The sequence below is a fragment of the Amborella trichopoda genome, chromosome 2 (assembly GCF_054954075.1).
Source record: "Amborella trichopoda isolate Santa Cruz 75 chromosome 2, AtrichopodaSantaCruz75HAP2 v2.0, whole genome shotgun sequence".
Taxonomy (NCBI): Eukaryota; Viridiplantae; Streptophyta; class Magnoliopsida; order Amborellales; family Amborellaceae; genus Amborella; species Amborella trichopoda.
The window spans coordinates 16086588-16158676 of NC_142337.1; the positions used below are offsets into that span (position 1 = coordinate 16086588).

At 35.1% G+C, this 72089-nt stretch overlaps 1 protein-coding gene and 1 long non-coding RNA gene across 7 annotated transcripts; one reads left to right on the plus strand and one right to left on the minus strand.

Moving 5' to 3' along the window:
- Nucleotides 1-2373: 2373 nt before the first annotated feature.
- Nucleotides 2374-4668, minus strand: LOC148783129 (uncharacterized). Its single transcript, XR_016049309.1, has 2 exons — nucleotides 4586-4668; nucleotides 2374-2806 (listed from the first exon to the last, which is right to left on the minus strand). It is a non-coding gene; the product is annotated as an uncharacterized LOC148783129 (long non-coding RNA).
- An 8987-nt stretch (nucleotides 4669-13655) lies between these two features.
- LOC18445774 (orotidine 5'-phosphate decarboxylase) lies at nucleotides 13656-53559 on the plus strand. Of its 6 annotated transcripts, none has more exons than XM_020674482.2 (6): nucleotides 13656-13876; nucleotides 14319-14441; nucleotides 14569-14727; nucleotides 35891-36063; nucleotides 51623-51728; nucleotides 53166-53559. In XM_020674482.2, the coding sequence occupies exons 1-6, from the start codon at nucleotides 13673-13675 to the stop codon at nucleotides 53193-53195; spliced, it is 795 nt and encodes a 264-aa protein (XP_020530141.1). In that variant the 5' UTR covers nucleotides 13656-13672; the 3' UTR covers nucleotides 53196-53559. The 6 variants fall into 6 exon arrangements, 4 of the variants coding, with proteins under 4 accessions (XP_020530141.1, XP_011627626.1, XP_088714307.1 ...); XM_011629324.3 differs by having other exon boundaries at nucleotides 14322-14441; XR_016049310.1 differs by lacking the exon at nucleotides 35891-36063.
- The last annotated feature ends 18530 nt before the right edge of the window (nucleotides 53560-72089 follow it).

The following is a 72089-nucleotide window of genomic DNA, read 5'->3' on the forward strand; positions in this document are numbered from 1 at the left end:
ATATATGGGAAAGGTCGGTACCATATCTTGTATTTTATGATAAGTTTGGGTATAGTATGGGTGTCTATGATTTAATTTCTATTATTGTCATATGTAATTGTTTATAAAAGACAAGTCTGTATATTCATATCAATTAATAGACATTGAGTATCTTCAGAGAAATCTGAGACTCTTCACCTGGTTTCAGAGCCATATTCATCTTCGTTGTGTCCATTCTTGTGATTGAGTATGTCTATTTGCTATTACTCAATCCTGTCCCGATTCAATCCATCTGAAAAATAATCCTTCTGTCCCTCTGCCTATTTTTTGCCTCTGGATCTTGATCTTAGAGTCAAATCCGTATGAATCTCAGAGCAAGGTTCTTGAATCGGTTTCATCAGCGCCTTTATCTCATATTTCAGCGTTTTTCTATAAGTTTGTTTTCAAATATCTCTTTTTCTCCCTTGCTGTATAATTTTACAATGTGAATCCTCTGGTTTCTTTTCATCCAATTGTTTGCACTTGTTTTTTACACCTTTGTTTTTTACTTCCCTATTAACCATTAGTTTTGCACCATTTTGGTGTAGGCCTTAGTAACCATTGCTGCACATTCAAACTCTCTTTTAAAACTCAGTTTGTTGTTCATCTTCTAGTGACAAATATCATCAAAGTCTTGGTCAACATCTTACCCTTGCTTGCTACTTGATCTCTCTCACAGTACAGTGAAAGTTTTTCGATCCATTGTCTCCGTGTTTGTAGATCTTGCATATGAGTTTTGATCTCAGATCCAGGTTCTTGATCACGTATGAGGGTGCTCATATAATTTGTATGTGGCTTCTGAAAAAGGAGATGTCTTGGCAATAAAACTTGATCGAAAAAATTTGATCTTTATGATCTGTAAGCCATCTGCCATTGCTCATTGCTTTAGATGAACCATTGCTTCCGTGCTTCTCTTTGATGACGAACCTTTGGTGACCTGGATCTGAAACCCGGCTCTAAATACACCTCTGAAATTGGCCTTTGAAATCGATCGATCTGCACCATCTGCAAAACCTCTTGTCGATTCATGTTTCGATTATCTGATCGGTCTCTCCGCGGAGTCCTGTTTCGATTATTTGATCTGTCTTTTAGCCGAGTCGTGTTTCGAGTCTTAGATCTGTTTTGGATCTTATTGTTCTCAACTCCGAGTCTAAGCTTCAATTGTGCTTATTGATCCGCTGTTGATTTCTATTGGCTCTTCGAAGTGCCCCTTGTTTGATGATTTTCTCAATCGTGGTTGATGATCAAGTTTTCAGCTTCTCGATCTTGTTTAATGATTGAGTTTTCCATTACTCAATCCTATTGGATGATTGAGTTTTTCGTTACTCCATCCTGTGTGATGATCAAGTTTTTTTCATTACTCAATCTTGTCTGTTTTGGAGGCCTGTTGATTTATTGTTATGCGAGACTGCGCGAGGCGTCAGTTTCTGAGGATCGCTAATTTGCAGCGGCTCAAGCTTCTTCTGTTCCTGCTTTATTTCTAAGGTATGAACTACTCTCTCTCATAGCAACTTGAGTTTGAGGGGGAGTATGAAATGAAAGTATATATTGTATATCCAGTTAATATGTGAGGTGCATATGTGATCAATATAAATGAAAATGGTAGGTACCATATCTTGTATTTTATGGTAAGTCTGAGTATAATATGGGTATTTATGATTTAATTTCTATTATTGTCATATTTAATTTTTTTATAAAAGACAAGGCTGTACATTCATATTAATCGACACTGAGTTTGAGTCTCTTTACAATTTATACAAACTATGAATTTTATATAGCCTACCAAGTGGGAAAGATATTAGATATAAAATCCCAATTACGTGGGAATTTGGATTAATATCTATCATATTAGCTTTTCGGCTTCTAGATACTAACTCCCAGGTGAGAGGCTGGGTCACATGCTTCTAGATACTAAGACAAGTCAGGTTGCAGATATTAGCTTTTAAACTTCTAGATACTAACTCCCAGGTGAGAAGCTGGGTCACATGCTTCTAGATACTAAGAGAAGCTAGGTTACAAATATAGGGTAATGCATGTTGATGCTCTAAACTCGATGGGATGATGGGTTATGGACATAGGGTGATGCATGTTATACGCATAAGCTCTAAACTCGAAGGGATGATTTTTGACAAAAAGTACGAGAAAAGTACAGCCAAAGCAACAAACAAGAAAATTAAAATTGGAAAAGAATAACAAAGAAAACTAAATTCTATATGGTTCATATAAATATGGCTATGTCCATGGGTGAAGATGATCAATGTTTTTCCATTAATTGATCAGAGAACAAACTATTATAAACTCATCAAGAGAGAACCAGAGAAGAAACCCAGTCTCTTACAATGTATCTCTCTACAATTTTCTCTCTTTATAAAATAACTCAACGTTCTCTCTTTTTATTTGTGAATATTTTCTCTCTACACAAGCAAACCAACTTTAGATTAAACAAAACCCCAAAAAATAGTACATACACTGAAATATATACTCATTACTTTACATTAATTGGATATTCTCTTCTCTCCTCTTAGATCTAATACATTGATCTTCTCTTTTCTTATTTTTGTCTTTTCTCTCAGACCTACTATATTAATCTTGTCTCCTCGTTCTCTATTATATATCTTCTCTTATCTTTCTCCTTTCAGATCTAATATATCTACTTAATATATTTTAATAAATTCTCTATATGCTAGTGCAGTTTAGGATAGATATACCGCTGGCAGATGTATTGATGACTTCTCATTCTAGTAGACTTCATATCTTCTCTCGTCTTTCTCTTCTTATAATTCAGTACCTATACATGTTATTGTAGTTTGCGATAAATGTACTAAGAAAATTAAATATCTTCGCTGGGATTTACTTTATTGATGAATAAAAATATTGGATATTAATGTTACGATAAGAAAGTACACTATTTTTATGGAATCTTCGATTACTTTTATAACTTTAACCAAAAAACAACTCTTATTAAATAGAAAATTGGTTAACTTTATCCTAAAAATCCAAAAAAATTGGTTAAAGATAAATCCCAAATCCAAATTAATAGAAACCAATCCCATACAAAAAAACAACTCCTAATAAATAGAAAATTAAGTAATGATAAATACCGCCAAGTAAATAATTAATAAAAACCAATCCCATAAAAATGGATTTGAGATATAATTATAAAAAATGTCTACCAGAATCTCCTACGTAGTCGAGAAGTAAAGTTACCATCTATAAAGAAGATGACTATAGAGAAGTGATCCCAACCAGAAGGTTGGTTGGAGATTAAACCCTTATATTGAAGATTGCTTAGTTTTTACAATTACTCTTATTTAGAGCCAAAACTGCTTTAAAAAATTACCCTCATTTATAGTGGAGCCAAAAACTGCTTTAAAAAATTTCCCTTTAAGACTGCTTGAAAGGGTTAGAATATGGAAACACATCCTTATGTTCCAATTTTGCATTTTTGTATGTTGATTTCAATTACCAGAGTCAGAATGTGTTGGATTCAATACGATGCGGTACAGATAAAAAAAACGAAGGTTTTCTACACATGTTATTTTGAACATGTTATTGATATTTTCAAAAATCAAAATATTTAAAATGATTTTGTTTTGAAAGAACATTGTTTATAATTTCTATAAATCTTTTTTTACTTTTTAAGATACAAGAGGAACTCCATCTGAAGAAATTAAAAAATAATTGGTCTCAAAGCTGATTTGATAAATTGGTCCTTCAAATCTAATTTCATAGGGTATGAATGGTTGTGTTTTATAACTTGTTGCTGTAAATAGCAACCACAATACCAAATGACAAAATAATTATATGGGTTTTATCCCTTGTCGCTCTAAATATCAAATCACAATACCAAATCAATAAATGGTTACATCATATTGGGTGTGGAAAAATGATGATCCTAAACAAATGGTACAAAAAATCCATATTATTTTAATTTTGAAAAATGTTTTTTTTATATTCATGTTGACGATGGAGATTTTCACCTCGTGCATTTTTTGATCCAAAATTCACCTCCAAGATGAATAGAGGTGAATTTTGCTGGGAGGACTCATTGTAAATGGATGAGGCGTCTGAATCATCGAAACAGTGTCTTTTTTTAAAGGGTGAGGTTTATATAAGGTACCCACCTTATACTGTAGAATTAAGGCACACCTCTAAATTTGTTGGAAGATGTAGTTTTGTTGTCGAAAATCTTGCGATAGTTTAAAAATTTATGTTCAACCCTTATAATAATATTAGAATAATACTTCAAAATCTTGTAAATAGAGGGTTTAGATAATTTGTTAACTATTTTAAAGACTTGAAATTATTTTTCTTTATATCATACGTCTTGAAGTCAAGATGATCAATTAAAAGGCTTTTCAACCTCGGAACACTCTTTTCTATTGGATTTTTGAGATGCATCCTAATTCTATAGTACAAGGTTACAACGCTATATAGACTTCAATATCCAATTTTACAACTAGTTGAAGAGATTATCTAATTTTACCAAAAAAAAAAATTGACAACTGAAAGTTGAAAAAATTATCTAAGTTTACCCAAAAAAAAAAAAAATTGTAAGAAGTTTTACCTCTAAAGTCAGTCTCCTCCAATGTCCCAAAGTTAGGATGGATAAAATTTTCTCCCTAATTCTTGCTTCTATTTCTCATGAACGTTTATTCATTGAGATGCAACTTAGTATTAAAAGCTGGAATATAAGGAGGATGCACACTCACACTAAATGCATATAACTCAAAATCATGGTAAAGGCATTGGCCTTCCTTTTTTTTTCTGTATGTTAAGGCATTGGCCTTCCTTTTTTCTTTTTTCTTTTTTTTGTATGTTAAGGCATTGGCCTTGTTTGAAAGAATCTCAGCATTTTTGTCAAACTCATGCAAAAGACACTCGACACCTTTTCAAATAGAAACCAAGTTAGTAAAAATGACAAAATCGTGATCTCAACCTCAGTCCCAAATAAGACTTAAGAAACAAACTCACACCAAATAAATAAACAAATACATAAGAAAATAAATTGATGTGAATGTATTTTTTATATGTAAATCAAATTGGAGCCTACCACAAAAATTTTACTAGAAGAGGTTGTTTTGATGCTCAAATATCTTTAAGTTGATCATCTCGACATCAAGATGCATGGATATAAGAAAAAAATGGATTTCAAGTTTTGGAAATAGTGCTTCTTGTAACCCATTTTTGGACCGTTAATTTTCAAGATTTTCAAGTGTTCATAGATCTGCTCGATCTACACTATTTTTGAAGATTTAAATTTTATAATTAAATATAAAAATATATTTTAAGGCTATCACAAAGATTTCTCAATATTGAAACCACATTTCTCAAGATTTCCAATATATAGATTTCCTCTATATATATATATATATATATATATATATATATATATATATAAAAGTTTTGAGTTGGGTTTGACCGTTGCCACCCCTATTTGGAGTATAAATATATTAAGAATGCATTTCTCATGGAGGATTTGGATTTACAAGACCGGGAAGGTCTAAAGTGACAACAAAATTCTTGAATTAGGACTTTGAAGGTCCGAAGTGCTCTCTGGTAATAGTCAAATTGATAAAACCAGTTATGTGAATGCCATACTTGGATGAAACAAAATTTAGAGAAACGTGGTTTTATCATTGTGAGGTTTCAAATTCTCTCAACTTTATGTAGTTTTCCTTGTCTGTTTCCCTCTAAAAATACATTATCATAAGGATTATCAACTCTGAGTCAAACCCTGTAATGACCATAACTTGTTCTCTTTCCCAGTTGGTTTTGTGTTATTCAATAACGCTTTATTATTATTATTATTGTTGTTGTTGTTGTTGTTATTGTTATTGTTATTGTTATTGTTATTATTAATTTTATTATTATTTTTGGGTAAGTCAGTAGGGAAGAAAGCCTCCTATCTATTTTTCATTAATAAAAAATTAAATGAAGACTACAACTCATTTTGTAACAACCTATGAATAGGGCACCTGTGATAAATCATGAAGTAAAGCAAGGGAAATACAATCCGGGGGACGAGAGCGCCAAACAGTGGCTCTCTTTGCAAGAACATTAACCACCATGTTGACTTCACAAAAAATATGAGTGATGAACCACACATGATTTAAGAGATGTTGTTTGCAATTTGCTGAAATTGTATGTAACTTCCAAAGAGATTGACACCATCCATTATTAACATTAACAAACAAGGCTGAATCACTTTCAATCTGAAGGGGAAAACACTGTGACTGGTCAACAAGGATCAAGCCTTCTTCAATAGCAATAATTCCGCATATTTATTTGAAGCGATTCCAAAAGGTTTCAAAAAACCTGTAATAAAAGCACCATCACAATCTCTAATAGCACCACCCCAACCGACTCTACCTGGATTATGCAATGAAGCCCCATCAATATTTAATTTGAAGTTTGATGTTGCCGCTATTGAACTGCCCTATAAATGGAGCAGTCTGTTATCTTATCCCTTGTACTACCCTACAAATGCCAAAAGATAAGAAATAAAGAGGTTCAAAAAATAAAAAATAAAGAGGTTCGATGTTCGCAAATGCCAAAAGATAAGAAATAAAGAGGTTCAAAAAATAAAAAATAAAGAGGTTCGATGTTCGCAATTTTAAACTAAGGGTGGGAAAAACAAAAAACAAAAAAAGAAAGGCCTTTCCATTAAGTTTTTCATAACATAGACCAAATGGTGATTCCATATATTTAACATAGTTCATATGTAAATTTTTCTTGTTTATATATTTCGAAGAAAAAGTGTATGTAAGGTATCAACGTTATATTATAAAAGTAAAGTGCACCAACAAAATCCATCTAGGAAAGAGTGTTCCGAAGTTGGGCGACCCTCTAATTGATCATAGCGACCTCGGCATGAATGAATAGAAAAGAATAAAAGAATTTCAAATCTTAAAAATAATACATCTTTTGATAAGTTATCTAGACCATGTATTTTTCAGAATCAAGTGCTTATAGGTCTACTTGATCAATACATTTTCTGAAAAAATTAAATTTCATCATTAGGAATATAAATAGATTTTAAAGGTGTAATATGGTTTTCGAGACCAGAACTACATCTTTTAATAAATTTTAGATGTTCACCTTACATCTATCACAAGTAAAACTCACCTGCTTTCTTTTTTTGGATTTCTTCTTGGCATGTTCTGTTGATGAATTTGGCCTAAAAATGGTCACGAAACGAATCCATACAAATAATTCATTAAAAAATATTAAAATGGTTGCATTAGCTTTAATGAACAATTCAAGTAGATGGATATTGAGCTAGCAATAATACAAAGGTAACCTTCTGCATGCAAATTATGTATCTTTTTCCTCTCAGCCTTCTGATCCAAACGAAAATTTAGGATAGCTTCAGTAATACTACCACAATTTTCTTTTTTGACTTTTCTATAAATTATCTTGACATGCTAACTTCTTGTCGAGGCTCACCCAATAAAAAAAAAGTTTCTAATAAATTAATATGCCCCTGAAGTTATTGGTATTTTGATAACTTTACTATAAAAAATACGACTCGCACAAAGCCATAGAGAGCACGATAGCCCGAATTATCGTACCCATAGAGACCATCTCTCGGGAGCGGATCTTGAAAGGATTGAATAGGAATGACCACTCTCCGGGCTGTCATACTACACAATTGTAACTGCAAGCCTCCGAGAAAAGAGATTGGCTCAAAAGATAAGCAACTGCCATCAGCCAAACAGTGCCGCTGGGATGGAGCTATAAGCAATGAATGCCATTTCCACTATACCAAGAGAAGGACATTAACACAAGTAGCATGATGAAATGATAGAATCTGATGTCTATTACTACATAGGAATAGCGAAGAGCATATATCAAAAAGGATTTGATCCGTGACTCAGGTCAAATAGCATTTTTGAACCTTTAATTCCCATTGTTGCGATCAAGCATTCATGCCTTTTTTTTGTCTGAGTCTGTACCCTTAAAGAAAGAGCACATGTTTAAAATTTCATGTTAATATAATTTATAGACAAACAAACACTCAATATGTTACACTGTCTAACCAACATGAGATAATGAGAAGCTAATTTACTGCTATATTAAAACTATCCCGGCCCTACATACAGGTAAAAAATAGTGACATGTAATTTTTCTACAAGTGGTCATACAGGAGAATGACCTAATGTAAACGGCAACAATAGATTGAAAGTCACATTATATTACTATAGAACCGTTGCATGAAATCATTTCTTTTGCTACTAAGGTTTGCCTTAGCATTGTTAAGACCACCATGAACTCTTGGGCTCCCACACTATAAATCCTCAAGGCCACATCAGACATATAATCACGAGTGACGAGCCCAAATGATATATGATCACAAGGCTAATCGCTGTGGTATGATGTCATTTTTTGTCCACTCTTTTCATCACCATCCAAACCCATTGATTGGACCGTGACGAGCCTCGAAATAACATAATCCTTGTGGGATGACTAATGGGATGACTAATTACGATTATAAGATATTTGCCCCAAATTTTTGGGTCAAAAAATGTGACCATGAACATATCTCTCAAATTTTATGAGCGATCAACTATCTAACATTCTATGCATATTTTTTGAGTTAATCTAAAATTACTCATCAAAATATGGTCAAATTCATGAGTTGGAATAGCAGCAAATAGATAAAAGGAAAACGTTTTTACAAGTACTCACGTGTAGTTTTGTTCCCCTTTTCAAGATCCATTTTTCAGATGAATTTTAGACCTAATTTTTAGATAAGTATAATATATAACATTGAGATCGTTAATATGCACTATATTTAAAATATTATTGAGAAAGGGGTTGAGTCGTGGTGGTAACACCACTTGTGCCCCGGCTAAAGTCTAGGTTTCCATTCTCACCGAACGCATTAAAAAACCACTAACCATTTTAAAAAATGGGTAGGGGCTCGTCATCCCCATTGAATTACCAAAAAAAAAGAAATGGTTAATATGTAGATACAAATAAATTTCAAAAATTAAAACTTATAGTTTGAATTATCAAAAAAAAAAAAAAAAGGTTAATATGCATAAACAAATCAATTTCAAAAATTAAAACTTACAGTTTTTATCTGAAGAGATAAACTGGGGGTAGGGGCTCGTCATCCCTAGTGATCGTTATATATAGAAACAAATAAATTTGCAAAATATAATTTTTTCACGAAAGGTGTTTTAGGAGAGTGTATATGCTCCCCCTAGAGCATACTATATATTTATTCCCTCCGGAAAAACACTTGTAAGGGATTTTTTTCTCTTTTTTTGTGGAAGTTTTGGTTTGCAATCTAATTATATGTAGATGATTATTTCCAAATTAAAATATTGGATTTTGAATTTTTGAATATCTACATGGTTCCCTCTAAAAATTGGATGGCTTTGGTGCAATCTTGGGATGCTATTTGTTTTCACTTTTGGGCAAGCTTTATATTCTTACCATGTAGCATAGAAGTTCTATCCTCCCATTTATCCAACCGTTCATTCTGAATTAGATTGCCCCAATCACAATGTTACGTCTCTACATTATTTTATTTTTAATTTTTTTTCAATAAACTATTTTGACACCAAAATTTGGAGTCCATTCCTCTATTAAACTCGCACTAGCAAAAAATATAAAAAACATATTTTCAATAAAATAAAATGATCAAAATACCCCTAAAAGTTTCAAGGGGTATTTTGATCATTATATTTTATCGAAAAATTATTTTTAATATTTTTATAAGTGCGCCTCAATGAGAAGATGACACGTACGAAATTTCATATTCATACAATTTGTATAAAAAAACTAACAATAAAATACTTTGAGACGTCGGATCTAAGATCAAACGGTGGGTGGCTCTCTTGATCAAAATTGGACGGCTGAATGGTAAGGGGAGGATAGAACTTCTATGCTACATAGAAATCTTTCCCTTTACTTTTTAGGCACATTGAGAGTGCGACTCCAAATTTTTTTTTTTTTGTTTTTCATTGAGGTTGATTGTAGGTTTCTAAATATCACATCCCTAAAATTTGAGATCTAAAAGATATTCATTGTAAGTTTTGCCTAAGGGAGTAGATGGATAGTATATGCTCCCGTGGGAATAAGAAGTCCTTTTTATATCTTTTCTCTACCACCTTACATTTGTCGAGGAACGCAAATGCAATTATTTATTTCTCATAAAATTATTTTAAATATTAAGCATTTCAAATGGCTCTATGTATATTTTTGAGACAATTTCTTTTGAAGTTTGAGCTCGGTCAATGGAATAATTGCACCCACCCAATTTCACACGTAAGATAAATGTGGCCCCCTTGTACCAAAGGTAAATGAGCTTATTCTATATTTTTTTTTTTCAAAAGAACAATTGTTTCATGCGGGCTGAGCTGGACTGCATTTGTACCATACGTGGTCCAAAGGTATAAAGCATCCATCTATAAACAATTGAAACTAATAGTGCAAATGTTTTCTTAATAGAATTATTATTTTTAGTTTTTAAAATTTATTTATTTATTCATATTCATATTCATAATCTTCATGTTAAAGCTTCTATATTCTCTAAAAATTAGAATTGAAATCTATTTTAAAAATAAATTTCTTAAAGGGCCCATATTTCTATATGTGCTGGCTTGGCCACATGCTAACTGCATCCTTTTAAAAATTCATAAATGGTTCACATTTTTCTGAAAAATGAGGGGCGGCTCTCTGGTGTGGTAATTGAGCGGTAGCAAGGGTGCGGTTTGTATGGGGCCGAGGCTTTAAACAATTAAAGTAAAGCACGTCTTCAAATGATATTGAGAAATATGATTTCAATGTTGGAAATCTTTGTTATAGCCTTAAAATATGTTTTCATATTTAATTATAAAATTGAAAGTTTAAAAAAAACGTGTAGATGAAGTAGATCCATAAAAATTTGAAAATCTTAAAAATTGACTATCCAAAAATACATTAGAAGATGCAATATTTTTTAACCTTGAAATCTAGTTTTGTTTGGCATCTTTTTGCATTTTGATATTGAGATGATTAATTTGACGATATTTTGGCATTAAAACAACCTCTTTAGTAAAATTTTTGAGGTGAGATCTAATTTGATTGTTTAGAGCCTCGGCTCTATATAAACTTCTCCCTTCTCTTATTCGTACTTCTTTTGGTTCCCGAGTTCAAATGGTGGAGTGTGCAGGAAAAGGATGTTGTATTCTTTGGTACAATTAAATAGTCGCCTGCAACTGAAGAGTTCATATGAACCTGGTTGGTTATGTGGTCTTCTTCTATAAAATTATTTTCCTTTATCTTCATTAATCTTTAAAATGTGCCTTTTGTTATCTCTACTAAACCAAGAATGATAATCCATTTTGGTACTCTCTTCTTTCTTTTCCTAATCCAAGAACGTTCGGTACATTAGTTCACACCGTATATGTGCCCTCTGAAATGCCCTTCTTTTTCTTGTTTTCAGTTATTTTCATTGTTTTCATTTATGGGTTCTTATCAAATTCTTTCTCCATATGAAGAGAACTTCGCGATGCTGAAATTCGGTCTATTCATGCTTAATTACACTGCAAAATACCTTAATTCTTTTCATATAGGAGATTTTTTTTGGCTTCTCATTTTTGTTTTGTTTCTCCTTCAGGGGTTCTTATAAAATGATTTATCCTTCTGAAAGGAACCTCTACAGATAGACGAGTTCTTTTTATTCCCAATTATTTGTTTTGTTTGTCTTTCATGGGTTGTTATAGAATGATTTTCCTTTTAACCGGGAAGCTCCTCGTTCTTTTTCTTTTTATGGTACTGGAGATACGTTCATGAGTCCCTGAACCTGTCAGCCATGGCATATACATTGGTTAAAGAGGTGGGGAACAAGATGCTAAAATGCTTAGGGATTTGAAAAGTCAGCTCAATTTTCTAAAGCTCTCGCCTATACACGTGGATTTTCCTTGATTATTTCACTATTTATTTGTTACAGTAATTTTTATGTGATTTTACTGCTGCTATTGGTTATCAACTTCGATGTTTCTTCTCCTGGTGATCCTTTTAGATCATTTTTCCATATCTCCAATAGTACCAAGTTTCAGTTCACCATATCTCCAATAGTACCTTGTCTATTAAGTTTTTCAATTTGAGAAGTTTAAGCGAGAAATGAATTATACTGAGCTTAGGTCTCATTACCACGTGGTGACATGGCTGTAGTTTGCAAATTCATGCCTGTTGTTGGAAGATTCTTAGGTTGAACCACCTCGTCGCTTACGTCTTATTGTATTATAACCGTCCACATGCCATCCAAGGTTGCTCAACGAAGGGAGCTCAGTTCAAAGTAGTTTTGCATTTTTTTTTTTAGTTTTTTTTCTCATGTCTAGATAGTTGTATTGAATCACGTGGCATGGTGCGGTTTCTCTTGACAAATTATACACCATGTCTTCTGCTCAGGAGTTATGAGCATGGCCAAAAATTAAGACAAGCAGGATTTTTGGAGTGTCACAATGAGATTAACATATTATTAGTCCTTTGTTATGCATTTTCTTTATAGCGGAGCTTTGGATGCTTGGTGGAGAGGTTGGAATTTGTGTCCTGCTCTACTTTGCCTTAACGATTCCACCATCGAAGTTTTTGAAAATAAGCCTTCATGGTTCACCCTATTCCAGACCGCAGGATGTGGTTCTTCTTCCTTTTGTGGTCAGTGACCTAGCCTTGCTGGATGATGTTCAGCCTTGACTACAACTGAGTTGGACCTGCTTGTTATGTCCAAATTTCTTGTGTTGCCTGTATGCCTTGGGGGAAGCTACTTTGGATGGTACTGTTCAAACCAAGAACTGCACGACTAAATACATTTGTATGCATAAAGGAAGAACTTAATCATGTTCATTTTGCATTTAACATACCACTAAAAACCTTAGATTCTGTGTTGTACTGATGGATTCTTGTCATGGAGATGGATACAATCTTAGAGTAACATATTGACTATTATTCAATTGATGTAGATTATATGATATATGTTTTCAATTTGGAAACTTCGAATGATTCAATCACAAAAAAATGTGCATGTGGAAAAGTTAAGGACAAATGATGATCCAATGTTTTGGTAATTTAGCTGGGATTTGTCTTTAGCCCGAGGTTTTCATACTTGATGCACTTCCTTATTATGTGCTTGCTCATCATTTTCATTAATGATGCATTTTCTTGTTATGTGCTTAGTATTTATTAGAAAGTCGACCCATATTTAACCAACTCTAGAATTTGGACTATTTTAATTTCTTCAAAATTTTGGAAAATCACGATCTGCAAAACAATTTCAAGCAAAGATATACTCAGGCCCTTGCTGCTGTACTTCTCATGCAAAAAAATTGAGGAGCACGACACAAAAACTTGGTTATCTCTTCAAGTCAGTCCTGTATAATGAAAATATTTGCATCAGTTCTGGATATTCTTGTACCCCCCATCCATCTCTTTCTCCATCAAGTACCAAACATATTGGTTATTTGTTGTTGTTTTCAAGAATGAAACTTATTAATTTTTTCCTGCATAAGCAGGATGCTCTTATTATATTAGTTCATATGGTATTGTATGTATGATATGTGCTAATGCATTTTTCTGTATTTTGGAAGGCAACAGGTTCTCATTAGTTTGAAGATGCATTCCAGAAAAATCTGATTGTGCTGGGGGCTATGGTGCAAATATGCTGGCACTATATGCCTCAAGTCCAATCAGCTTGTTGCAAGCAAATGATGGCAGGAGCACTTCGGTGAAGATTTTTAATGTTAGATTGGTTAATTATGGACTGTCAAATCCCATGAGGTTTGAGAATGTCTATTGTGAATTCAAGCATTTTGGTCCACCAAGCGTTTCCAATCTTAGAGCCAAGGATTCGATGAGATGGAGGGTACACAATTTTCGTTCACTTTCCCTACATAGAAGTAGTAGTATTTCATTATTTTTTGCTGTGGCCGAGGTTTTGCATCATTCGAAATGTCATCCTACTCACAGTGAGTTAGTTATTGTGGGTGTATTGGCGTTCAGTAGGAGTGTGAATGCTCTTCCTCATGCAATTTTCTTTTGGAATTGAAGTTTAAGAGATTGATAAAATTTCAGGTGTGCATCTGAGGTAAGATGCCTAAATATGGCAATGGATACCATATGTATTGATATGGGTATGCTAGCTGCATAAATGCGGTTATTTTAGGATTTGATCCCAAACTTTGCTATTCCTTGTAGAGGATCGTGGTGTTTTTAATAACTCTTTTTGTTAATTTTCTTATTGATTATAATCTAGAAATCTTAATCAACGTCGGCGGTAATTTACTATATTCAGTTTGTCCATTTAGCAGCACAGTTGGCAAGTGTATGCTTCAATGGATGATGAATACCGCTCATCACGTAATATTGCTGTCAGCTTGTTTCGGCGGTATAGAGATGTAATTGAGCGTGGAGGTTCAGATAATCTAAGAGTATGTTCAGTACTCAGTGTTGTTGTTATTTTTTTGATAGCTTTAGTTTTCTTCTCTCAATGGTGGGTTGCTTTAATATATAAGCATATTTGTTCTGAGTGCCTTGTTTTGCTTCCTGATTTTATAGGAGTTCGTCAATGCTGGAGTGAATGCATATGCACTTGGTTGTACTGATGAGGGATTGCGAAAGGAACTTACAGATATGAAGAACTCTGGCATTGAAATGGAGGGGCTCCAGTCTTATGGTGGAAGCAGCAATTTGAAGTCTAAAATGTTTTCCAAGGAGGTGAGCTATATATGGTAGTTAACATTGATTAATTCAGTCTTAATGTTCTTGAATGAAGTTAGGGCATGTCTTTCTATGTCTGACCCCAGAAAGATGGGTTGCAACAATTAAAAAGAAAAAGGCTATAGGGAAAATGCTAAAAATCCAGTAAGGGGACACTGAAAGTAACTGTCACATTTTAAGGATACGAGTTTTTAAGGATACGAGTTAAATTTGGATGATTATGTTAATTTTGTTTCATGTTAAAGCTACAGTATAAAAGAGAGAAAAAACATGCATTATCCATGATATTGTCAGCCATTTTAATGGATCTACTTGTTTGTGTTAATAACAATAAAAGAAATAATCATTCTTAAAAATGCATTATCCATGATATTGTCAGCCATTTTAATGGATCTACTTGTTTGTGTTTATAACAATAAAAGAAATAATCATTCTTAAAAAAAACAATCAAAGAAATAATCTCTTCTCTGGAGTTTTAGTTTTTCACTCATTTTTTATTTTCTTAGCTTTGATATTCTTTTATTAGAAGAAAAAAGAAAGAAAAAGATGGAATGGGAAGGCCTTGTCATCTGTCAATGATGACAAATGAAAAGACAGCTTCATGACTAAGGATGGGGTAGAATGATTAAGATGGGCTGGATAAGTTAGTTGTCTGCATTTGGTTTTGAGACTATTAGGAACCTCAATTCTCCCGATAGGAGGATGCATATAAGAGAGTAGAAGAGCGATAACAAAGTTGATATGTTGTTGATGGAAGGCTAATCCCGACAGATCAGAGAGAAACCGCACAATGAGATTTTCAGGAACTTTGGTTTGTTATGACTGGAGCTTTGGGGAGTGCCAAGGGAGTTGGGTTCTTCGGGGCACTACCATAGTCGTGGGGCATGATTGTTTTTTGTAGGAAGGTACTTGGTTTTGATCTAGATGAAATTATTGGGAAAAGATATCTATTGTATGATGACTATATTTTAAGGTCCTTGCATGCCGTAACTAAGAGAATTCTTTTGGTAGAACTTGGAGAAACAAGGGGAAATGAAGAAGTCCTGTGGGTGTAGGCCTTGAGTTTAGTGCTATGCGACACTCTGCTATGATAGGAGGGATAGATATTTGGACATTTCTAGAGTGATTGGTTGCCTCATTGGCTTATCTCTGGGTGGGTACAGTTTATGGTAACTAACAATCAATCTGCCCTGGTTGTGGCCATCATGAATGCGTTTCTATTGAGATTGGAGTGGGATATTAAGTTCCCAAAGGCTTTCTTTGATAGCATTCTGAAGTATTGGAGCACGGATAATTCCAACCTCGTTAGAACTCGGGTAGATGTGGTTTGAGCACTTAATTAAACATCATTGTGGAATGGTGTCCGATTTTTTCCTCTGAAGAGAGATTTTCATGTCGTCTAGAAACTCTAGAATTTCATAAGGAAAGCCCATGGTATGGAGCTAATGTTTTGGTAATATTGAGTATAAGAATAATACATTCTTTAAGGCGCTGTTTCTTAGATAGAACCGAGGATTAGGTTGATAGATGCTAATAATGAAAGAAAATGAATTGGATCTGAAAGAATGGATGTTAGTTACCCAACAGGACTTAAAGGACCTTGCTTGAAGTAGGATATCATAAAAATGGGGTAGACAAAAGTTCCCTTGTCTGAGCTGATTCCCGAAAAGCATTCTCGGAACTTGGGAGTCCATCAAGGAAGGCTTTTGAATGTCTTTCTTGAATTCCATGGCAGAAATATAATACTCAATAAGTCAGTGCCACTTTTAATCACTCTATTCCCAGAGTGACTGTCAATCAACATTGTTAATTATTATTTTGAATGACTAGAGATTTTAGACTGATCAACTTGATGGATAATTTGTATCAGAACTTTGAATATAATAGCTTTAGGGAAGAGTATTAGTTGCTTAAAATCTGGCTTTGAACTTCATACACGATTTAATTTCTAAACGGATGCCTAGGTGACAGGGGTCCATGATGGTTAGCAAGTGGATAATGTAGCTTGTGATATTGGTGAACGCTGTGGAGCATCTAGGTTCATTAATCATTGTATTTATGTCATTACCCAGAGATGAGAGCTCCCTGAAAATTTTGTGGGATTGGATGCTCTTGAGGAGTACATGGAGACTGGTCAGGTGGAAAAGCAATTACACATCATTTAACGAGCCTGTCATGCTTGTTAAATCTCCTCTGCTATCATTCTGGTTTGTTTAGTGTCCTTAGTCAAAGGCAGCTTTGAACCGAATCTGGCAACTGCATTGGGAGTTCTTTGGAGCAATGGTGTACAGTGAAAGCTGTTCCATTGGGTCCCATGGTAGGAGTGCTGGAGCTTCAGGATATCAAATGGATTACTGTTATATATTCCAAGAACTATACCTTCAATCCTTAAGGATAATGAATCTAATGATTTAAAATCTAGCCTTAACTCTGATGTTGTTGTAAGCAGCTATAGTGGTGTGTGCAAAGTTTCAAATTTCAAAAACTTTCATTCAATGTTTTTACTCATACTTGGAAGTCCACTTTATAGGTGCTTCCAAACTTTAATACATCTTTACAACATCAATAAATACAAAACGAAAAAGTATACAATGCACTGGGACCTTTTTGCTGCTTGTTCTCACAGACACTGGCATAAAACCAAAGAAACTAATAAATAAAAACATACATTTAGTTGCTTAGCGTTACTCCCTGGTATTGGGGTCACCCAGTACTGGATCTCATGGATCAATGATGGCCCTGCTTAGGCAAAGTCTTCTGCGCAAACTTGAAATCAACTCAAGAACATTGTGAGACATTGACTTGTAGGTTTTCTCTTTCAAGCGCACATGAGATCCCGTGAAGAACTCAATCTTCTTTCACTTGTGCAGCTCTAGAACCTCTTCGATCTTCTTCTCATTAGTTTTAACCCTTGAATATCATGTTTGCTTGATCTTCGACCCATAGAGGAAGCCTTATTCTATTGTAAACATGCAACAACCCATAGAGAAACCTTTTCTCCTATCATATGCCTCGAGGAGCCTGTAGAGGATACTTTTCTTGACCTTGATTTTGTATCAGCATTAGGAAGATCTTTTCCCCCCTTTTTACCACATGTAAGCACCTTTGAGAAGATTTCTTATGTCTACAGAGATTATGTATTGGATGGAGATCAACCTGCCTTAATCATGGGTGCTCTGCGGAGACTCTCTGTGTCATGTGCAGGCCCATGTAAACCGCCTCTTTCTCCAGCTTCATGCTGATTTTTCACGTCCTTTCATCTTCATCGTGTTGCTGTTCTGTGCTGAAACTAAGACATGTTTATCTTAGCCACATGCTTGCATTTGAGACACCTTTATGCTGCTTGTAACATGCTTCCCCTGGAGATCAATCTTGCCATGAAATTGCAGCCCACAGTGGACAGCGCTTCATCCATCAAGTGCCAGCCATTATGATCTTTTTCCCAATGGCTTACTTTGCTTGTTGCAACCTTAGAATTCTTCCTTTAATGTTTTGATTTTTTTTTAAAATCCTTTAGAGCTAAATTTGGACTCCCTTGACCAAGTCAATTTCCTATAGGTATTTCAGAGATGTTCCTAAATTCCATTTAACCCCGTAGGGATTAGTCCTTTGGAGTTTATAAGGATAAGAATACTCTTAATTCGAGTGAACCCCTGGTGGATTAGGTCCAAGTTCAGAGTAATAGGGAGGGAGATGTAAAATTAAATAGGACAAAATATCAACAGATTTGGAGGCATGAGGCAGTGTTTTAAAATGCGGCTGCATCGGGCGCTATGTGCTGCCCAGCGCATCACACATGCCCGCATGTGAGGTTTGGAGAGATGCGTCCACATATGCGCTGCATCTCTCCACATTAGAGCTGCATCTCGCATCGAGTGCATCAAGCCGGGTAATAAGGTCATTTTGACCTTTGAAAATGGGGGAAAAGAGTTTGGGGGGGTATTAAACCCCCCAAACATCATTTTTCAGCCACATCCATGGCTTTTATTGGATTGATTGAATAAAAAAAACATGTTGGACAGAAATTTTATGTGTTGAAGTTCTTCGATTTGTACATTTGTTGATGCTTGGTTGTTGAGTTGTATCTTTTGGGTGTTGATGTGAGGAAGTTTAGGCGAACTTGTGACAACAAATCGAGGGTTTCAAAGGCCGTGAAGAAATCGATACTTGCTTCAAGTAACCGGTAACTTTTTTTTTCCTATTACAGTAATACTTCTTTTTGGGGCAATGTCTTCTTCCCAATCTTTTAGTAATAATGATCCGGCTTGGAGATTTGCCAACTTAAAAATCCGAAAGATTGAAATTGTGTGATTTGTAGGCTTTGTGGAAATATTTATAGGGGGTATTTTTTGGCAAAAAGAATACTTAGCTGGTACTTCTGGGAATGTAAGAGCAATTCCACAAGCTGTCAAAGAGATAAAAATGAAGATTAGAGAATATATGGATAGCTTGAAAAACGAAAAAGAGAAGAAAGAAATGAAAAGAAAAGAATTACTTGATGATATGCAATTTTTGATGATGATGATGAGGATGATGATAATATATCAGAAGTTGCAATGAGGCAAAGGGTAGTCCAATCTCAAGGGAAAGGGTTATAAATATTGGTGGGCGTGTTGGAAAAAAACACCTCTAAGGGGCCAATGGATGTTTTTTCACCCTTAACCTCGAAATTGTGGTTTAGGAAAAGAGCAAAAAACCAAATAAACCACAATTGATAATTGATGCAAGAAAGAACAGAGGAAGTTGGTATGTGAGTACATTGCGAAGTTGTTTTACATGACCGACATTCCTTTTAATACTATAGCTCTCGATAGTTTTGCATGTATGATCTAGGCAATTGGGCAATATGGCCTGAAACTTATTCCTCCTTCGCTAGATTAGATTAGGGAGTGTTTATTGAAGGATGCTGTATTTGATGTTAACAATATTTTGATTTCTTAAAGAGAAGGGTGGGAGAAGTATTGTGCCACTGTTATGTGTCATGGTTGGTTCGATGGAAAGTTGATGGCATTCATTAATTTTTTGGTTAACTGTCCAACAAGTACTTTTTTGTTGAGTCTGTTGATGCATCAGACAAGTCACATGATGCTACATACTTATATGGCTTGATGAATGAGATTGTAGACTTTGTTTGAGAGAAAAATGTAGTACAAATTATCACTAACAATGTGCCAATTATGCTGCAGCTGGGCATTTTTTCGACTTTGAAGAAGATGCATATGTTTTGGACTCCTTACGTAGCTCATTGTGTTAATCTCATGCTTAAGAAAATGGATACAATATCTTTATTTAATGGGGTGATTTCAAAAGCTATGTTTGTTGTTGGATTTATTTACAATCACACCATTGTCCTTAGCATGATGAGGACTTTTACAAATAGAAAAGAATTAGTGAGACCAGGTATCACTAGATTTGCCACATCATTTCTCACTCTTCGTAACCTAGGCATGCAAAAAAATTCCTTGAGAACCATGTTTTCTTCAGAACAATGGAATCAAAGTAAATGGTCAAAGCATCGGGATGGGAGAAAGGTTGAACGAATTATTCTGAATACATCTTTTTGGAATCAAATATTTCTTGCATTGGAGGTCGTTGGCCCTTAAGTGAGAGTGCTTCGACAATAAATGAGGCAATGACTAGGGGAAGAACAAAGACAAAAAATATTTTCATGGATGATGAAAATAAATGCAAGGCTATACTTGGAATTATTGATAAGAGATGGGATACCTAGCTTCATGTGCACCTCCATTCAGCTGGTTACTTTCTAAATCCATCTCTTCATTACAAGCACCCATCTATTGAGTCAGATCGTGTAATAAATAGTGGGTTCTTAGATGTGCCTGAGAGCTTGGTGCCCGACAAAGATATCCAAGATGAGATCCAAAGCCAAGAATTGATTAAGTTCAAGTTAGCTTTGAAAAATTTTGGGAGAGAGATTGCTACATGAAACGGGGACACTACAGATCTAGGTAAAGGCCAAAATTACCCTTACTTGTTTATGACTTTATGTATAATTCCATTTATACGAATAATAAAATATTTATGATTTATTTAAAATCTAAATTATAAAATATTACACAGCTGCATGGTGGGCATTATATGGAAGTGAGACACGAAATCTTTAATGTCTCGCTATTCAAGTGTTGAATCTCAGATGTAGCTCGTCTGGTTGTGAACACAATTGGAGTGCATTTGAGCATGTAAGTCCTTAATCCTTATTTCTTGGATTTCAATTTCCAATTTCAATTTTCTATAATCTAATTTATCTATTTTCAATTTTCTACTACAACTCCATACCAAAAAAAGAAATAGGTTGGAGCATAAGAAGTTGAATGATTTGGTTTATGTGCAGTATAATGAGCGGCTTAGGAATAGGTATCAAAAGCGCATGGAGCTCAACCCTATTCAATTGTATGAAGCTGATAGTGATTGCACCAGTGAGTGGACCATAGATCCATGACTAGAGCATGTGTTTGAGGGTGAGGATCTTACATGGCTTGATGTCGAGCTAGCCACAGGGGCTAATGAAGAAGAACGGCCTAACACTAGAGCACAAAGGAGTAGAGCTGGGTCTAGTTGCACATCTGCTCCAGAGGTCGAGGAGGAGGAGGCTGAGTTAGAGGAGGCCGAGGAAGAAGAATGTGTGGAGGCCGTCGAGGATGATATTGATGATGCTGCACATGAAGACTCTCAAGATGACTTCTCTGATTAGTATTTGAAAAATTGAAATTTAGAATCTCACTCTCAAGACTTGAGAAATGATGATGATTGTATTGACTCTTCTTGAGCTTGATTTTTAAACTCTTTAATCGTCATGGACTTTTAGTTTGTAGTATTTTGTAGCTTTAAAGTTTGTGGTTACAAATTTGTGCTTATGGTTGTTAATTGTTAAATGTTTTATGAAGCTAGTTTCAAATTTCTAGTTTATATCAGGGGATAGTGGATACAGAATCTCAGACAATTGATACTTTTAGAGTTAATGAATAAACTAATTATGTACTATCACATATATCACCTTCATAGTTTTTTCTATGAATTTACCTATCTTGTTAGATTTTTTAGAATTTTATTATGTTTATTGACCGCGTCGCGACAATGCGCCTGCATTGGAATCGCATCAGCCCCCCCAACGCTTTTGGCCGCATCGCATCGGAACCGCATCGGCCCCCCCAACTCTTTTGGTCGCATCTCGCATTTTAAAACACTGGCATTAGGTGTCCTCGCTTTCTTCGAAGTGTTAAATGCCCTCTACTCGATAATTCAAAAATGCAATGGTCCTGGCGAGTACACTCTTAGAATACAGCTAGATCAGTAGTACACTTCTTGAACTCTGAGTTGCATGCTCAAAATACTTGTCTAAAACCACAACTTGAACTCTGATGTATTCCCATTCGTTATAAAAATGATAAGCATCAATTCAGAGATCGATAACAATGATAGGAATATGTATGTCATATTAAAGGCCTTGTATAATCTTCTAGTATTGGTTGGATTGGTGATTGTAAAAAGCTCAAGGATAAAGAGGAAGCAAGAGGTCATTAAATTTTTATTATCGAGATATCTCAAGGCCATATAAACCGCATTCGAATGCCAACTTTAGTACAAGACATTGCCTTATATTGAACATCTAATGAGTCTTTGAATGGATGGAAAAATTGTTGTTATTTTTTATGTTTATTCAATTTCAAGGGATTTATATTATAGTTTTAGTTTTAAAGTTTATTTTTAGGTTTTTTTAGTTCTTTAGGACTTCTAGGGTTTTTATAATTTTTATTTATTTCATGACTACTATTCACAAGTACTATTCATGAGTACTGTTCACGGGTGCTCTTCATAAGGTTAAAATTGCCATTACGAAATTTAAGTTTAAGTTAGGATATATAGGTCATTTTAATCATTATATGGATATGTAATGTCTTTAAGCATTGAATTATAATATATAAAGGTGTGTGGGGCTTTGAGAGAGGCAATTCCACACGATTTTTAGAAATTGAAAGAGAGAAAAACTTAGGCTTTTGGAACCCTAGCTCGGGATATGGAGAAGAAATCCTAGGTTTCTTCGACTTGTGCTTGCGTTTGGTTTGCTCCTTGCTGTTTTCATTGTTTTCTTCAATTTTCCCTGCATCAGTCTTGCATAGTTCAATTGGGAAATTTCATTGTTACAATTCTTTTTAAATTTAATATGAGCGTGATAATCGGTCGAAACTGATTTATATTCAAAGTAAGGAAATCTTTTGAGCACTTTCTCAATATTGTAGCTTTGGGTTAAAATGTACCTAGTTAGTTTCCTCGCGTTTTAATTCTAAGTGTTGCAAAAGCTTTCTCCATGTCTTTTATATTAAATTCAGAAGATAATAATTTCTTAGTGCCATATAGTATAACTGCCTAGTCGGAGAATATAATCTAAATACAGGCAAATAATTACTATTGGACCATTACAAACTCATTCATGGAACACATTTATCAGCATCACTGATCTGCAGTACATGTGATAAGACAATTCTATTGATTTTTTTCTTGCCATTGTTTAGGTGTTTTTTAAATCCATACAAACACTTGACAAGTTTATAAACCTTCTATTTCAGACATTTTAGGATATTCCCTTTGCTTGTTCAATAGAAATTTCTTCATCTTGCTCATGAGAAAAGCAGTTTCAACATTCATTTGGTGAGTCCCTAGATGGTAAATCGATGCCAAAGCAATTTGTACTCGAGTAATAGCTATTTGAGCGACTGGTGCATACGTGTCAAAGAAATCAACGCCTTCTTTTTGTTTAAAACCTTTTGCAACCAGTTCGGTTTATATTTACCACTAGTAACATCGACATTTATTTTCTTTATGAAAATCCATTTTACATCCCAACAACTTAGCACCAGGAGGTAAATCCACTAGTATCCAAGTGTCATTTTCCATTATAGGTTGCATCTCATCATTGACTGCAACCCTCAAAAAAGGAGCGTCACATGATGATGTGGCTTTTTGGAAACTTTTATCATCTTGTATGTGATACATCAAAAAATCAGCTCCAAAATCATTTTGTTTCTTGATTCTCTTACTTCTCCTAGGTTTTAGAACCTCAAAATCCTCGCGCTCATTGACATTCTCTATATTCATTATCATATGCTCATCAATAAATGTGTGCTCGAAAAATTTTGCATCCTGGACTATAGGGCCAAAAGCGCTTAAAAAATGAAAAACTTTGTGAAAAGAAAGAAAATAAAGGTAGTAAAAGTGTAATAACAACAAAAGCAACCAAAAAGAAGTCCTGATAATCTTAGAAATAATTAAAAATAAATAGATTTAGAAAAAATGTTTTATAGTTGGGGATATTTTAAAAAGTCCAAAAAAGAAAATATAAAGAATAGGGGTTATGGAAAAAAGCTCTCACCAATCTTTGCCAAACATATGCAAATCATGTAAAAAAGATTCATATATTTCTTTTATAGAATTTTCAAATTTGTTGTTATTTCCTTATGTACCTCGAGCTGTACACGCAACTCGGGTATGAGCTTCAACTTGTGCAAGTCCCATAACACTGGCTCATATGGTGATGCATTGGGTTTTAAATATGATATTCTATTGAAAATGTCACATGATGATATTAAAGCTTCTCTCCACAATATATATATATATATATATATATATATATATATATATATATATATATATATATATATATATATATATATATTTATATATGAGTAATGATCTCCTCCCATACCCATGTGTGTAGGCCAAAGGATCACCATTAAATTTGACACAGATCTCTAGAAAAGTTATCACATGGGTGTGAGACTTGACTTTTCTAGAGATCTATACCAAATTTAATCGTGATCCTTTGGGGTCCTACACACATGGGTGTGGGAGGGTCTCACAAGGTCATTTCCCTATATATATATGGGAAAATATTCTCGTATCACCTATTTTTGGTTTTCATATCTGAATAAACCCAAGGATTTAAAATATATCTCCTAATCCCCTGACTTACTTTACCCACTTTTAACTGTTTTTTTAGCCCTAGCAAATATAAAAAAGACATGCTCATTCTAAACCCTTTCTCCCTTTGCGCGATATATTCCTCCCAAATTTCTCTCTTTCTCTATCTTCCTTGAGATTCTCCCAAACCCCTTCTCTCTCTCTCTGTATTTTCCCCCACTTTCTCTCTCTAAGTCTCTCTCTGTCTCTCTACCCCGTGTTTCTCGAAACCCCTCTCTCTCATTTTGGGTTCCAAAAACAGGCACAATCTACATACAGTTAATCATCTATGCGAATAATATCCAAAAACCCTGATTTTTAAATTTAGTTGCTTTTCAATTTTGCTTTAGAAATTTTGAATTTCTTAAATCAAAATAAAAGTGATAAAGTATGTCGTCCTACCAAGTGTTTGTGTTTCTCTTAGAAAACAAAATTGTGTATCTATTCTAATGGCCTAGAACTTCCTTCCACTTATAGGAAAATGTTTCCTTATGATGTTTGATCCTACACACACATTACACACGTAATCTTTTGGGAATAAGGCCTAAAGTACTCATCGTTCTCAAAGAATTATATGCAATATGACCTGATCTACTATGCCATAAAGAAAGAGGATCAAACATATATATAGAAGATGAGGTACCTGTTTCATTATTTGCATTGAGTTTAAGCATGCCTTCAAAGACATATCCTATACCTATTAAGACTTTCTTCAATAAGTTGGACTTGTTGGACTCAAAAACAGGTTTGAAACCGCCCATGTAATGGACACTAGATTTCTCTAGACTTCAGGGGCATGATGCACATCCAGAAGGGTGAGGACTTTGCCGGACGTGAATTTCCATTCAACCACCCATGTAATGGACAATGTCCTCCCCCACCATGCCGTAAGTCCTAAACATGTTTCTATTATTAGAGACATGTCTGGTGGCTCTTGAGTCCACTTACAATTCTATAGTACCCCCTACAACATTTACTCTGGAGATCATGTCAACAAATTTTCTCTGGCTACATTGGAGCCAGTTGTTTCTTTTGAAGTTTGCAGAATTTTTACATATGACCGGCTTTGCCGGAAAAATAGCATACCATGGGTTTCTTGCCCTTGTCCTGAGCTGTCTTGGCTTAGGCGCTTTTTCGTCCTTCTTCTCCCTTTTCTTCTCTTTGATCTTGATCCATTTTCTCAATCTTTGGTTTCTTCCTTTTTGGACCCTCGACTATGTGTGCTCTAGCTGTCAATTTGCAACCTCTATTGCTTCTTGTCTCTTAATCGACTTTCTTCTTCTATTTGCAAATGAATCATCAGTTGCTCCAAACTAATATTTTTTGGCTTGTGAGTGAGGACATTTCTACATTAAAATGCTCTTCAATATTCATGCCATTAGAGATTATCTCATACGCGATAAGTTGAAATTCGTGGACTTCGGCAAGTTTGGGTCTTGCATCGTGATTTCGAAGCTTAGGCAACAGCTTTTCAAGTATTTAATTGTTCTAGCATCTTTTTCTTTGTATTGTGTTTGGAAAGCTTCCGAAAGATCCTTCACAGTCGACATGCTAGAATACAAGTCAATCATTTGATCACAAGTGTTGGGTATTTGTAGCCATTAAAGGCCTTATGAGGGCATGTAATCAATATTTTGAGATAGTGGAACATAGAACTCTAGTGGGAGTATGGTTTAGAGGGCCGAGATTTGCAAATGATATTTGCCAAGACTCAGACTAGGTTTAACGAGCTAGACCAGTCGAGGTACAAAACCCTAAATACTTAGGCATAGAGCACAACCGATGAGGGTTAGCAAGGTTATCCCTTGATGAAGTCAGAGTTGCCTATAGTAGTGAGCCAAGGGACTGTGTTACCCTTATGTGTTATGGTAAGCCTCTAGGGACGAGGGTCAAGCCGCATCTTGAACGATCATACAACATGCACATATGATAGCCGTATCGAAAAATAAAATTACTACGAGGATGACCCTCATATGCACCATAGAGCTGTGGTTACACTAGGTATGTGTGACCTCAGACTTGTCCCTTAGGGGAACTTGTAATCCATAGACTGGGATTGTGTCTCCTCACCTATTGGCTGACTTTAGTGGCCCAATTATGAACCCCTGTGGATCATAGTCCTTAGTAGAAAGTGAAGTGCTTTAGCATTTTTATAATTCCTTAACATAGTTGAATCTGAATCCCATCAAATTATTTAGAATTAATTATTTTGATATTAAATGATTTTGAGATTTATAAAACGAATTTTTAGAATTCTCTGGATATTTGATTTTCATAAAATAGATTTATAAATAGAGGGAAATTGAATTTTCGGTATTTTAAATATTCATAGAGAAAAATAATACATTCAACATTTCTTAAAATTACTTTACAACTTATAATTCATATAATATATGGGGGCCCATGGGGCTCACCATATTTGCACATGGGGACGTGCATGGGGCCCACATGATGGCCCCATGAGTGGCATGCCCCACTTTGGGAGCTTTCTCTTTTTTTAATGAGGCCATCAAGGCACTCAATCAAAGGTGAAACAAAAGGAAAGTTTGGAAATTAAGAAATTTGATTTTCAAATTAAGACATGTGTAAGAGAGAATATGGAAAAAAAGTATATGTTATATATTTTCAATATTTTATTTATTTGATGGGATTAGGTTAAGAAAGTTGAAGGATAGGGGTCTAGCATCTTCCTTTTAATTATGATGACAGATCGAAGGATTGTATGGCTAAGATCTCTCATCCCACATGTCTCTTATGATCAATGATCTGGATTTGTTCTCCATAAGGATGGCCAACCCTACGAAACCCTAATCTTAATAGAGAAAGTTTATAAATAAGCACCATGGGGGGTCCTATTCTCTACACCTCAAGAGCTCTCTCTCTCTCCATCTAAGGTGGCACGCCACCTTCTCACCGTCTCTCTGGTCTTTGATCTCTCTCTAAGCCTCCCTCACTTAGAATTATTCTGGGGTAGAAAAATAAGGGGCACGCCCCAAGCATAGTGCCAAGGGTAGGCATGCCCCCATACTAGGTATTGAGACCTAGTCTACCATGCTAAGTATTGAGTCCTGGCCTCCCATACCAGGTATTGGGACCTAGCTTACCATACTAGGTATTGAGACCTTTCCTACCATGCTTAGGGATTGAGGCCTAGTCTTGCTTATTGTTCCACCATTGCTCTCTGATTTGAAAGGGTTGATAGCCTAAGGTTTCTCATATTTTAAAGATGTGAGAAAAACCTTGATCCCGTGCACCATAGGAGGAGGAAACCTGGAGTGGGGTGTGCAAAGTCCAGTTTAGGTAATCTTCTGGCAATTTAATTTCAGTTTATCCAGTTTGTGTTTAATGCTCCAAAGGTCAAGATTATGCAATTTTGTTTTGTGTAATATAGTTGTTAAAGTGGTAGCAAGTGAGAGTCCTTGAGATTCTTTGTATTTTTAGTGTTTCTCATTATGTATATGGACACTTGTATATAATCCGGGTGATGTAAATAAATATTAGAAGAAACATTTTAATCAGAATTCACTTGCCCAAGTTACGTAGTCCTGCTTTCAACTAGTGCATTCAGTATGAAACAATTACAAATATAATCATCTTTGTCTCTCTATTGAGTTTCTTCGGAAATCTGATCATTAGCTGTCTGCTCATCGGTAATTTGATCACTGGCAGTTTTTGAGGTTGATGTGGAAGCTTTTGTTCTGATAGAGGGTCACGGTTTCTTCAATACAAAATCAACTTTGAAGGTCCCAGACAAGAATTAGACCTTAGACTACCACTTTCTCAAATTTACACCATCAAAACATTTCAGTATTGCAAAATCCTGGCTCATAGCCTTTAGTGAGTTTCCAGTAGGCAATAGCCATCTCATGATATAAACTGTTTAACAATTCGAAATTGTTGGTTTTTTGGACTACTTTGGAACTAAATTTTGGTCGAGTCTCCCCTTGATCGAGGTCAAATTTTATGTATGAATTTAAAAGATACTTCCAATTCCAGTTAACTTCTGAGGGATTGGTCTGGGTACAAAGTTTCTATCAATAAGAATACTCTTTATAATGGTTAGCCCCTTGAGGGATTAGGTCAAGCTTCAGAGTAATAGGGAGAGGGACGTAAATCTGGAGGTACTAGATGGATTCATTTTCTTCGAAGTGTTAAACGTGTTGGGTTTTGTGGCTTTTGAAGGCTTGGAGAGCTTGTAAAAATGATATTTATAATGGGATATGCACTTCAGTGGGAGTGTGTGTGTTGATTGACCAAGGATTGGGCAGTTTATGACTCTGGTCATGTTCAAAACCCTTAGCCCTGGGCATGTGGCACAACCGATGAGAGTTTGCAGTGGGTCATCCTTTATTGAGGTTGGAGAGATGCCCAAGGATCATGTTTGTAGCCCAAAAAAACTGTGTTGTCTCCTGTGTGCTGCTGTAGGCATGTGAGAGCAATGACCATAACCTCAACAGACGTCCGCATGGCATGTACTCATAACAACCTTATAGAGGGAGACGTGTACATGTGCATTGAGAGAGCCCCCTTTTGCACTGTGGTGACAAGTGCTAGACTTGATCTTAAAGGGGAGAACTGAAATCCACATTCCAAGATCATGGTCCCACTGTTTATTATCCAACTTTGACAAGCCAATCATGAGCCCTTGCAAAGAGACTATGGGTCATGGGACTTTGTTGGGCTGGATAAGAGAGTATTTGTGGATCATGATTTTTGGGGTGACTGGAGTGACGTTGGTATCGCATATTTTGATCCATTGGTATCAGTCCACTCCTAGTATAGTTTATTTTAATATTATAAATATTTATTTGATTTTTAAATATTTTTTGGAAATTGAAAGTATTTTTTTGTAGTAGATTTTCTTGAAAGGGTATTTCTGAGATTTTAAAACTTTAAATAACACATGTGGGACCAAGGATCCAGTCCCACATGTGGGACCACGTGCACCCTAGGGACCATGCCCTATATTTTTTTTGTAAAGCAAAAAGTGGCACACCACTTTTGTGGCTAAAGGGAGCATTCCATTTTTTTTTTTTGGTAAAATAGGGCCATACACAAATATTCTTTTTGAAAACTGAAAACATGCTCCATGCCATGTTTTTTTAGGAAAAGGGGGCCACACCTAAGTGGCTATGTGGAAGTCAAGTTAATAAATTCAAAACTCCCCACACTCGGTATTCTGAGATGCAATCAGTCTCAGCGAATACACTTCTAGGATACTGCTAGATCAGTATTAACCTTCTTATGTCTCTGAATTGTACTCTCCAAATGCTTGTCTAAAAGCACAACACAAAATACTGATATGTCTTCCAATCTGTTGTAAAATTGATAAGCATCGATTGGAACATCAATAATAATGATAGGAATGTGTGACTCTATTAAAGGCCTGGTATAAGCTTCTATTTGGTTGCATTGGTGATTGTGAAATGCTTAGTGATAAAGAGGGCGCAAGAGGTTATGAATTTTCTTTTTTTTTTGTCCTTTTTTTATTTAAGAAGAAGCAAAAGGGGCTTTTGTAGAAAATTGATGAGGTAACACTGGCGTGGTAATACAATGATACATGTCACATAAGTAAATATATGTACACGTCATACGTATTCCATGTTAATTCATGCCAAGACCCACATCAAAAGTTAAAGTAAAGAAAAGGAGTAAAGGATATAGTGGTCCTTTTGGACTAGAGTAAAATAGGATAGTCAATCAAGTTTGCTCTAATGATCATATATAGAATAAAGGTCTTCATGACCACAGGACCAAAAAGATGTGGTCTAGAAATGGTATATGTTTTGGAGCATATTACAAACTTAACATGATGATCTGCCTCTCATGGTCACATGCAGCCAATTGGAGATGCTGTTCATCTTCCTCTGCCACGAGGAAACTTGTCGAAGAAGATTTTCCACCTCTCTTCTCGAGAATCCATACATCTGTGCAAACCTTAGAAGCTGACCATGAAATCCTAGGCTTTTTGGCATGGAAGCCTTTGTAATTCGGCATGAAAAAGCCTACAAACACTTCCTGTCACCTGCCAGCCTCGTTACACCACAAAGACCATGTGTGTCTTATTGGAGAGATGGATGTATATGCACACACTCACACATGCACACACATACATTCATAAATATATTGCTCTTGAGGCAGAGTCTTAATGCAAAGCAAAAAGGAAACTCTGATTATTCAAAATGAATCCATAGTAGAAATCAAAGAACTGAAAATCTGATTGAAAATAAAGATGGAAGCTTAAAAGCCAAACTTCTTAGCTTAGTGGTGAAACCAGGAAGCCTAAACAAAGTAGTTATGAAAGCCCACAACCTCTCTAATGGCACCTATTTATGAAAAGAACTTAACTTCAATCCCAAGAAATCATGATTCTAATTTAAAATGAAATCATAATTCTGATTGAAATTGAACTCTTAATCAAAAATATAATTGCAATGACATCTTGATGGAGGGAAAATTGTCCTTATTTTTTATATTTATTCAATTTCAAATGATGTATATTATAGTTATAGTTTTAATTTTAAGATTTTTAGCTTTTTAGGAATTCTAGGATTTTTTTATTGTATTTTTTTTATTTCATAAGTACTATTCACGAGTATTGTTCACAGGGGCAAACTGTCATTAAGAATTTCTAGTTAGGATATAGGAATCAATGTATTATTTGTTTGGACACTTTTTGTAGTTGAAACATTAATTTTAGTACATATGAGGTGTGTGGGACCCTGAGAAGTTCAATTCCACATAATTTTTTGAAATTAAAAGAGAGAAAAGCTTAGGCTCTTAAAACCCTAGCTTGGGGTATGATGAAGAAACCGGAGGTTTCTCTGACTTGTGCTTGTGTTTAGCATTGCTTTTTTGCTGATTTTATTGTTCCATCAAATTGCCCTGCATCAAATTGTTTTAGAGCCTGTGATCTACACGGAAATCACTTAGCACTGTACGGAGTAACTATAGCATGGTATGGAATTAATGTAGCAGTGTATGGAGTTGATGTAGCACCACTTTTTTGATGCCCTAGGTCGACAACAAAGAGGAGAAGTTATATTGGGGTCTAGGGTTTACTTATTTTTTCCAAAGTTTTACCTAAACAATCTAGATCTTGCTAATTTCAATAGTCTTTGTTGATTATTTGTCCAGGTTTGTGATTTTAGTGAACCCATGGCAGCGAGCAGGGGCCATAGATGAGGGATTTGTGTGGATCCACTCCGTGATCCCATAGATGATAGAATTGAGGAACTTGAAAGGCTAGTACAACAGCTGGCGAAGCAGTTCGTGAGCCTCAATAATGGGCATGACGGTGATCTTTCAACCCTAGAGGATCTCGAGTACAATCCTTTTCACTTTTGCACTCCGTGTGGGAAGTCAAGTGATGAGGATAGTGTCAAAAGACCTAGATGTGGGAAACATCACTATTGGGTTTTCAATTTGGAAGATGAGATTTTTTATTTTAACACAGATTGCATGGAAAATCAGTAAATTGTAGATTGGGATTCACCAATCTTCGATATATACTTGGATGAGCAACAAGATTTCTTAGGAGATCTAGTTTATGCTAAAGATCAAGATGATGATGAAGAGATTTTGGAAGAAGGTGAAGAAAATGGGCCATGAGTGTAAAAATGAAAAAGGGGGATATTTTTAAATACTGCAAATATAGGATATTTATGAAGATTTCCCAAGAAAATAACGACCCTAAATACTTCCCAAATCTACCCATCAAAATCATAAAATGCTCTAGATAAATTAAAAATAAGCTTTAAAATAATCTCAAAACTATATACCTGAAAATACTCCCATGGTTGGATAAAAATTGAAAATACAAATCAATGTTTTGAATTGTACTAAGATCAACCCTGCATCAAACCACCATCTTCTTCGACCTTCTTCTTTGTGGGATCTAATAGTATGGTGATAGGGAGAACTCCTTAGGAAATGGACCTTGATATGTACTTGTCGAGGAATTGATACAAACATTCAAATTAAGTTATCCCTGAACTTGCATTAAAAACTTTGAACTCAGAGTTTAAGCGTTTAGAAGCATCTGGCCAAATCTGCTAGGCAATACTTGTGCATGCTTTGGCATTGTAGGGCTCATGCTGCCATTTTTGAAAGGTAATAATAGCAATTTCTGATACTTGAGTGGATAGTATGGCCTCTGGAACTTGTAGTATGCAAATGGCTTGTATTCTTGTTTGCAAAAGCCCTATATTTGTGCTTGCACCAAGCTCATCTTTCTTAGGCAAAGCATCAAAACTCCTTAGAAGTCAACTCCAATTCCACCAACTAAATTTGGCTTTTGTTTAGAAGCCTAAAAATTCCTCAATCTCACAAGTATCTATCACAAAGAAGGAAACATGTATGTCCTTGATCCAAGGCTTAATTCGTGGGCCAAGTTGATGACTCCACTTTTTGATTCTTCTCGAACTTCGTTCCGACCAAATCCTTGGGATGGGTTATTATCGTTCTTCTTACTCTCAATAAAGGAGCCTGCTATTTCCGTGCTTGCTTTCTACTTGCTTGGATTCTTTTCCAAGAGTCTCCAACATGATCTCTCCTATCTCTCTCTCTCTCTCTCTCTCTCTCTCTCTCTATCTATATATATATATATATATCATAGACAACAATCTTCTTCTTTTCGGAGTTCACTCTCTCATTCCATGGATGAAAATAAGCAGATGTTTCCTTTACCTCATTGACAACTACTTCCCTTTCATCCTGTTCTTCCTTATAGACTACATTGAAAATAAGATTTCATTCTTCATTGAAAATAAGATCAACTTCTTTATCTAGACATTGATCGAAGATTGGTAGCAAATCCCGATTTGTGACTTGCTATTTTTGGAAATAATTCAAGGAGAATAAAGTTCCCCAACACTTGGCGCCATCAAGAAAGCAAGCAATTGATCCTCATGCAGAACAAGATTTCTGTCCCCACGTTGCAAGGTGGTTTATAATTCCCTGAACTTGATCCAGCATTATGAAAGATTCAGAGATTTTCCATTGTCATGAATGGTCAAACATCGTTTAGAGTAGGTTGGGTGCACATCTTGAGCCAATTCCTTGAACCTCCCATATGGATCCTTAATTTTCACCACCAAGACCACGGCCTTCTTGACTTCCTCTAGTAGTTATTGTGCATATTTACAGTGTCTCGGGGTGCATGGGAGAGGGGCCTTCTCTGATTGAAGCTAATACAGAGTAAAAAGGAAGCTCTGAAGATGTAAAATGAATTCACAGAAGTAATCAAATAAACAAAAATTTGATTGAAATTGGGATCGAAGCTTACAAGCCATTCTTCTTAGCTCTCTGGTGAGACCCAGACCCTAAACAAAATAATTATGAAATCGTGGCCCGAAACTCTCTAACGATCCCTGTTTAGATTTAACTAAAACTCCAAATTTAATTTAAAACGAACTCCTAGCAAAAAAATATAATTTGTGGTAGATTTACCCCAAAATAAATAATTCCACTTTTGACAAAAAGAAAATGACGATCCAACTACTTTCCCAAACTACTTAAAATCCTAGAAAAATTTAAAAAATCCTAAAAATAAACTCTAAAAAAAATATCACAAATACATCCCTAAAATTAAATAAAAATTAGAAATACAAGTTAATCAAGTCAGGGTGAATTTGGACTTATGCCTTCAATAGGAGATATGTGGGGTGAGAGAGGCCTTTAAATTTGCCTTTCTACACAAGGGCCAACCGTCACAATTCAAGGGTAGAGGTTACACAATTATCCCATATTGCTTTTTCCACACTCTTTCAATCTCCTTGTGGGATTTCTTTTCCAATCTAAGAGAAGTTCTCTAAATAGATTTCCTAATTACACTTGAATTTCAAGAATGACTTTCCACATCTTTAAAGAGCAATTCAATTTGAATTATAGTCACCCATATCTTAGAAGAGGATCTGTAAAAATATTTTGATGGTTATACAAACTCTCGAAGAATCCAAAAATCTATGATACATTCAATTCAGTTTTGAACAGAATTCTGCCTTTTGCCATGGGATGGAGCCCATGGCGAGTAAGCCCACATGATCAACTTGGATCTGGAGAGGCCAGATGTGTGCCAACTCAATGGCCCATAAATGTCTTTTAAGGCCAAAATTGTCATACATAGTGGTCCTTTGTTTTCTACAAAACAAATGAAAAATTCTAAATTAGTCCCTGGAAAAGACAAAATTATTCTAAAAATACTTTCCTTCTCTTTTAATAACACAAAAACATATCTTAGCTGACTTTTATGAGAAATAAAAAGCAATTAATTCTTCTAAATAGTTTCTTGAAAACATTGGGAATATCTTGAAAGAGCACGCATGCAGTGGGACAAAGAACTGACTTATAATTGGGCACTCCAAACTAGTTAACGTTGCAATCACTCTTTACACCTCAAAGCAACCCATCAAACCCGTGATCCATCTCTCTCTTTGTAGGGGCTCATGATTGACCTATCGAGCTAAGGGGTAGATGTACTCAGATTTGCAATGGATTTTCGTTATCGTTAGAGCCCTCAGTCCAGGTGTGGGGCTTCCTCTCCAAGCACGTGCATATGCAAACCTATCTCAGGTCCTAACCAAATCCATGGTTAACTGGGCTAGCATACATGCATGCCATAAGGATGGTATGTGGTGGTTTTTGTCCTTGCTCTTAGGCTTACAAACCTCACACAGGAGTATCTTTTCGCCCTCAAAGCCTACCTCACATGGGAGTATCCCTTCCTCTTGTGCTACCATATCATTTATGTCCCTGCCGACCTTTGCAACGATTGACCTATAACTGTAAATAGTTGTATCAAGCATTAAGCCACTACAAAACTTATGGTGTGGGTTTTTGGCTCAAGCTAAAATCTAGCACAAAACAAGGTGAGAGTCCATGGCACTCTGCGAGACGTTTAAATTCCCCTTTTCATCCATGGAGCCCATTGGTCCTTCATGGACCAATCTTCACTCTCACTCAAAAAACAGGGGTGTGCACATGAATTCTCTGCATGATAACACAAGAGCTAAGGCCTTTAAAGGCCACAAGACTGAACAGTTCTAGCATTATTGATATAGTTTACGACAATCTGTTATTTGTATTGTGCCAAAGTTTCATCAGGCTGTGATTTGTTTTGTTTGTGTCGTGGTGATTGGCATTAGGACTCTTTTAACTTTTTGTAATTATTATGTTTGTGTTTCAGATTGAAGAGTGCATCCTGTGGTTGAGCATCATATTTATCACCATATTATGTACCCCTCAGCCAACTGTTGTCCGATGGTCATCTACATCTCCTGTCTCTGCTGAAACCAAACTCCAATGGAAAGGGTTTTGTGCTATTATAGCAAATGCATATTATATGAGAGGAATGGCATGGTAAAGTTAGCCCCTGTTTTGAGAATATGACAAATATTTTGCTTGAGCACTTTCTGTATTTAATTGCACATAATGTGTTAAGACTCTTGCTTTACCCCTTTTCTGGTTGCAAATGAAAATGTAAGTGCATTTTTATCAAAAACAAATATTCCATCCCCATGATTTCAACCAACTGCATTTCATTCATTTGGTAGATTGGGATAATTTTGCTGCCTTTTATCCAATTATGGTTGGGAGTACAAAATGCTGCTCTAGGGTTTTGAATAGAAGTCCATAACGTAATCATCTTATGCTAGAGTAAATCCCTTAAACAAGACTTATTTCTGGCCATCCATCTAATCTAAAACTAGCAATTTATTATTAAAAGACTTTACGTGAATAAAACTAACTAAAAGACTCTAGAAATTACTACTTATGCCCTTAAGTGAATAAAACAACTCAAGAAATGAATAAAGAACATAATAGGATAAACTCAATGACTAAGGTGCCTTTATGTGGTTCCTCTTGTAAACTTTAAGCTTATCTCTCTTATCTAGATACTCTAGAACGATATTTTACGCTGCATTAGTCTGCCCTTCCTCAAAAGAATGCGTCCTCAAATTCAGCGGCATGTCGTCAGAGGTATCACCACGATATGGAATGTGATGCTTGACATTAAAAACATTAGAAGTGTGAATTTCGGGTGGGAGGCTTTAATTGATAGGCATTGTCATTGATCTTCTTCAAAGTTTTGAATAGTTTTACCTTGACAAGATTTGAGATCGTGGCACGTCATTTTACTGCAGTCCCCATAAACATTGGGTTAACTATGTTTTGGGCTCATTGAGAATTGCCATATATATAAGCACATCACACTTGGTCCTGAGCACATCTGAGAATACTCTGCTATGAATTTTGAAGCGGCTCTAGATAAATGATGCATTTCCTCCGTGCTTTCATTAAACTCGCACTTAGTGATTAGATATAGAGGTTCTTCTCTTAGAACATAATAATGGTTGAAGATGAACTCTAACATCTGGAATCACATAAGCACCTATTCGATGGCCACCTTCTATGTTGAACTCACTAGCTAAATGCTCATACCCTTTGGGCGCACCTCACATACTACTCTATGTTTAGGAAAAATTCCAAGAAGAAGAACATTGTTATCTCCCTCCATGAGTATCATTCTCCTCGCTACTTTCTTTGGGGACTAAGATACCAGTTACCTCTGATATTTTGAGAACCACTCCTTGACATCCACCCTATTCTTCATCAAGAATAGGAGCATCCATAAAATCCTCTCCAATTGTAGGATCTTCCTTTTTATCCTCTTTACAGATTGGATCATCATTAAAGCTATGATCACCCACTTCTTTCTCAAACACCCAAATCTTCATCCAGGTACTTGTCTAGGACTGGTGGTAAGTCCCAATCCACAACGTGCTAATCTTGAGAACCATTTAATGGGAATAAAGTATCTCCATGGATATCCTTGTATAGACTTCCATAACACTTCGAGATCTCAACCTTGAGACCAGTTTCCCACCTCCTATTATCCGTATCAGTTCAATCAGCTGCCTCTCTTCTTGAAGCTTGATCATGAAAGGGAACTACGGTTTCCTCATCTACCTCGATCTCATCCTTTTAAAATGGAGCTCCCATCAGCCCCAAAAGCAGATCTAGGATTTCAACCAATCTCCTTAGATCTGGAATCCCTTCTCACAAACTAGCATCAAAGGCTTCTATAATCGTTGCTTTTCCTCCTTGTCCTGTGTGCGGAGGTATGGCTGTTGATTTAGGGCGTAACAATCGATGCTACAGTACTCTGCAACAGTACATGCTACAATACCATCCTTACTTATCATTGAGTTTTGATGCCAACCGGATGTAGACCTAGTAGTTTGAGTTAGTGTTTTAGCAAAGAAGAAGATAGGAAGATTCAAAACTAGAAAAAGATGCAAATACTAGATATAAAAGGAGCACTTGCTGCGTTCGGGTTTTGAATAAAAGTCTATAACATAATCATCCATTATGCTTGAGTACATCCCTTATATAAGAAAACCCTAAGCAATAATTAATCCTAGCTATTCATCTAATCTAATCATAGCCATTTATTATAAAAGACTTTAAGTGAATAAAAAGACATAAAAAGCTCTAGAAACTACTACTTTGTCCCTAAGTGACTAAAAAGACATAAAAGGATAGACTCAATTATTAATTTTTCCTTTTGTGGTTCCTCTTGTAATCTTTATGCTTATCTCTCTTATCTAGATATTCGAGAGCAGCATTCTGGGGTGCATCACATACTCACTTCCCTCTAAGAGAGAAGTCTCTACAACTCTATGTACAATACTGTGACCTACTATGTTTCTTAAAACTCCTTAAGAGACCAAACCCCTTTTCTGAATCCTAACCTACTTGTTTTCTCTCTAAAAACTTTGGATCCCAAACCTTCCATGGTAGAAAACCCAAGAAATTTAGTCTGAAATCTCAGTCAATTTCACATCAAGATTTGGGGCTTCAACATTGGGCAAAGTCACAGTTAGAACCTTATTTTCCATGGCGGCTTCCACTTAATCAATAATTGCATTTTCCGGGAGTCTGAATCTCCTCAGAATCCTACCTTGGCTTTTCTCTATTATATGCCACCTATAATTCTTCTCTTTCATCTCCTTGTTTGTCTCTCCACTTGTTTGCATTACTTTATCATCCTCTAACCTAACATTTGCTTCCTCTTTCTTCAGACCGGGACAGTCGGCCTTGAACACATGAGCTTGATCAATCTCTTTCTGTGGCATTCACATTGTTGTCTCAGAGGGAACTCTAAATGTGATTCAATATGGTTATGAATCACGCTTTCTGGTCGAAGGAATATGGCTTTTTTTGATAGTTTTGGAGATGGGAAGAAGATTGGATGGTCTCAGTTTTGTATTAGGGTTTTAGAGAGAAGAAACAGTTTAGAGAGAGAACTTGGGCTTGTTTAGACTGGTTGGTTTAAATAGAGAGAGAGAGAGAGAGAGAGAGAGAGAGAGAGTAGGATTCTGTTGGTTTGTGCTCCTTTAAGGTTCTAGAAGGCAAGGGAGGATTGGTTTTCATTATGCATGTTGGAGTCTTGGAACATTGACTGATCAGGTGCATTTGCAAGTGAGAAAAACAATGCTATTTCTTATTTTTAAATAATTTATGGTTTTGGGTCATGTTTACTAATGGACGAACAATTCATGTAGGCATCAAAACATGCCGTTTACTACTTATTTGCCTTCATCTTTGATGTAGGACGGAAGAGAAGGAAATTAAATCCACCATTTCCTAGACCTTAAACAAGTAAAATCAGCGATAAGAGAGAAAAAAATATGGCTGTAAATCAAGGCAAAAGAAAAAAAATCTTCTTTTATAATATAAAATTCGTGCTAATAACATAAGTATCTTTAAATGTGACATCCAACTTTTCATAAGCCTATGAAATCTTAAAATTAACTAGAGATCCAAGTAAACATTTAAAATCTTAAAATAATAGTACAAAAATTTCAAAAATACCCCTGTAAACAATAAGACATGAATAATACCATGAACAATAAGATTGAATAGTAACTAGTGAATAGTAAATAAAAATACAAAAAAACCCTAGAATCCCAAGAAAAGCCTAACAAATCTAGAAATAGAGCCTAAAACTAAAGTTACATTATTCATCTTTCAAAGTTAAACAAGTATTAGAAATAAGAATATTTTTGTCCTCCATCACCCTCAAGTTTTGAAAAGCGTTAAGATGAAATTTGAGTTAGCCCATCAACCTTCTTCAACTCGAATATTATAAATACGATCTTGGAACTTGTAGGTTATTGTGCAGTAAAATTGAGTCTTCACAGTCAATTGATATATTCATAAGCATTTATGAGAAACCCTCAAGGAAAGGTCGCTGTATGTAGATAGAATCGATTCAGTCACATGAACTTGTTGAAATTGCACTAGTTCCAGCCATGTAACCTTGCTGAAATTGCCTTGGTTCAACTTTAGAACAGACCAATGGAGCATCTTTGAGATCATTTGCAATCCCTAGTTCATTAACTAAATCAACAACTTCATCTTGATCCTTATCATAGGTCGGATCTTTTAAGAAATCTTGTTGTTCATCTAAGTATGCATCGAAGATAAGTGGCAAATCCTGATATACAACTTGCTGATTTTAGATCCAAGTTGCATCAAAATCAATATTATCCTCCTTCAAAGGAAATTCTAAAGAGATGTCCTCCATGTAGAGGTTTTCTATCACTTTCCTCTTCAATCGACTCTTCACGTGGAGCACAGAGGCAAAAAGGGTTGTACTCGGGTTCTTAAAAAATGTTCTCATGTTGGCGTTATAGCAGATCAAACCCATCTATGTAGTTGGACACAACATCATTCTGCTCTCACTTTGAGTTGGACCTAGATTCGCACCATTCTCCATAAAAACCCTCACGATGTGGATCTATCCCTGTAGAATCCTCTTCCTTTAGGGCATGCTGTTGTTGGCGTCGCTTTTGCAGCAATAGCTCTGTATTTCTCTCTGTCACGTTGTTGATTTCCTTGCACAGTTGGATCAGATTGCATCCTTACGGCTAAGTCCTCCATCACCGGCCATCACAGTTTCTAACAATCTTTGAACCATTCTTTGATACTACTTGATGCAGGAAGGAAGATTGGGAAATTAAATCCACCCTTTTTCTAAACCTTACGCAGGTAAAATCAGCAATAATAGAGAAAAAACATGGCTATAAATCTAGCCAAGCAAAAAAGAAACTTTCTTCTTTCATAAAATAAAATTCATTTCAATGACATAAGTATCGTTAAATGTGACATCCATCCTTATATAAGTATAAAACGCTAAAATTAACTTAAGATCTAAGTAAACATTTAAAACCCTAAAATAACATTACTACATTTCCAGAAATGTACTTACCCAAAAGAAAAATCCATAAATATCCTTGTGAACAGTACCACATGAACATTGCCATGAACAGTAATAATGAATAGTAACCCAATGAATAATCAATAAAAATATAAAAGAAACCCTAAAATCCCAAGAAAACTTAAAAAACATAGAAATAGAGTCTAAAACTAAAATTAAAATTTACATCTTTTGAAATTAATCAAATATTAAAAATAAAAATAATTTTGTCTTCCATCAATCTTTTGAAATGAACCAACTCCCAAATGCACAACCATAGTTTGACGAGGAATCCAAATGCACCGATAGTTATTTTTTTTGAATGTGCAAGTTACACTAAATGTGGAGTCCCTCAATTAAATGTTTTCTCTTTCAAAATGGTGAAATATAGTCTTTGTCCAGCCATTTCTATTGTTGTAAAGATTTACTGGCCTATCTTGAATGTATCCACTGTTCATGTGAATTATGGATCATTTGGCCATAAGGATAGTTAATTGGTTCAGATGAGTGATTCTACCGCCAAATAAAATATCTCTTCCTGCATTTTTTTGAGAGTTCCAATGATGATTATGAGAACAAACTAGAATAATTGGCAGTTGAGCGATTAGTCTATCGGCACATTTGTATGTGTTTGGCTTGATCAGTTGATTCTTCCAGTTTGGGTTTTCACTTGGATATTCTAGTTTGTCATATTAATCTTCTCAGTCGGCATATTTTGGCTTTTCGGCTTTAATCTTAATGAATGTCTGTGTGTAGCAATCCGAGTATATGCATTAGCTCAGCCAGTTTTGTTCCAAGCCTATTATTAATAGGGTTCCTATGTACACTTCATAGATTGCAACAAAATTTTCGGTCATAAAACAATTGCAGATAGCGTCAGAAAATGTCCTTGGTTTAGCGAGAACAACCACCTATTACTTAAATGTCGATTTTATATGTTTAATAGCATAATAGCTGATCCCAGTGCTTGAATCTTTTGTGCTTTTTTATGGTTGAATCACAGACATTGTTTGTGAATGTTGAATCTCTTAAATCTACAGATTCTCTACTTGGTAAATAAAATAGTTAGTGTTCTACTAAACTCAAGAAAACCTAATCATACTATGTACCTTATTGATTTATCCCTTTCTCATGGGTTTTGTCTATATGCCATCTTGGTTACCTTTGAATATAAGAGGATTGTGCATCATTCTCTTAGTCTACCTTATGCAGTTGATTGGTTGACTGGGTGGTTTCCAGCTTGCATCTTGGCTTAAAATTACATTCATGTTTCTGATGGGGCTGCATTGTCTTTATTAGAGGTGTGGAGGGCCTTCGTACTTGTTTCATGTTTCCATCTGACATTTGATTTATTTTGCTCCATTTGTTAGTCTTGCTATGTTTTATGTCATGTTTTGCTCATAGCCTGTGAAAATAATTCATGAAGGAAGAAAAGGAGGAAGCACATGCTAGATAGGAAAGAATGAATCACTCACAGGGGTTTGGGGGTCCGTGGTTGTACGTCCTTATATAAAGGATGCGGTTTCTGTAAGGTTGGAGCCCTATTTATTGAAGTAGGGCTGCAGCCTTATGCACCATCCATTTATTTGAATGCTTAAGATTTTACAGAATTGCCAACCAGGGAAACCAAGACATCCGAAACCTCTGAAAATTTTTATTTCCTCTTCTTTCTAAACTTTATATGAAGGTCCTATTTTTTCTTAAATTTCTCTCAATAAACCTCTCTGAGACTTCTCTCACTAAACCATTGGTAGCATTATCGTAAGCTTCACATACAATTAGTTCCTCCTCTTTCTTTCTCTAGATCTTTGCATTTCTCAATTTCTAAGACCATTAGTAGCATTATCACAAGCTTCACATACAATTAGTGCATCCCCCCCTCTCTCTCTCTACATTTTACATTTCTTAATTTGTAAGGTTTTATTGTTGTGTAGCTTCTACATTTCCAGATTCATCCAGAAAGTTGAGAAGATCCTTCTTCTCTTCTAGGGTTTATACATGATTTACTCTCTACAAAACTGTATTACATTGAGAGAGAGATTATTCTCTTCCTCCCTTTCACTCTATCTCTGGAAAACCCTTGCTCTCTCTAGCTCTTTCTCTTCATGACCAAATTCAAGCTTGCACTGAGGTTCTCTCTCTAACTCCTCGTTCGTGAACTTCATTTCTAAAACTGTTTTCTTCCTCCTCGAAATCATCTTCCAGTCCTGAAAGCCACCACAAACTACCTATACCACTACCAAAAACCCAACTTCCACAATACCGCTTATGAAACAAAAGCTGTTTCCAAATAGAAAGAGAGGAGAGCTTCTCAGTCTTGGACTTGAGCTGAAGGCACTCCTGCTTGTGTGTTTGAGTGTCCTTGGACACCTTATTTGCAATTTAGATGGTCTTCACCGGTATGTGCTTTAATACATCATTCATCTTGGCTTGGCCCGCTAAGACACCACCTGTCTTTCTTTCCAAAGCCCCTTTCTCTATATACCCTCCTTCAAACCACCTCAGTTCTTTATCTTCCCCTTTCTTTTTTGTGTGTGTGTGTGAGTGTGCGTGCGTGTGTGTGTGTGTGTGTGGATATATATATATATATATAGAGAGAGAGAGAACTTGGGGACTGGGGGCAGCTTTAGCTACTTGGGCTTCACAAAGGTTAGCTACTTGGGCTACACAAAGGCAGAGGTAATCTGTACTTTGGGTGCCAGGTTGCCTCATTGACTTCGGCAAGATAATCTGCACCATCCAAATCAGTGGACGGTGCGGAGGGCTGAAGCACTATATATTGCTGTAGAGCTCCAGGCCTTTGAAAACATTTTCCTTACATAAATGACTCACAATGTATACTACAAACATGTCCATGATAGTTAATTAGTACATAATAATAGAGTTTACAAAATTGCCCTTACAAACTACTTTATTTCCTTAATACGCCCCTCCCCAAGTGGTACATCAGTAACAATCATGGACAGATTTCCCTTTAGAAGTTTGTCTCTACTTGGTTAGGCCCTTATATATCTGCCACCTGTTCATTGGTCTCAGTAAACTTTGCAACCATTTCTTTCTGTTCAATTTTCGCTCTCACAAAGTGTTGATCTTCCTGGATATGTTTGGTCCTTCCATGGAGCATTGCAGTGTGAAAAGCCTCCTCCACATAGATTTGGGGCTCCACGCACTTGCGTCATACATAGGGTTACCTCTCTTATATGCATGCCTTTCCTTTCTTTCCATTACACCATTTTGGGGTGGTGTATGAGGACAAGAAAGCTCTTGCTCAATTCCATTGTTGGATAGGAAATCTCTGAATTTATCAGATGTCTAATCGCCTCCCCCATTGCTCCATAATTGAATAACGTGCATTAGAAATACATTTCGACAAAGGAACACAATTTAACAAAGACATCGAAAATATCAGTTTTTTGTTTTAAAAAAAGATCCAAGGTGATGCTAATAAAAAAAAAGAAATTAGGATTTTTTTTATTTTTTAATGGGTTATTTTTTAGGAATTGGGAGGTAGGCTTTGAAGGTGGGTGTGGCATCAGTTTATTTTTGGAGGTGGTTAGGATTAGCATGGTTGGCATGTGATTAGGTTTGGTTTTTATGTGCGATAAGTTTTTGTGGGAGTGATAGGTGGGGAATCCTTAATTTGAAGGATTTATGTGAGGGAAATAGGGAGTTTGAGAGAGAATTACGTGGGATTTAGAGAGAGAGAGATAGAGAAAGAGAAAATATAGGAAAGAGCGTGATTTGTGGGTTTTTCTTTATTATTTTTATTTATTATTTCTTTTAGTTGTATTTGAAAATGGAGTACATCCCTCTTTGGAACTTGGTGAATCGAGTAAAGAATTTGTTTTAGGTCATGTGAAGAGATCTTTGGGGTGGATTCCCTTGCAAACCTTGAGAGAGGATATATTCTCTCATTTATATGTTAGTATTTTATTCTATTGGTTTCTTCCCCATTTTCTGTCCATCTTCCCTGCATCACAAGGGATTCTACAATAATCATCAATGAGAAAAACATAGTGTTTGGAATGAGATTTAGATTTTACAGGAGAAGCACCCCAAACATCACAATATTGACTCTAAAGGAAAAATGGCTCTTGTAATGTTAACATAGAAAGGAAACTCAAAGTGTTTGCTGAGTTGACAACTTGAACATAAAACTTGTCCTTTTCTATTGGTTGAAGATGGAGATCAGAGCACAACAAGTAGCCACAAGTATCTTCTTTTGGAGCAACAGATTCCTCTTAATTTTCGCTCAGATTTGGAGGATGAAAACCTTAAGAGGGCTTCCAAGAAGAACAAGAAGAGAAATAAATAGTTTGGGTGTTTCTTTTTAATTATTGAGGCTATTTCAGATGTTTTTATGTATTTATTTCATTGTTGGAACAGTTAGGGACTTTTTAGATATTTTAATTAAAGTTAGGGAGTTTATTTTCAAGTTATACTTAAGTTAGGACCTTTTGGTCAAAAGTTAAATTGTATAGACAAATATTGTCCAAAACAATAATTTTTCTATATAAATTAGGGCATGGATGGGCTGGAGAGTCATTCATGTATTCCTCTTTAAGAAAAGAAAGACTTTGTCTTGTAAAAGAAGCTTAAGGCTTGAGTCCTAGGTGGGAGAAAGCCTTAGGGTTTCTCTAAAATTGCTTGTGTTTGACTTGTTTCTTGCTAATTTTATTGTTCCTTCAAACTGACTCTCTTCAAATTCTCAAGACGACGTTGCCCACAATGAGCGAGTTGTTGGTGCCATATGAACTTGCTGGTTTTATTAGGATGGAAAAGTTGTGGATGATTGAATTGGAAAGGCAGGAGACTTCTTGTCTTGGCCAGAACTTTTTGTGATGATGAAGGTTCCTCGATAAAATATAAGTTTCCTTTCCAAATGTTTTCTTCATGTGAAGATCCTTCAAGAACACAAAGGTGGGAATAAATATCAAGAAGCACTTTAAATCATCAAGTGGAAATCTTACTTCATTTAATTTTTGGCACTAGAAAAGTAATATGCAAAGAAAACGAACCTAAAGGAGAAGAAATCATGGCATTTTCAACGTTGGTGATGGAAGTGAAGTGCCATCCTTGTAATAACTTTCCATTTACCGATATACATAACCTCGAAAGAAAACTTGCTTGAGATATCACATGATTAGCTGCCCTTGTATCGATAATCCAAGAAGTTATTGCTTGAGGGCAGTGTTGAAGAAGTTATTCTGAGATGGGATATTAGTGTAGACCTAGTTGCTTGGAGCTAGGGTTTAGGAAAGAAGAAGATAGGGAAGATCCAAAATTAGAGAAAGATTAAAAAACCATAGATGAAAGAAGGAGCACTTGCTGCTCTTGGGTTTTGAATAAAAGTCCATAACAGGATAGCAAGATGCTTCATTATGCTTGAGTACATCCCTTATATAATAAAACCCTAAGCATGACTTAATCCGCACCATCCAAGTAAACTAATAATGACTATTTATTATAAAATATTGTAAGTAAAATAAAAGACAAAAGGCTCTAGAAATTACTATCTATGCCCCTAAGTGGATAATATGACTCAAAAAAAAAATTTAAAAAAAATAAAAGGATGGATAAAATGACTCAAAAAGTAAATAAAAGAAATAAAAGGATAGATGCAATGAGTAATTTGCTTTTCTACGGTTCCTCTTGTAAACTTTAAAGCTGTCTCTCTTATCTAGATACTCGAGAGCAGTATTCTGGGCTGCATCAGTCCCCTCTTCCTCAAAAGTTCTTCGTCGGAGGTATCACCACTATATGGAATGAGATGCTTGACATTAAAAACATCGAAAGTACGAATCTGGCTGGGAAGCTTCATTTTGTAGGAATTGTCATTATTCTTCTGCACCATTTCACATGGGCCAATCTTGCATTGGCTCAACTTATGATAATCAGAACAACTTGGTTTAAAACCATGAACAGTCATAGGAGGAAAGAGTCATGGATAACTTCTAATTATATGTCCTCGAAGATATCCATTCAAACTAACTTTGGTGGAAATCTCACCTCTATGGCTTGTAAGATTGAGCGTTGAATCCGCCAAAAGGAGATTGCCAAGCTTGCAATGAATTGATGAGATTGCAATGCCGATGCAAAAATTACAACCAAACCCACATTTCATAGCCTTAGCATGGGCCTGCTTAACTGCTTCCATACTCTCCAATCATCCACTACTCCATTTTGATGTAACAATACGAGCAATGGTATTTTGAGAAGACCAAAACCTATAATTTTTTTCTTCTGGAAATATTATAACTCAATCTTTAAGATATACAACTAAAAAATTACTAGAGATCAATAATTTTCAGGGTATGTTGCCTCTCATATATATCTTATCCATTATGTTTTGTGCACATTGAAAACTAACACAGCTCCTATACAAGTGCGCAACACTGTCAATCATAAACCTACCCGAGGAAAACTCTTCTCTTAGGATGCAAGAAAAACTTTGAACTCTGAGGCTCGTTCTTACTTAATTTGGTGAGGTCAAGATGCAAATATTAGGCTCCTTAGGTTTAGGTTTTGGATGGAGATGATAAGGAATAGATTTGGTCCTTCCATCAAAGCAGAGCAACATCTTAGTCTGAGCTGTCTCATAGAGAATGCCTTCAGCAACCCATTGGAGAGAATCACCTATATCAAACTCACCAGCTAAGAGCTCAGGAGTAAATATCTTGAACTCTTTGGTTTGAACTTTACGTGATACCCTAAATTCAAGTAAAACTCGAAGAAGAACAACATCATTATCATTACCTCCTTCAACACCATTCTCCTTGCTAGTTTCTTTGGGGACTACAAGCAACCAATTTACCTTCAAGATTTTGGGAACAACTCCTTGACAACGACCCTATTTTTCATCGAGAATGGGAGCATCCACAAAATCCTCTTCAATGGTAGGGTCTTCTTGATCCTCTTTGTTGGTTGGATCACCATTAAAGTTGTGATCACCTACTTCTTTTTCAATACCTAGATCTTCATCCAAGTACTTGTCAAAAATTGGTTGTGAGTTCCAGTCCACAACGTGCTGATCTTGAGAACCATTTGATGAGAATAAAGTTTCTCCATGATTGTCGTCAGATAGAGTTCCATGACACTTTGGGATCTCAATAAGACTGGTTTCTCACCTCCTACTATATCTTCAATATAATTAGCTACCTCTCTCCTTGAGCTTGATCATGTAAGGGATTTATAGATTCCTCATCTGCCTCAATCTCATCCTCTTGAGATGGGGCTTCCATTTGTGCCAAATGCAAAGCTAGGGTTTCGACCAATCTCCTAAGATCTGCAATCCCTTCATGCGAACTAGCATCAAAGGCTTCTAAGGTTGCCACATTCCTCCTTTACCTCTGCGTGGAGGCTTGGTTTTTTATCTTGGGCACAAAAATAGATGCTACAGTTTTGTGTGCACTACCGTCCGTACTAATCGTTGGGCTCTAATATAAATTTGACATAGGCTTAGTAGCTTGGAGCTAGGGTTTAGCAACGAAGAAGACATGAAATTTCCAAAGTTACGAAAAGATTAAAAACCGAGAGATAAATGAAGGAGTACTTGCTGCCCTAAGGTTTTGGATAGAAGTCCACGACAAGATAACAAGATGCTTCATTATGCTTTAGTACATCCCTCATATAGTACAACCCTAAACAAGACTTAATCTTGACCATCTAACTAATCTAATCATGGCCATTATTACAAAAGACTTAAAGTGAAAAGAAGACATAAAAGACTCTAGAAATTACTATTTATGCCCCTAAGTGAATAACATGACTCAAACAAAAGAAAAGAAATAAAAGGACAGAGTGAATGACTAATTTTCCCTTTTGCAATTCCTTTTGTGAACTTCAAACTTGTTTATTTTATTTGGATACTTTAGAGCAGTAATTTGATCTGCATTAGTTATGTTCAGATTGGCAATTGAATGTGTCAGGGCAGTAGCATTATTTTAAAGCACCGGATCATGTTATGGGAAAACTAGGAGGCGGTGTGCTCCTTTTTCCACAAAAGCTGACATTTAATGTGTTGATTGGCATTTGCAAACTGACTAGGCATCAGTAAAATTTCTCGAGCATTGTGTCCTTATTGCTGATTGTTATGACCAACATATCATTGGTTTCCATAATATTGGTCAAGGGGATAGAATTGACCAAGTCCACGACTGCAGTTGTTCCTTCTTCCACGGCCTAACTAGAAGTGCTAAATTTTTTAAGAATTGGCAGTTGATACATCATGATTATCTTCATTTACCTATGACTATTTTTCTTGAATAAAGCTTCATGTTGCAATAAGAGAGGGCAAGGCCTATTGAAAACAGGTGTAGGTTGTCTAGACATGACTGATGTGACAAACATGTTATGCTTCAACTAACCCTCCAAGCAAGTAGGGTACTCGATCATCATCAATAACCTCATAGCCAATGGCAGCTATTGATTACAAAGTGCCTGCACCTTGTTGATATAGTCTCTCTTGCACTGTTGGAGTTGATGGGAATTGTGCATCAGGCTTGCCTTAGATGATTGAAAATAAATCTCATGAGGAAGATCTCATAGTTGTTTGTCTGAATGAGAACCTGTCTCTTGAGCAAAATGCCATGAGAAAGAGTAGAATTTAACAAACTGATTAAAGACTGGTCTGGCGAATCAGTTCTCGTACTTAGGATTGGCAAGTTGTACCCAGTTGTGCCATCTTTAACTACATTCTCCTTTCAATAGGGTTTCATGGAGATATCGCATCAATTTTAGCCCATTAAGTGTGGAACAACTTGGCTCTTCCAGGCTATAAAACTGTTAGAATCCAATTGAATCGAGAACGTATGTGGAAGCATGTTGAATGAGGAAGAGATATTTGTAGATCAGGAAGCCATATTTGAGATGAAGAAAAAATCTTAGGGTTTAAAGAGAAGGTTAGGTTCTAAATTTAAGGTTGAAACGAGATAAGTTTTTTACGCTTTTGGAAGAATGAAAAGGGAAAGAAACTTGATATATGAACTTTTTTGCTTTTGGAAGAATGAAAAGGGAAAGAAACTTGACAAATGAACTTTTTTGGGTAGATACTTGATATATGAGCTAGAAGATCAAAGCAGTCGATGTGCGAAGCCAAAATAAAGAAAAATATGACAAGTTTTTGGATCTGATTCTGGTTTGGGTTAATAAGGTTTGAATTGTGGAGGAAATATCAGATTATTTTGAGCGAAGAACAAGTAAGACCGAAAAAGATTGAGATGATACAAGGGAGACAGGGGTTTGTAAAAGAGACTAAAGTTTTAGATGAGAAGGGAATTAGATCAAGAAAGTATAGGGTCAAGAACATACTAGGGTTTGAGAAGAGAGTTTAAGTTTTGACAAGAAAATAGGGTTTGAGAGGAGAAAAATTCGGGTTTGATACTCAACAAAGGAAGAAAATACAATTACGATTTGTGAATAGAGTTAGGGTTTGAGAAGAAATTAAGTTTTGTGTGAAGAAGATTTAGGGCCATTTTGGGAAGGAGGAAAAGAAAATTAGAGTTTGATCTCACATTTCAATCTTAGTCTCTTAGATCGATCCAGCATGAAAATAATTCAAGAAGGAAGAAAAGGAGGAAGCATGTGCTAGGAAAGAATGAATGGGATGTCTAAGACAAGTTCCTGGTTTGGATTCTTATAATTTTTATATGAATGATTCACAATGTATATTACAATTTTCAAACATGCCCATCATAACATTAGGAGTTACATAAGAACAGAATTTACAATTTTACCCTTGTAAACAATTTTATATCGGTAATAGCCTGACATCTTTAAAAGAGTTTTAGCCATTTATGCCATGTTATAATCTCTTGCCAATATTTGTTCCTACAACCTTAGGTCTTCGGTTCACGGGATCACGGCTGCCCATGCCCACCCATTTGTGATCTTAGGTTTAGAATTACAGTTTTTTTTTTTGTAGTTTTTGTATTATATCATACTTTTTCCATTTTTCTAATGTACTTTCATTTTCAATGGCTTAGCCATTATATCTCTGCTTTATAGTGAGAATGTCACATCATGTGCTTTCTTTATCGCTTTCTTATTTAGGTTTAGACTAGTTTACTTCTTTTGCCCCTATTTCTGTTTATATACTAAAAATGAGTGAGGAACATGCTCTCTATCAAAAATTTCCAAAGTGACTTAAGAAATGAATGTTTATTGAATATGTTGTTATAGTCAACTTGTAGTCAACATTATACATAATTTCTTATTAACAAAGCTTCCTAAGCAAACACTATTTTTTGTAGGGAATACATACATAATTATTTGATAATAAATCTAGGGTTCATGTAGTTTTTTTTGTAGAAAACACTTACATAATTGTTTGATAATACGTTTTTCCCTAAAGATTTGCTTTCATGTGGCATTGTCTTGACCATTATTTCAGAACCGATAGACTCCATGTCACATTTTGGCATTACTTACCTGATAGTCAGTGGCAATTCCGTTCCTCAAGATTAGAATAACATAAAAAAGGGGTCTATTTCTATGATTTTTTGGTAACTCCTATTCCTTTATTTTTAATTGGTAGCTTGTATTGTGTATTCTATTATTATAAGCTGCTATACATGAACCAAAGGCATATTCAAGTTGCTCTTGTCAGAAACATAATTCCTTTGTAATCTGTGGATTTTTCTTTCTCAATTACAGGTTTCCAGTAAAAACTCTGCAGCTTGAGCAAATGGCTGTCATGGGATCTGCTGAGGAGCCATCCGTAGTTGCCAGTCGAATGAGATTGGTGTTTAGCACGTTAGAGGTTTGTTCCAGTTTCATTCCAATTTTGCAAGTTTGTTAAAAGAGGACACTATATGTTATGTGCTTGATTTTTGCCTTGCCAACAAAAGGTATTTTTTCTGATGGTTTAGTTCTAGCAAAAACACTTCATGCCTTTCTTTCAAGCACAAAAGGTGTCCATGGCATCAATGCATGTGCCATCTTTGATAGTGGTGAGGAGGTGAGAGAAATATATCTTCTGGTCACGAAGTTTGAAAATATAAAATAAGTCATCCAGCAATAATGGTATATGCCAAATTAGGTGGGTTGACTCCTGGAAAAAGAGGTGGGTTAAACTATTCCAAAGAATCTTATGCAATTTATTCCTTAAAGACAAAATCAAGAATCGAGTATGTTACGGATAATAGGGAACTCTTGATTCATTTTCGAAGTTTGAAAGGCAGATGTAAAATGGAACACATCACTAGTGGTAGTTATCGTTGTCTCCGAATGAAAAATGAGAGGATTAAGGTGCCACATGGTTCTACTCAGTTTGCCCAAGAGAAGAAAAATACGCAAGTATAGGGCTTTCATGGGTATAGCATTATTTCATGGGTATAGCATTATTTGGCATAATGGTAATCATTAGGTGGCCAATTGATGAGATCCATATTTATATTTGTATTAGTCTCTGGGAGCCTGCAATTGCATCCAAATATTTGTTTTAACCTTTCTATGTTCTGTCCATTGGTGAAAACTCAGCCATGACTAGATAACGCTGTTATTTATGGTTTGTTGAGGCACTCCTTCAAAGTTGAGATCTGTTTCCTTTCTCAGAGCATTCAATTCTGATCATATATCCATTTGATTCATCTCTCCCTTTTTATGGTCTTAATTCCTCGTTTTAGTATCCTTTTCAAACGTGAACCCTTCTCAGGAACGTAAATTGTCACTAATTCAATTATGTTTTGTGTTTTTTAGATAAGAAGGCTGATACGTCACCCCTTACAATAGTTTCTTCATGATCGTTAGATAGTGCTCCATTATGTAAATGTTATTTTATGGAAGTTCATCAGTTTGAGTTCAGCTCCATTCACTGCCTTCCAAGATCAATATTCTCATATTTGCAAATTTGGGAAAAACATTTCTTTTCAAATTACTGTCGTTGGTATGAGAAGATTATAATTGAATGAATATTCTTGAAATACTGAATGGTTTAGTTCAGTAAATTACAAGAAAATGAAAGAGAAACTAAACTAAATTACAAGAAAATGAAAGAGAAACTTACAGAAAAAGTTATTCAAGGAATGTGATAAAAGCATGTTGGGCCGTAGAATCATTCTCTATTATTTCAGATTAACTTTATTTTCTAATTTGTTTGCAGTTGCCTCTTTTCATATGATTATCTGAGAATATGCAGAACTTGGAAAAGTTCTTCAGATGTTAATGTTGACTACCAAATGAACACTGTCTCTTGCAGGTTGTAAGCCCTCAATGGCCTAGAGTTTGAATTCGTGGCAGGTTCACTTGCCAGGTTGAGTGAGATACTCTAATTCGGTTCCTGCAGAGGATATATTGCTCACTCATTCAAGGATATGTATGGAGAGGATGCTTGAGTTTAGGTTTTTTATTCACTAAAATTCATGTTCATGTTTCTGCAAGGTTACACCCATGTCCCTGTATGCGCATGCATTTATGTTAATGTCAATGCTGATGCTACATGACCTTGCATTTAACTTCTGATAGGGAGAAGGTGGTAATTATCTTCCACTGGTGTATATGGGTGTGTTTGGTCCTTTTGGAATGTAATGTTGTCCTACGTGACTTGAATTGCAATTTCTTTAACATTCATATATTGAGTGAATGGTTTTTTATATGATGATTTAGGCACTGGTAATTGCTCTTTCTTGAACATATAAAGTGCAGTATTGGAACAGTTTGGGTGATGTAGGTTAAAGGGGGTAGAACCCTAGGACGTTTGTTCCAAAATGACCAAAGAAGTTGACCTAGTGTTGTTCGTTTGGTCTTAGTCTTATTTTCTTTGTAGACAGCCAAAACCACCCTATACACAAGCGACCAGTCATTAAATTCACAACCAACACCATCGACGGTCTTTCGTAAAATGACTAAAAAACGAATGATTCTGTGAGGTGCAAACCCACTGTGTTATGTGTGGGTGCGTAACACCAAACTTAGTGGGCCTTTGATTGCTTTGCCTGGTTAGAAACTTGAGACATGTATGGGGCTCTTTCTTCGTCTTAGTTTTGATCGTAGTTTCTTGTTAAATGTTAATTTAACACATCGGTGAAATGGAATTCTCGATGTCAGGTTGTGGTACGTCCTATCGTAGTCATCCCTGCCTAGAGCCCATGCTGAAAGGTGTACATAGATCTCATGCCGAAACTAATAGCTTGGAAATGAGGGCCCAGTATCACCTGAATTTTTTTGAAGCATCTCTTGTTCTTGGGGAATAGAGGTGGGACAGAGGTGGTTAGGGGGCAGATGCTAAACATAATGTCCGGCTCTCTATTCCGACGGTTAAAGAGGTAGCATGTCTTATTCTTGTGAACGATTAAAAAAAGAAGAAAAAGAAAATACTTTGAAATCCTGAAACGATCATGAGATGGATAGTCACATTTTATGAAAATGTTGTGAACTTGCTATATTTTGTCATATGGAAAATTTGATTTTGGAATAAGAACCCTTGATGATCCCATGTATGGTCACAGGAAAAAGGGGCTAGTGTAAAAAAAAAAGAAAAAGAAAAATGTCTTTAAAATCCATTCTCAAAAAAATGCTTGAGGAGGTTTAAGTAAATAATTTTACTAATAAAGTGGTTGCTTTTAAAAATCTTTTAGTTAGATACATTCTCATGAATTTTATTGGAAAACACCTGAGTGGCCTTGAATGAGTGACGATATTTTCCTATTGAAGTTAGTTGAGTTAAATGGATTAAATACCCCTGCTTCTGTGGGTTAAAAAGTAGAATTGTTTTTTGTGTTAAAAAACTCTTGTTCTGGTTTGGAATCCAAAACTGGAAGGGGCATATAAGTCTTTTGGCTCATGTGACTTATATGAAATCAGATTACCAAAATACCTCTCAATTGTTTTAGGTTCCAAACTCGAAATAAAATTTCAGAATGAGAAAACATTTTGTGGTTTGGAACTTGGATCAAGCAGAGCTATTTAGTGTATTTGGCTCAAGTAACTTAAGTGGGTCAAATCAACACGTTGTCCTCACTTGTTCACGGTGCAATTTTGAAACAAGGGCACATTAGGAATTTTCGAACCAAATCTTGAGGAGGTACCTGAATAAAAGAATTTTAAGAAAGTACCTTGTCAGTAGAATTATTAATTAACACCATCATTGATTTTTGAAGGTAATTTAACCATTTCACTGATACTTTTTCCATAGAAACCCATCTCATCGAAGTTGCGAAGTGCCCTTAAGAAACTTTTGTCATGGAAAATTTGATACATCAATGCAGCCATCATCATCTTCCTCATCATGTTGGGTCTCCACCTCCACAGTCTTTTCAAAGTCTCTTTTGTAGCCGCCATCGGGTCTCCTTACAATACCCTTCTTCATAAGTTAGAAGAGGGCTTGAGATTGTACATTCCAATGAATATTCAGATTAAGAATCTAAGACAACTGCCTTTGATTTCTTTTTCTTAGCAATGATCTTTTTCTTTGAGGAGGGTTGGGCAGTTGTGCCTTGGTCATGATTCACACCAGAAGACAGTGAAGAAATGACATGTTTTTTGCTTTGTCACATTGCCACTGCCGGAGCTGTGCTTGAAGTAGATTCCTTTCAGGAAGGGGAAGCAACCATTTCCCCTTGCTCAAGCTTATTGGCAGTGGTCTTAGGTGCTGAGATTGGCCAACTTCCGTTTGAATATGGAATGAGGACTCCTTTTTAGATGCGCTGACCCTTCTTCACTGATACTTAGGCTCAACTAGCACAGTTAAGTCCTGTAGAGGAGGGTCCGGACGGGGCTCTTTGGCACCCAGCTCATAGAGAAGTAGCTTCTCCAATCAATTGGAAAGCATTGCATACCCTCGGTCCAATTCCTTGTCCTCAATTGATCAGCATAAGCAATGCGACCCTTTGGAGATGAGGGGGAAGTGTTGTGCTCATCAAATGGTTATCTTCTTTTGCAGGAAGCCACTCAATAGTTTGTCTAATGGCTCATTAAAGAACTGGTGGTTGGTCTTGTTACCAATGGTTGTAATGGGAGGCAGTCCTCCCCACTCTTTTGAAATTTGGAACGAGAAAGTATGGCCCCCTCGACGCTCAAGAAATACATTATTTCTGATGAATGCATTGGAGCTCCACCTAGTTGAGCCCCCAATTCATCTTTGAAAACCCTGTCCTGTTAAGTTCCTATAGGGAAGGGTTTGGTAAAGAGAGATGCTCATAAAAGTGTTGTCCAACTGCTGAGGCCATACTTGCATGGTGCCTCTCAAAGGTATGATGTCATCTTTAGAATAATATTCCGAATTCCCAAGTTCATTGGAGGCTATCATATCTCCAAAACAGTGGGCGACCCACATTTGAAAGGTGATCTTCCTGTTGTGGGGCCATTGGCGGAAGTTTTTGGTACTTTGTAAACAACTGGTTTAGTCCCAGAGAAGAAAGAGCACCTGATGCGCTCATTGCCATAAATCATAGAATTCGGAGGAGTGAACTCATAGCGACCCCCAAGTAGAGGAAGTCTGCCTACGTAATGCATATTTAGGCGAGATATGCCAACCTCTCTGTGATCAAGTATGTTTGTGCTAATCTCTGGATTCCATGTTTCACAATAGGCTTGAATGACATTGGCACATCTGCCCTATAGGCAAGAGGAACACTAGTAGGTGCTCAATAGTCCCGCTTTGGACAAATCGGCTCAAACCAATGGCAAACCTCTTGACTCCAAGAGAAGTAGCCCCTTATATAATGGCTTTCTCTTTCATATCGAAAACCATCTTTGTCCCGTTTGATATTTGAAGTAATGAACTTTTAACAAATATGGAAAATTTGGTTAGCAGGAGTTTTTTTGCGGGTGGAATAAAGAGATACAACTTCCCCTTGTTCTCACCATAGACACTCCTGTTAATTTTCTGAGCCCCTTTGGTTTAACTACAAATTGATGCTAAATGGCTCGGATAATTTGCTACTTGGAGGACCATCAAGCCGATGTAAGGATGCAGGCGTGAGAGGTTAATGTGTGAACAAGAAAACTGTGTCCTCACGTCCATTTGTTGAATCTTTCAGCCATCTGCTGACCAAGAAGCATGATCGTTGTCACCTTTAACCCTGGCAATAATTCTTATCTAACAACACGTAGAATTATGGTTGAGGTTTTGATGAACCTTGGGGGGCATATGAGGAGTGATGAAGTCTCCATTTAAAGTTGCGAGATTTATTAATGGTATGTCATAAAATTTATGGCTGCTATCTGTTATTTGAGCGCCTTGATGGGCTTGGGAGAATACAAGGTTCTCTCTTAATAAATGCAGCTGTCATAAGGCATTGATGACCAAGCTCTAGTTTGGTGAAGGCTAAGATCACTACGGGTGAGAACGGGTCGGATTGGGGTTGGATCCGACGAGTTGCGGATCCGGATCTGAATAGTATACATCGGATTTAGGTCCAAACCAAATCTTGGATATTCAAATCCAAATTCAGATTTCAATAGTATACATCGGATCCAGATCTGGATTACTATATATATTAGTTATAAAAAGTATATATATAAAATAAAAATTTACTATTTTAAAAAAATCAGGTTGAATCTGATCTGGATCCGATCCACCTGCATCCAGCTCCGATTCGAATTTCAATTTGGACTTGACTTTTGGGTCCGTATCCGGATGTCAGATCCAAATTTTGGGTCAGGGTTTGAAATCCGAGTTTCAGATCCTGATCCTGATCGGGTCAATTCTCACCCCTAAAGATCCCCCAAAATTACCCAGTGCCACACGCATTTATATGGCATATATGTAGCATTTGGGTCATAGAATTTATGCATGTTTTTTAAGATTCTTGATGGGCTTGGGAGAATAGAAGGCTATCTCATAATAAATGCAGCTGTCATAAGGCATCAGCAGCCAAGCTCTAGTTAGGTGAAGGCTAAGATCAGCCAAAATTACCATGTGCCACACGCCTTGATGTGGCACATGTGTGCATTTGGGAAGGATTTGTTTGCTGACTTTTGGAGCATCATAAGGCCCAAATTCATTTCTAAGAGTACCCAATCTTGGCATCAAGGATTTGCTATAGTATGAAGACTTGAGGGTCATTCATCAGATATGCCTTAATACTTGTTCACTTCCAGATCATATCAAATGACCTCAACATGAGTTCAAATCTTGGATACCTCAATCATATATTATAAGTCCACTAGCCAAAAGAACCATACCAAGCATAAATTTGAAGGCATTTGGACGAGATCTAATTCCTTGCCATAAAGAACCATGTGCCAAGGGATCCCCATAATCAGTGAGTGTGAAGCCCTGCTAAATAATTTTGGAGTGGGTTGAGACTTGGTAGGACTCCTTTTAAGGTGTTATAAGTATGTTACCCAAATTTCATGAAGTTTGGATGCCGCTTGATGCACCTCCAAATCCACCATTCCCCAGATGATAACTTGACACCCCGCCTTATCCAAATACCTCATATCGATGTGAGATTTACTGGAAGTTCATTCTAATGCATGACAAGCCTTGTTCCAAAATTTTAGATCATTTAGAGATGATTTAACCCTTCTTCCATGCTCAGAGGTGGCTGAAGGCTTATACCCATCAACTGCTAGGAACTCATTCATCAGGCATAGTAACTTCCAAACAATAAATTGAGATTTATCCCAATCGACAAAGGTTTTTCTTGTGAAATTTGGAGGGTAGGTTCCTCATTCAAACCTCTTATCAACCATGCGAAGGTTTCTCCTCAAGGATTTATCAAGTGGAAGTGATTTGATCTCTAATAAAATTTATCCTCGCTGTGGAGTAGTTCTGGTGAAGATTCAAACAATGATTTCTTTGGAGTTATGTGGAGTTTTCACACACAATTTGGTAAGATCCTCTGCAAGATAAATATTACTTTTAAGGTTTTATCTTTCCCTCGATTGAAAGCGATTTGGCCCATGATGGTTGGGTGTGTTGCATAAAATAAAGAAAAACAATGGGTCAACTTTAATGAGGCATATCTCCCTGATTATTGATCCATTCGGCATGAAGTTTGTGTCATTGGATTCCTCCAAAGGCATTTATATGCATACAAAAATTCACATTTAAAGAAACTAGCATCTAAAAGCGACATAATCTACAATAATATATGCTCATTAATGGTGATCTTGGTCAGCGGTGCAGGTAGAAAATAATACATCTTAACATATTCTTGTGGCAAATCTAATTCTTGTGGCAAATCTAATACGGTTGGGTTTGATTTATTTGAAATGCTACTGAAAATTATCCCATCAAGATCTATATCAATAGTAATACTTCAACCAACAGGTTTGGATAGACATATTTTCATGATGCACGGATTTGTTAAAATCGACCAATTTCTGCCCATAGTCATATGAAAATGATAAAAAATTTCATGAAGCTACCTTACAGGGCAACAAAAAGATTCCAAGGATTCGTTTGGGGCATAGCATTGTCGATATGCAAATAGACACTTTGATGCAAACAGGGATTTTACTTTATATTTTATTATTATTTTTGGAAGATTAAAATTTCGTTTTGGATTATTCTAGATTAATAATGTATATCGTCATATCCACGATAGCTCTCTCTCTCTATGTAGTTCTCCTTCCCTCTATTATCTCATATTATGATAATTATTGAACATAAAATAGATAAGATTTCCTATATATTAAGTTCTCAAAATATACACGTTTTTTAAGTATTATTTTTAGGGTCGCCCTCTCTCTATCTCTCTATGGACATATCTCTCTCTACTCTCAATATTTTTAGGAAGTATTCTCTCTAGATAAGGTCCTATCTCTCTCTACATGTCGTGCTATCTTTCTTCCCTACGTATTGTCTTTCTCTGTTTCAATCTCCCTCTCTGCATATGAAAGTTAGTTCTCCATGACATTGTCTCTGTCTTTTTTACACGTCTCTTTCTCTCTCCAGTTTCAATCTCCCTCTGTACGTTCAAGATCAACACTGTGAGTTAATCACATGACTTGATTCCTCTCTACCATGGAATTGGGCACCAGATTGTGAGCACCCTCTTATTGAAGAATGAAATCATCCAACCATTACGGCCTCGAAATCATTATGCCGATCTCTACTCAGATGCCCTCCATGGTGTTATATATAACTTTCCATGATTTGTGGTATTAGATCAACAATTGCAGGAGCATGTTTTGGTGGCATTTTGATGATTTTATGGTTGTATCATATTCACTCTGATATCATTTGATGCAGGGAAAGTGGGAAAGAAATGAATAAAATGGAAATAATAATAAAGGGATGAGAGAATATAACCTTGCTCATATTAGGGAAGATGAGAAAAAAATAACTGGAATGGAAATAAAAATAAAGGGATGAGAGAATATAATCTTGCTCAGGATATGCAAGAGAGTCCATTTCAAAGATTTTTTATAAAAAAATTAACTATTTTCACTTCCAAAATAACTAGTTCTAAAAAATTGTATAAGATTTGCCGCAAGAATATCTTGGATAGATTCTAGCATTCTTTTGGGTCTATCGTCATCTCTACTACATACAATGCACTTAATCCATTAGTTACATACAATGCATTTAATCCATTAATTATTAATATTGTTCTTGTTATTTTATTATTAAACTATAATAAAAGGATGGGCACATGTCGCAAGAATAAATGCATACCTTATCAATTTCAAGGCATCTATCTCTCTTTCTATTCTCTATCTCGCTTTCTTTTTTCTTTTCTTTTTTTGGCTTTTGTAAATAAAAATCTTACATTAATATATATTCATGAATGAGAGTTTCTCCCTCTATTCTCAAGAATCTTATACAAATAAATGTTCTGAAAATTCAACCGAGAGAAGGAAAGTTCGCACATATCTCAAGATTTTATATAGGCTGCATCTTTCAAGCTCTAAGGTACAAAAAAAGTTTCAAACATTAGCTAAGTTAGAGTTAATTCTTTTTATAGAAGCAAAAATTATACGAATTCTCGTGAAAGAATGTACTCTCTCTCTCTCCCCGAATGGTTGCCAGCTCAAGTTAAGGGTGGGCGACACATGTCACAAATACAAACCCTATCCTTAGATTAATAAGAGAGGTGAACTTTTACTAAAGTAGTTTGGGGCATCTATCTCTCTTTCTATTTCTTTATATCCTTTTTCTATTTTTTTTTATTTCGTCATATAAAATTATTTAAGTTAAGAATTAGATTCACAGATATTTTAGGTTAGAGTGAGGTTATTAGAAATATTTTAGGTCAAAGACTAGAGGAATTCTTTGAGGCTACAGAGACATTTGAAGAACTTTTTAGTAAAAGATTGAGTCTGAACTAAGAGAGAGCAAGAGATAAACTCTAATTTGGACAAGAGAGAAATTGAAAGAGATATTATTTCTCTCTCTCTTACTATATTCAAATAGTTGCTGGCTCACAAGTTAAATGTAGTTTATAGCACTGTAATAAAGTGCAAAAGTTGAATACTTTGGATTTTGTTACATAATATAGTTGCATGCTGCAAAAGTTATAGGATAGACAGTGTGGCAACAAATCATGAGTTTCATGATGACACAAGCAATAATAACTTGTGTTTCAAAATTTGGATCAATAGGGTGGACCATCTATCAAAAAATAACCATTGGGGATTGCTAACTTTGACTATTATTCTTACTCTCTATGCCTACATTTTTTTTTAGCTTTAGCAAAGTATGAAGAGAATCACAATCCCACCAACCTATAGTTTAAATTTATATGTGTATATAGTACATAAACTTACCAAATCTTTTGCATACCTTTGACACTTGATTTGGAAACACATGTTTTTAATATGACATGACTTTAGAATAACATACTTTTATTGTGATAATGTTTTGGATTTTTCTAATTTTTTTGTGCTATTAAAGCCTTTCAAGCATCTTTTTACATAACTTCCAGCTAATTTGTGAGGTTAAATTAAAAAATAAAGAGAAAATTTTATGTAACTAACTAGAACACTGCAAAATATGTTCGGCATTGGAAGAGACTAAAGAGGTATATTAATGTCAAGTATTTTTAGTAACATCTTATTTTATTTATATTGTATAACCTTTTTGTGTTTATCTTAGTTTTATTATTTATTTTGATTATATTAGTATTATTTATATTTTTATCTTGTTGTATTATTTATTTTGATTATATTGGTATTATTTATTATTGAATGACATTATACTTCTTTTTTAAACTTATATTTGCTTAGATCCATATTTTCAAGAGAAATCACATTTGTTTTAGGAAATTATTTTTATAACTTCAGTTGGAGGAAATTTTTTAGAGAATTAATTTATTAATTACTGGATATTTATCTGCTATTCTTTTATTTTAAATTGAAATTAGCATATTATTTTTATGCTTAATACATTTAATGCATGTGAAAAGATAATGCATTCGAATAATAATTACAAAACAACGGTAACCAACCTCTTACAATTAAACCCAAAAAGCCTAGCTCTTTTATCTTTCTAATTTTTTTTGTCATGGCTCGACACCCTACCAACAGAGATATCATTATCCAAAGAGTCATGGTTCGATACCCTAACAACAGAGATATCATTATCCAAAGAGATACTTACTAAAATTTAAATTAGGTTTATGACCCGAAAATAGAACCAGAAGAAACTCGAATTCGTTGTTGGTCATTTTCACTTTATTCCTGCCACAGCCATGGGAAGACCATGTTGTTCATTTCCACTTTAGTTAGCCTTCCTACTCTTCTAATCAAGAACGATTCTTGGAGAAAAGCACCCACCGCTTTTGAATGTTTCTTTTTTTATCGGACAAAATGTATATTGGTTTTTTTTGAGTGATTTGCAGTGACAGGTGGTTTTAGTTATGAATTGTTTGGATATACAATAATGTATATCCAATCACGAATAAGTTTCTGAAAAAAGAGAGTTCGGGCTGGAAAAGTAAAGAAGAATCCTGATTACGACTCAAACCGGACTAGCCCAACCTTGGGGATATTAAAAAATTTCAAAAAATTTAATAATAGAAAAAGTAAAAAAGTTCTTTGTAATATGCTTTTATGTTTCTTATCAGTTTCTCAAAGATTGAAGCTCCGGGATATTAAAAAATTTAAAATGGAAAAAATAGAAAGTTATTTGTAATATGTTTTTTTTTATCTTTTCTATCATTTTAAAAATGGAAAAAACTAAGAAAGTTATTTGTAATATATGTTTTTATGTTTTCTATTATTTTGGCAAAAATTGAAAAGTATTTTGGCCATGAATACTTATTTTTGTATTTTAACCTCATTTAGATATGTTTTTTTTTAATTTTACTTTAAACATATCTTTTATAATTTTTTGTATTTTTTTTATAATTACCTGTTATCATTCTGGTAGAATTCCTCGTGTTACGACCGTTCCGCATATTTAGGATTATTAAAATCCTACCTACTTTTATATAAGACGGAATATCAAGAAGCTATTATTTTATTTACAAATTTTAATGTTAAAAAAGCAATTTATGAAATGTTAAAATTATAAGGGAAAATTCTAGATACCCCTTTGACCAACTTTCTAGACATACCTAATACTTTTTAAAGCATACAATTAATCACAAAGTTATTTCTTTGCACCCACACCTAGATAAAAAAGTTAAATTTTTCTAGAGCAAGATAACCTCTATTTTTAACCAAAATTTCTTTATTTTGTCCGAAGATCTTGTAGCTTCTCTCTAACGAATTTGGCCCATTATAGTCCTCGACCGACGTCTTTGGGACTTTATGTTGGTATGGTACATTTTGTGTTGAACTGTCGTTGGCATGATTGGTGCTGGAGTGGCTAGCTCAATACCAAATGTGTCCGGCCAGCTTCCAAGGGTCAGAGGTCAGGCCAACACTTCTTGTGCTGGACTGGGTTAGAGAGAGAAATTTCATACATGGGTCACATAGGGTGTTTACACAACAAAGAAGAAACTGGGGTTAAAAAGTAGGGGTATTTTGGTTTAAAAAATTTTACTTTTTCATTTGGAGTAATTGTCTTTTTTCTTTTTTTTGGCTTTTTTTTTTTTTTTGAGCAAGAGGTGGGATGGGGGTTTAAGGGTGAGGCCTAGAAAGTCGGTCAATAATTTGTCTAAATAATTAGGGTTTTTATGAAAAAAAAATCTTGTAAGATCTGTTTTTAAGGACAATGGATCATTTAAATTTGGAATTTTGATTTTGGCCTCCCCATGTTCACGTGACGAATTTGCCGTTGTTCTATTTAGGGCTTTCCATTCTACTTTTCATAAAAAAAATTCCAAACCTTATTTTTTATTATTGTTTTGCACGATCTTTTGATGATGGGGAGTGCTTTCATTGGAAGAAACAGTGTAGGTTATAGGAGACGATGGGGAGTGCTTTCATTGGGAGAAACAGTGTAGGTTAAAGGAGAAACAGTGTAGGTTAATGAAGATTGATTGTTTTGCACGATCTATAGACGATGGGGAGTGCCTCCATTGGGAGAAACTGTGTAGGTTAATGAAGAGAAAGAAGCTAATTGGAATCGTGGGGGTTAAATACGCAAAGATTTTGGTGGATCGAGGAGAAAGAATATTTTATTTTTCATGGCGCACCTAAACAAATATTAAACACAATTTTTTATGGGAACACCTAAAATATTAAAAATATTTTTTTGAAAAAATATAACGATCAAAATACCCCTTAAAACTTTAAAAGGTATTTGGTTATTTTATTTATTGAGAATACTTGTTTTTATATTTTTACAGGTACGAATTTGGTGTTAAAATAGTTTATAAAAAAACAAATTAAAAATAAAATTATATAGAGACATGATATTGGTGTTAAAATAGTTTATATAAAAACTATATATGTTGAATGGAGGGTTGGAAAGAAAACTATATAGGTTGAATGGAGGGTTAGATAAGGAAAACTATATAAATTTTATGTTATAGGAGAAGCATAGAATGCTTGCCCTATTATTGGGATGTTGAACTATATTGTTTATTTATTTGTTTTATTTATTTATATATTTCTAACCTATCGTAGAAAATTGATTAGTTTGTTAATTTGTTTTATTTATTTATTTATTTTATATATTTCCAATATATCATATAAAATTGATTGAAGATTGGCACTTGACACGGCATGATATACCATATGAATCATACCGTGTACAATATGAATCAGTATCAATAGAGAATGAAGATCCAAAAAGAAATAAGGTTTGGTGATTTATTTTAAGAATAAAAAAATATTTATTTGTCTCTTTCACTCACCCGTGGGATATGAGTTTATAGTTAGTTGGATATTGGTTTACATGTTTACATCAGTTGGTTAGTGGAGTTCAATGGTCTCTCCCATTTATACATAACCTTTCCGCCTCATTTTCCTTTTTTATGTTTTATCCTTTCTTTCTATCGCCTAAAAATCTATAGGTACTATCTTCTCTCATTTTTCTTCTTTATCTCAAACGCTATAAAAAGAGGGGAGTTAGAAGGTGGCTTTTGTAATTGCATCATCTTCACGAGCGTCAGTAGACAATGGCTTGCTTGATTTCGATCTTCATGGACAGGACAATGGCTTTTGATTTTGATCTTCATAGACAAAAAAGTTGTTTTTGCTAGAGAAAATGTGGAACACTTTTGAAGATGTTGCACTGCATATTCACCCACGTTGTTGAGTGGTTCTTGATACAGATATTTTTGTCGAGTGGTTCTTCGTACAAATATGTTAGGTTGAAAAGCAAAATGTTTTAGGGTTGTTCTTGATACAGATATGTTGAAAAGTAAAATGTTGAAGCAAAATGTTTCGGAGTTCTTAATACAGATATGTTGAAACGCAAAACGTTGAGACTATTGTACATTAATTTTTTTGAGGGAGTAACCATAAGGAAAGAATAAATTATGAAAAGCAAAATAAGAAAAATGTTGGGAGTATGGAAGATTATTTTTTTTGAGAGAGTAAACAAATGGAAAGAATAAATTATAAAAAGCAAAATGTTGAGACTGTTGTACATTAATTTACAACAAGATAATACTAGAGAAACTAGCAATGATTCCATATCAAATACAATATTCAAAATATCTCAATAAACTCAAATTTATGTCAATTTTGAATTTAAAAAATGAACTCACGTACAAATAAGAAATGATACTATAGATAAAAAATGAGCAGGTAGAAATAAGAAAGGATACTAGATACAATTTTTTCTATTAGATTTTTGTCAAGTAAGTAGTAAAAATTTATTTGCTTTAGAAAATATTGGCGTAGGCCCACTAGCTTATAGCTATATATGAACCCAACGGTTTAGATTCAATCTGGGCTGATCTGATGGTCATGACCTCATTTTGTATTTTAATTTTACGTTTTCCTCTACAAATCCAAGTCATATAAAATTTTAGGCATTTATTTTTCTCATCAAGGCGCACCTAATAAAAATATTAAAAAGTAATTATCAAAATATAAATTGACCAAAATACCCTTAAAATGTTTGAGGCTATTTTGGTCAATTATATTTTGTAAATTATTTGTTTGATATTTTTATTAGATTTTCTTATTTTTAGATAATACAAGACCAAAATTTCAAGCTATTTGGATTTTTAAAAAAATTAAAAGTAAAATACGAAATAAGATAGTGACCGTCAGATCGGCTCATATTGAATCTGGGCCGTTCGGCTTATATGTAGATATGAGCTAGTGGGCCTATGCGAATATTTTCTGCTTTAGAATTTGTTGCTAATTTCATGTGTAAAAAATGCAATACAAATTTCATTATAGAAACAAATAAAGACGTATATTGAAACATTTTTTCTTTTTGTTTTTTGGGGTGAATACTAAATCTGAAAACATGAGAAAAGAGAAATTGCACTGTGGATATATTTTTAAATCTTTCTAAACGATCTTAGAATCCCATAATTTGAGTAAGCATGAATCAATTTTATAAAAAGAAACAAACTGATATTATCTATTCTAGCCATAGACCATAGTTAAAAAGGAAAAGTTTATATAAGGTTGCAAACTTAAAATGTAGAACTACAGATGCACCTAAAAAATCCATCGGTAAATGTTCTTTTATGATGAAAACCATCTAATTGATCATCTCGAAATCAAGATATGTATCTATAAGAAAAAAAGAAAAAAAAATGATTTTGAGTCTAAAAAATGATGCATCTTGGTTGGAACGTGTCCCCCTTAGAAAAATTTGATAGAGATCTTGAAGCCCTAGGTGGGGCATGCTACTTATAGAGAGATCTTTGAGAGAGAGATAAGTCGTTAGAGAGAGAGGAGAAAATAAGTATTGTGAGAGAGATAAACCATTAGAGAGAGAAGAGAAAGTATGTGTAGAGATTTTATGCGGTGGGAGAGCCTATTTTTATAGATTTTCTATACTTTAGGATTTTTGCCTAAATTTGTAACATCAAATCTTGACTCTCGATCTAGGGAGACTTGTTCCATCAAATTTGTAAATAAAAATATATATATCTTCTTTTCTATTTTAGTATTTCCAATCCTTATTTCTTGGATCAAACAATCTTGATTCAAAGATTTACTAAATATTTCAAATATTCAATTTTATAAGTTGGCTATACCAAAAAGATAAACCAACAAACAAGGGGATAATTATCACGAGAACAAGTTAGTCCTTATATGTGGGGCATGCCACCCTTTGGTGGCCACAAGTGGGCCCACCCAATCCCATATATTCTAAATTGAGCCCCCATATTTATGAAGGGTCACATATAATTTTAGAAAATATTTTATTTTGTATTTATAAATTTTAAATATTATATTTTATTTAAAACATCAAAAAATTAATTTTTCTTAATTTATAAATCCAAATGAAAAAAATAAAATATCAAAAGATTCACAAAAATTCAAATGAACATTTTAAAAATCATATATCATAAAATTAATTAATTTTGATGGGAATCGAATCTGCTAGATCTAATAGTTTATCAATATACGGGAGCACTCCACCTTCAACTGCGGACCACGATCCACCTAGCTTTCTCAAACTGACCCAACAGTTCCCATTACCCGCAGTCCACTGCAGGGGCTCATGATTGGACCACAAAAGTCAGCCAATAGACTAGGGGACACAATCTCAGTTTATGGATTTTAGGTTCTCCCCTATAGACAAAAAAACTCAGGGTCCTCCAGACCATGATGCAACCATGACTCTATGGCGCATAAGGATAGTCTCTCGCACATGTATACACTTCACCCTCATTGGTGAAACTCAATACAACTATTTATGTACATGTGACGATATAACGATGAGGTTTTTAGTCATGTCTCTAAAGTCTATTCATCACACGCAAAGGCCACTTAGTCTCTCGGCCCTCATGTAGGCATACTCTGACCTCATCAAGGACTAACCCACTAAACCCTTCTCCGTAGATCCCTATGCCCAGGTATTTTGGGTTTTTCCAAACTTGACTAGCCTAGCACGTCGAGCTTAGTCCGCGTGTCGGCAAATTGCATTTAGACCATATGATCACACTCCCACTGAGTTTATGTTTCACTATATAAAATGCTTATACAAGCTCTTATAAGGCTTTTAAAGGCCACATAAACCTAATATTTCTCACTTGGCCTTTGGAGGCCTTACAATATCCCTTTCTCACATTCTCATCCCCTAATTATAATCTCCCTCTCAAGCATTTTTCACTTATTCTCTCTTATTACATTAATTGTGACTTTCGTCATCAATCATTTCACAAAGGATTTATGGAGGCAACACCTCTTTCTTTTTGTTGTTCGGATCTCATCCCTAACGTTGTCATAGTCCATCTTTCATATCGCATCGCGAATTATGGCCTGGTTGTTGCAGAAGATCATTACATACTCTAATCGTATGGGGTCGTATCTTCATTAGCTTAAAGTAGTTCTTCGATCAAGGTGCTCCCTTATGTAGCCATACAACTAGCGCCATGCATCCAGATTCTATGGGTGAACAACGATATGATGCTTCTGTTGGCCCGTCAAACACAAGCTGGTGCTCCCACTGGAATATTGAGTTTATCTAGATCTTTCATAATATAATACTTGTATATTTGAATATCCAAGTAGCTAAAAATAATCGTGGGCTTGTTAAAAACTCTTGCTCAACATAACACATAATTAATATTGTCTCAGCATTCTCATGCTCGTGTCATGAGGTAGTATAGCAAGTCTCATACCGAACAATAACTCATTGCTCGTTTAGTTTCGTAAAAATTATTTTTCGAAACACTAAAGTTCATCCACACTAGTCACTTGGTTGTAAACTCATACAAACCAAGTTATCTAAGCTACATATCACGTGTCACGAAGACCTAACAAGATGCCTATTCTATGACATACTCTATGGTTTATGGTCTTAGGTAATCGAGGATTCTAAAGAACTCAAAACTGGGTCACATAATCGGTACTATGAAAACATGAGTCAAGACATATCAGTATTTGAAAACAGTGTATAGATTAATGATACCTTTCACCTGTACATAAAATACTTTCAAGACCCAATGTTATTTTCTTTATATTAAAACTCTTGACATGGTATATTTTCACAAACAATAATTAGAAGATTTTTCTCAAATACTTAATGGACCTCACAAGACAATGGGGTTTTCTCAAACTAGATCCATAAACTTAGGTTTTTAACAAATGATTCTATTTAAAATACATACTTGGTCTTCATAAATCATTTTACTGCATTCACCTTTAATTACCTACCAAGTCATATAAGTGGCCACAAAAACAAATCACAAAGTTTATTTTATAATCGTACCCAAAATAAAGCATGACTAAAGAATAGTTATAAAAATCTTGACGTAACATTTCTTTTTGACAAATATGGAGACCTTATCATGAGATCATCATCACATACAACACATTATATTACTGGATATTATAGAGAGGATGGTCCTTAAAACCTGCTTCCATCGGAATACTCCCTTCATGATTACATGTTTAAATGAGCTACACCCATCTCTCGTGTTTCATACTTAGGCTCATTGTCCTTGATCAAACATCTCCATGTTTATCACTACGTTAAGTCGTTCTTAAAGCACAAGGAGGTACTAAAACATAGGTTATTAAGAAAAACCGACACTTTCAAACGTGTTAGCACTTTTTTTCTAATGTCCATACACTCCATACATATTCATAAACAAACAACCAAAATATAATCAAAGAAGTATATTAAAACATAAAATAAAAAGTAATTTGAATCCTCTTTCCTTATATGACATTACTATGTAATGTGAGATATATTTCATATCTCAAAACCATATAGTGTAGTACCTGGGCTTTCTTGATTCTTTGTTTTTACGTGTTGACGAGCTTTTGTGAACTTGGAAGAGCACACAACTGATGAAGAAACACTTGGTCATCAATTTTACACGCCGATGAAGCATCCACCACTTCAGCCTTTGGATTCTCCTATACATATATAAAGGAATACTCTTCCTCATCCCATCATTCTAAAGATCACAAATTTAATTCTTCTATTGATCTTAAGAGTTTCTATGTTGTCATCAAGTCTCTCTAGATATTCCTTCATTGCGAAGAAACCAAGATGCTTTTATAGGTATTACGTTTCTTCTTCTTTATGCAATTCCTAGATTGAACACTCCTCATGTAAAGTGTCATATCTCGTCAACCTTGTATTATCTATCTCTGAAGTTTTACTGTTATAAATTATACTCATGACACATTATAAAACTTTTAAACGACCCCTAAAAGAGCTTCAATTATGAGGAGTACAAAGATGTACCTCAACATGTCACATCTTTCAATTTACTGCAGAATAGAAGATGAGCATTCCATGATACAAATACAATATCTCTCAAGTCATGAGGAGTTTATCTTTGAAACATTTTGAGTATTGAAATAGACTAAAAAATACAAAATATTGCTCTCCATCCCTAAATCACACAATTTAGTGAGTCTTCGATTTAGTGACATTCACGTCACAATAGCGTTTTTACAACAAAAAATTAGGTTGCGCACCTCTCAATAAAATAATTGTTCATCTCAATCTACAAAGGATTGCTTCCTTGAACTTTTTCTGTTGAAAATTAGACTCAAAATCAAAGCATAGCATCATACTGTGAATCCGAAATAATATTTTTCTTCAAAGAAATAAATAAGTGACATTCTTATGACAAAATATATCATACTGCAGAATTCTAGGTTGAACACTCTCTAGTAAAATTGCTTTTCCTCTCCACACTCATAGTGTTTCCCTTTCAAATCTATTTTGTTTGAAAGTAGCACAGAATGGTAAAGTTTCTACAGGCATTACTCGGTTAACAGGTAGATTTTTTTTTTTTTTGAATTTAGACTCAATTTTATGAGTCACAGGCAAATTTTAGCTAAAATAAAATCATATAATTGGTAGAAAAATTCATCGAACTTATTGATAGTTTCTAGATTTTGCAAAGTTAGAACATACACCCTTCATTGATGAGTCCATAAATCTCCATTCCCCTAGGATCTCCCATTGAAAATTTGTAAGTAGATCTTACTCTAAAAAATACATAATATCTCTGAAGTATTCAAGAGATAAACACTTCATTATATTCTTCATATCATTGCTCCAAACATGGCAAGAATACCCAATTCTGTAAAGTGCCTTCTCGGTGTTTCAACGTGCCAATAATTCTTTCGGAGGTGTTTCACTTGACCTCAAAAGTCCTTGGGTTTCTTATATCTTATTCTCAACTCACCAAAAATAGTGAAATAAAATAAATAGGGAAGCAAGTAGATCTAGCTCTAATACCAATGAAAGTTGGCCTATGTGATCAAGCATGGTGTATATGAATTAAAATTTTTCTTCTTTTTCTTATTCTTACATCGGCAAGACCACTCACAGTGTCCAATTACAAACAATAACTCTTGAAACAAATAAATAAGTTAAAAGAAACACAATTCTCACTTGCTACTACTATTGAATAGAATTTCTTAAAACAAAACCTTAACTCAATGCTTTATAGGAAGAGAATATCAAATCACAAATAAAGATTTAAAGAAGTAATATTGTTGGAGATTACCTCAACTGGGCTTATTACACGTCATACCGAGTCTCCTCCTTTTGATGATACTCAGGATCTATGATCGGTCTCTTGATTCTTCTACATATGACAAGACCCTCTCAATGACATATGAATCTCAATTTAGAACCAACTATCTAAGGCCTCAATGTCTTAATCTTGCTCAAGCCCCTTTGGATTTATCTTTAGAGAGATGAGAGATAGATCAAAGAGAGAGATCT

What these genes read in the sequence shown, in the direction of transcription:
- LOC18445774 (XM_020674482.2), top strand. Translation starts at nt 13,673, where the DNA reads ATGCTGGCACTATATGCCTCAAGTCCAATCAGCTTGTTGCAAGCAAAT. An exon ending in GAGGTTCAGATAATCTAAGA is followed by an intron (nt 14,442 to 14,568) that starts GTATGTTCAGTA and finishes CTGATTTTATAG; the next exon opens with GAGTTCGTCAATGCTGGAGT. An exon ending in TATATGAGAGGAATGGCATG is followed by an intron (nt 36,064 to 51,622) that starts GTAAAGTTAGCC and finishes TCTCAATTACAG; the next exon opens with GTTTCCAGTAAAAACTCTGC.